Source organism: Lemur catta, chromosome 10, assembly GCF_020740605.2.
Source record: "Lemur catta isolate mLemCat1 chromosome 10, mLemCat1.pri, whole genome shotgun sequence".
NCBI lineage: Eukaryota > Metazoa > Chordata > Mammalia > Primates > Lemuridae > Lemur > Lemur catta.
This window is the reverse complement of record NC_059137.1, coordinates 51,936,415-52,008,503: the sequence shown is the minus strand read 5'-3', so window position 1 is coordinate 52,008,503 and position 72,089 is coordinate 51,936,415. Positions and strand designations below refer to the sequence as shown.

The 72,089-nt window shown below is 40.7% G+C and overlaps 1 pseudogene; it reads left to right on the top strand.

The window, feature by feature from the left end:
* Window positions 1–24,453: 24,453 nt before the first annotated feature.
* LOC123645686 lies at window positions 24,454–70,091 on the top strand (annotated as a pseudogene).
* Window positions 70,092–72,089: the final 1,998 nt, after the last annotated feature.

Sequence of the window (72,089 nt, the reverse complement as noted above, 5' to 3'; positions counted from 1 at the left end):
CTGTGGCAGATGTTTTGAAATAACCGCTAGGTGGAGAACTATTTGGTATTTTTCCGTAGCACTTTTCACCGTAATTGTCATCAGGATGGTCTCTGCATCCTTAAGCATTGGAGAGTTTTCACAGACGAAAGCATGCTGAGGCCCAGTAAACTTGGCTTTTCCAATAGTTGGTACTAGAGACTAGAAAGAAAGTGTTCTTTTAAGTATTATTCCACTGTGGAATCACCATTATTTTCAGAACCTGAGCAGCTTTCACGCATTAGCATAAGAATCCGTCCCCGTAGTTGAGATTTCTGGGTGGGGTGTTAGTGCCGACCTTCTGTCAGCCCTGTGTTTGATTTGTTTACCTCCAGAGCTGGTAAGTGCATATTTGAGTGTGATGGGAAAAGTGTGCATCGTGCTTCAGATTTCATCCTGACACTTTTGAAATCACCAGTATGTTGGTAATTGTTTGCCATATCCATAGCTTTTTGCATCGTAACAGTCATGAGGTCGGTCTCTGCATCCTGAAGCCTATGATGCTTTTCGCAGAGAAAACTCTGCTGAGGCCCGGGTAACTTGGTATTTCCCATACCTGGCACCGGTGCCTTGGAAGATCGGATTGTTTTCAGTGTTCATTCACCATTCTTTCACCACGGTTTCAATAACAGGAGCCCTTTTCAACCGTTAGCGTAAGAATCCTTCTTTGGAGATGAGATATTTTTCTGGGGTGGCAAGTGCAGGGCCTCTGTCATTCCTGGGTTTGTTGGACTAGCGCCAGGCATGAGAAGTTCGCCTTTGTGTGAGAGGTGAATAGTGCGGATCCTGTTTCAGTCTAAAGACTGAAACAGGATCCGCACTTTTCACCGTTCCTTTCAGAACCATTTGATTGATCAGCTAGGAATGGCGATTCCTTCTCCAGAACAATCGAAGGGTAGGCCAAAGTAACTCCATCTTTCCAAGAGGGTGTGGCACAACTTTTGAAATAACCGCTAGGTGGAGAACTATTTGGTATTTTTCCGTAGCACTTTTCACCGTAATTGTCATCAGGATGGTCTCTGCATCCTTAAGCATTGGAGAGTTTTCACAGACGAAAGCATGCTGAGGCCCAGTAAACTTGGCTTTTCCAATAGTTGGTACTAGAGACTAGAAAGAAAGTGTTCTTTTAAGTATTATTCCACTGTGGATTCACCATTATTTTCAGAACCTGAGCAGCTTTCACGCATTAGCATAAGAATCCTTCCCCGTAGTTGAGATTTCTGGGTGGGGTGTTAGTGCCGACGTTCTGTCAGCCCTGTGTTTGATTTGTTTACCTCCAGAGCTGATAAGTGCATATTTGAGTGAGATGGGAAATGTGTGGATCGTGCTTCAGATTTCATCCTGACACTTTTGAAATCACCAGTATGTTGGTAATTGTTTGCCATTTGCATAGCATTTTGCATCGTAACAGTCATGAGGTCGGTCTCTGCATCCTGAAGCCTATGATGCTTTTCGCAGAGAAAACTCTGCTGAGGCCCGGGTAACTTGGTATTTCCCATACCTGGCACCGGTGCCTTGGAAGATCTGATTGTTTTCAGTGTTCATTCACCATTCTTTCACCACGGTTTCAATCACAGGAGCCCTTTTCAACCGTTAGAGTAAGAATCCTTCTTTGGAGATGAGATATTTTTCTGGGGTGGCAAGTGCAGGGCCTCTGTCAGTCCTGGGTTTGTTGGACTAGCGGCAGGCATGAGAAGTTCGCCTTTGTGTAAGAGGTGAATAGTGCGGATCCTGTTTCAGTCTAAAGACTGAAACAGGATCCGCACTATTCACCGTTCCTTTCAGAATCATTTGATTGATCAGCTAGGAATGGCGATTCCTTCTCCAGAACAATCGAAGGCTAGGCCAAAGTAACTCGATCTTTCCAAGAGGGCTGTGGCAGAAGTTTTGAAATAACCGCTAGGTGGAGAACTATTTGGTATTTTTCCGTAGCACTTTTCACCGTAATTGTCATCAGGATGGTCTCTGCATCCTTAAGCATTGGAGAGTTTTCACAGACGAAAGCATGCTGAGGCCCAGTAAACTTGGCTTTTCCAATAGTTGGTACTAGAGACTAGAAAGAAAGTGTTCTTTTAAGTATTATTCCACTGTGGATTCACCATTATTTTCAGAACCTGAGCAGCTTTCACGCATTAGCATAAGAATCCTTCCCCGTAGTTGAGATTTCTGGGTGGGGTGTTAGTGCCGACCTTCTGTCAGCCCTGTGTTTGATTTGTTTACCTCCAGAGCTGGTAAGTGCATATTTGAGTGAGATGGGAAAAGTGTGGATCGTGCTTCAGATTTCATCCTGACACTTTTGAAATCACCAGTATGTTGGTAATTGTTTGCCATATCCATAGCTTTTTGCATCGTAACAGTCATGAGGTCGGTCTCTGCATCCTGAAGCCTATGATGCTTTTCGCAGAGAAAACTCTGCTGAGGCCCGGGTAACTTGGTATTTCCCATACCTGGACCCGGTGCCTTGGAAGATCGGATTGTTTTCAGTGTTCATTCACCATTCTTTCACCACGGTTTCAATAACAGGAGCCCTTTTCAACCGTTAGCGTAAGAATCCTTCCTTGGAGATGAGATATTTTTCTGGGGTGGCAAGTGCAGGGCCTCTGTCATTCCTGGGTTTGTTGGACTAGCGCCAGGCATGAGAAGTTCGCCTTTGTGTGAGAGGTGAATAGTGCGGATCCTGTTTCAGTCTAAAGACTGAAACAGGATCCGCACTTTTCACCGTTCCTTTCAGAATCATTTGATTGATCAGCTAGGAATGGCGATTCCTTCTCCAGAACAATCGAAGGCTAGGCCAAAGTAAATCGATCTTTCCAAGAGGGGTGTGGCACAACTTTTGAAATAACCGCTAGGTGGAGGACTATTTGGTATTTTACCTTAGCACTTTTCACCGTAATTGTCATCAGGATGGTCTCTGCATCCTTAAGCATTGGAGAGTTTTCACAGACGAAAGCATGCTGAGGCCCAGTAAACTTGGCTTTTCCAATAGTTGGTACTAGAGACTAGAAAGAAAGTGTTCTTTTAAGTATTATTCCACTGTGGATTCACCATTATTTTCAGAACCTGAGCAGCTTTCACGCATTAGCATAAGAATCCTTCCCCGTAGTTGAGATTTCTGGGTGGGGTGTTAGTGCCGACCTTCTGTCAGCCCTGTGTTTGATTTGTTTACCTCCAGAGCTGGTAAGTGCATATTTGAGTGAGATGGGAAAAGTGTGGATCGTGCTTCAGATTTCATCCTGACACTTTTGAAATCACCAGTATGTTGGTAATTGTTTGCCATATCCATAGCTTTTTGCATCGTAACAGTCATGAGGTCGGTCTCTGCATCCTGAAGCCTATGATGCTTTTCGCAGAGAAAACTCTACTGAGGCCCGGGTAACTTGGTATTTCCCATACCTGGCACCGGTGCCTTGGAAGATCGGATTGTTTTCAGTGTTCATTCACCATTCTTTCACCACGGTTTCAATAACAGGAGCCCTTTTCAACCGTTAGCGTAAGAATCCTTCCTTGGAGATGAGATATTTTTCTGGGGTGGCAAGTGCAGGGCCTCTGTCATTCCTGGGTTTGTTGGACTAGCGCCAGGCATGAGAAGTTCGCCTTTGTGTGAGAGGTGAATAGTGCGGATCCTGTTTCAGTCTAAAGACTGAAACAGGATCCGCACTTTTCACCGTTCCTTTCAGAATCATTTCATTGATCAGCTAGGAATGGCGATTCCTTCTCCAGAACAATCGAAGGCTAGGCCAAAGTAAATCGATCTTTCCAAGAGGGGTGTGGCACAACTTTTGAAATAACCGCTAGGTGGAGGACTATTTGGTATTTTACCTTAGCACTTTTCACCGTAATTGTCATCAGGATGGTCTCTGCATCCTTAAGCATTGGAGAGTATTCACAGACGAAAGCATGCTGAGGCCCAGTAAACTTGGCTTTTCCAATAGTTGGTACTAGAGACTAGAAAGAAAGTGTTCTTTTAAGTATTATTCCACTGTGGATTCACCACTATTTTCAGAACTTGAGCAGCTTTCACACATTAGCATAAGAATCCTTCCCCGTAGTTGAGATTTCTGGGTGGGGTGTTAGTGCCGACCTTCTGTCAGCCCTGTGTTTGATTTGTTTACCTCCAGAGCTGGTAAGTGCATATTTGAGTGAGATGGGAAAAGTGTGGATCGTGCTTCACATTTCATCCTGACACTTTTGAAATCACCAGTATGTTGGTAATTGTTTGCCATATCCTTAGCTTTTTGCATCGTAACAGTCATGAGGTCGGTCTCTGCATCCTGAAGCCTATGATGCTTTTCGCAGAGAAAACTCTGCTGAGGCCCAGGTAACTTGGTATTTCCCATACCTGGCACCGGTGCCTTGGAAGATCGGATTGTTTTCAGTGTTCATTCACCATTCTTTCACCACGGTTTCAATAACAGGAGCCCTTTTCAACCGTTAGAGTAAGAATCCTTCTTTGGAGATGAGATATTTTTCTGGGGTGGCAAGTGCGGGGCCTCTGTCATTCCTGGGTTTGTTGGACTAGCGCCAGGCATGAGAAGTTCGCCTTTGTGTGAGAGGTGAATAGTGCGGATCCTGTTTCAGTCTAAAGACTGAAACAGGATCCGCACTTTTCACCGTTCCTTTCAGAATCATTTGATTGATCAGCTAGGAATGGCGATTCCTTCTCCAGAACAATCGAAGGCTAGGCCAAAGTAACTCGATCTTTCCAAGAGGGCTGTGGCACAACTTTTGAAATAACCGCTAGGTGGAGAACTATTTGGTATTTTTCCGTAGCACTTTTCACCGTAATTGTCATCAGGATGGTCTCTGCATCCTTAAGCATTGGAGAGTTTTCACAGACGAAAGCATGCTGAGGCCCAGTAAACTTGGCTTTTCCAATAGTTGGTACTAGAGACTAGAAAGAAAGTGTTCTTTTAAGTATTATTCCACTGTGGATTCACCATTATTTTCAGAACCTGAGCAGCTTTCACGCATTAGCATAAGAATCCTTCCCCGTAGTTGAGATTTCTGGGTGGGGTGTTAGTGCCGACGTTCTGTCAGCCCTGTGTTTGATTTGTTTACCTCCAGAGCTGGTAAGTGCATATTTGAGTGAGATGGGAAAAGTGTGGATCGTGCTTCAGATTTCATCCTGACACTTTTGAAATCACCAGTAGGTGGGTAATTATTTGCCATTTCCATAGCGTTTTGCATCGTAACAGTCATGAGGTCGGTCTCTGCATCCTGAAGCCTATGATGCTTTTCGCAGAGAAAACTCTGCTGAGGCCCGGGTAACTTGGTATTTCCCATACCTGGCACCGGTGCCTTGGAAGATCGGATTGTTTTCAGTGTTCATTCACCATTCTTTCAGCACGGTTTCAATAACAGGAGCCCTTTTCAACCGTTAGAGTAAGAATCCTTCTTTGGAGATGAGATATTTTTCTGGGGTGGCAAGTCCAGGGCCTCTGTCAGTCCTGGGTTTGTTGGACTAGCGGCAGGCATGAGAAGTTCGCCTTTGTGTAAGAGGTGAATAGTGCGGATCCTGTTTCAGTCTAAAGACTGAAACAGGATCCGCACTATTCACCGTTCCTTTCAGAATCATTTGATTGATCAGCTAGGAATGGCGATTCCTTCTCCAGAACAATCGAAGGCTAGGCCAAAGTAACTCGATCTTTCCAAGAGGGTGTGGCAGAAGTTTTGAAATAACCGCTAGGTGGAGAACTATTTGGTATTTTTCCGTAGCACTTTTCACCGTAATTGTCATCAGGATGGTCTCTGCATCCTTAAGCATTGGAGAGTTTTCACAGACGAAAGCATGCTGAGGCCCAGTAAACTTGGCTTTTCCAAAAGTTGGTACTAGAGACTATAAAGAAAGTAGTCTTTTAAGTATTATTCCACTGTGGATTCACCATTATTTTCAGAACCTGAGCAGCTTTCACGCATTAGCATAAGAATCCTTCCCCGTAGTTGAGATTTCTGAGTGGGGTGTTAGTGCGGACCTTCTGTCAGCCCTGTGTTTGATTTGTTTACCTCGAGAGCTGGTAAGTGCATATTTGAGTGAGATGGGAAAAGTGTGGATCGTGCTTCAGATTTCATCCTGACACTTTTGAAATCACCAGTAGGTGGGTAATTATTTGCCATTTCCATAGCGTTTTGCATCGTAACAGTCATGAGGTCGGTCTCTGCATCCTGAATCCTATGATGGTTTTCGCAGAGAAAACTCTGCTGAGGCCCGGGTAACTTGGTATTTCCCATACCTGGCACCGGTGCCTTGGAAGATCGGATTGTTTTCAGTGTTAATTCACCATTCTTTCACCACGGTTTCAATAACAGGATCCCTTTTCAACCGTTAGCGTAAGAATCCTTCTATGGAGATGAGATATTTTTCTGGGGTGGCAAGTGCGGGGCCTCTGTCAGTCCTGGGTTTGTTGGACTAGCGCCAGGCATGAGAAGTTCGCCTTTGTGTGAGAGGTGAATAGTACGGATCCTGTTTCAGTCTAAAGACTGAAACAGGATCCGCACTTTTCACCGTTCCTTTCAGAATCATTTGATTGATCAGCTAGGAATGGCGATTCCTTCTCCAGAACAATCGAAGGCTAGGCCAAAGTAACTCGATCTTTCCAACAGGGCTGTGGCAGAAGTTTTGAAATAACCGCTAGGTGGAGAACTGTTTGGTATTTTTCCGTAGCACTTTTCACCGTAATTGTCATCAGGATGGTCTCTGCATCCTTAAGCATTGGAGAGTTTTCACAGACGAAAGCATGCTGAGGCCCAGTAAACTTGGCTTTTCCAATAGTTGGTAATAGAGACTAGAAAGAAAGTGTTCTTTTAAGTATTATTCCACTGTGGATTCACCATTATTTTCAGAACCTGAGCAGCTTTCACGCATTAGCATAAGAATCCTTCCACGTAGTTGAGATTTCTGGGTGGGGTGTTAGTGCCGACCTTCTGTCAGCCCTGTGTTTGATTTGTTTACCTCCAGAGCTGGTAAGTGCATATTTGAGTGAGATGGGAAAAGTGTGGATCGTGCTTCAGATTTCATCCTGACACTTTTGAAATCTCCAGTATGTTGGTAATGTTTTGCCATTTGCATAGCGTTTTGCATCGTAACAGTCATGAGGTCAGTCTCTGCATCCTGAAGCCTATGATGCTTTTCGCAGAGAAAACTCTGCTGAGGCCCGGGTAACTTGGTATTTCCCATACCTGGCACCGGTGCCTTGGAAGATCGGATTGTTTTCAGTGTTAATTCACCATTCTTTCACCATGGTATCAATAACAGGAGCCCTTTTCAACCGTTAGCGTAAGAATCCTACTATGGAGATGAGATATTTTTCTGGGGTGGCAAGTGCAGGGCCTCTGTCAGTCCTGGGTTTGTTGGACTAGTGCCAGTCATGAGAAGTTCGCCTTTGTGTGAGAGGTGAATAGTGCGGATCCTGTTTCAGTCTAAAGACTGAAACAGGATCCGCACTATTCACCGTTCCTTTCAGAATCATTTGATTGATCAGCTAGGAAGGGCGATTCCTTCTCCAGAACAATCGAAGGCTAGGCCAAAGTTACTCGATCTTTCCAAGAGAGGTGTGGCACAACTTTTGAAATAACCGCTAGGTGGAGAACTATTTGGTATTTTTCCGTAGCACTTTTCACCCTAATTGTCATCAGGATGGTCTCTGCATCCTTAAGCATTGGAGAGTTTTCACAGACGAAAGCATGCTGAGGCCCAGTAAACTTGGCTTTTCCAATAGTTGGTACTAGAGACTATAAAGAAAGTGTTCTTTTAAGTATTATTCCACTGTGGATTCACCATTATTTTCAGAACCTGAGCAGCTTTCACGCATTAGCATAAGAATCCTTCCCCGTAGTTGAGATTTCTGGGTGGGGTGTTAGTGCCGACGTTCTGTCAGCCCTGTGTTTGATTTGTTTACCTCCAGTGCTGGTAAGTGCATATTTGAGTGAGATGGGAAAAGTGTGGATCGTGCTTCAGATTTCATCCTGACACTTTTGAAATCACCAGTATGTTGGTAATTATTTGCCATTTGCATAGCGTTTTGCATCGTAACAGTCATGAGGTCGGTCTCTGCATCCTGAAGCCTATGACGCTTTTCGCAGAGAAAACTCTGCTGAGGCCCGGGTAACTTTGTATTTCCCATAGCTGGCACCGGTGCCTTGGAAGATCGGATTGTTTTCAGTGTTAATTCACCATTCTTTCACGACGGTTTCAATAACAGGAGCCCTTTTCAACCGTTAGCGTAAGAATCCTTCTTTGGAGATGAGATATGTTTCTGGGGTGGCAAGTGCAGGGCCTCTGTCAGTCCTGGGTTTGTTGGACTAGCGCCAGGCATGAGAAGTTCGCGTTTGTGTGAGAGGTCAATGGTGCGGATCCTGTTTCAGTCTATAGACTGAAACAGGATCCTCTATAGACTGAAACAGGATCCGCACTTTTCACCGTTCCATTCAGAATCATTTGATAGATCAGCTAGGAAGGGCGATTCCTTCTCCAGAACAATCGAAGGCTAGCCCAAAGTAACTCGATCTTTCAAAGAGGGCTGTGGCACATGTTTTGTTATAACCGCTAGGTGGAGAACTATTTGGTATTTTTCCGTAGCACTTTTCACCGTAATTGTCATCAGGATGGTCTCTGCATCCTTAAGCATTGGAGAGTTTTCACAGACGAAAGCATGCTGAGGCCCGGTAAACTTGGGTTTTCCAATAGTTGGTACTAGAGACTATAAAGAAAGTGTTCTTTTAAGTATTATTCCACTGTGGATTCACCATTATTTTCAGAACCTGGGCAGCTTTCACGCATTAGCATAAGAATCCTTCCCCGTAGTTGAGATTTCTGGGTGGGGTGTTAGTGCGGACCTTCTGTCAGGCCTGTGTTTGATTTGTTTACCTCCAGAGCTGGTAAGTGCATATTTGAGTGAGATGGGAAAAGTGTGGATCGTGCTTCAGATTTCATCCTGACACTTTGGAAATCACCAGTATGTTGGTAATTATTTGCCATTTCCATAGCGTTTTGCATCGTAACAGTCATGAGGGCGGTCTCTGCATCCTGAAGCCTATGATGCTTTTCGCAGAGAAAACTCTGCTGAGGCCCGGGTAACTTGGTATTTCCCATACCTTGCACCGGTGCCTTGGAAGATCGGATTGTTTTCAGTGTTCATTCACCATTCTTTCACCACGGTTTCAATAACAGGAGCCCTTTTCAACCGTTAGCGTAAGAATCCTTCTTTGGAGATGAGATATTTTTCTGGGGTGGCAACTGCGGGGCCTCTGTCAGTCCTGGGTTTGTTGGACTAGCGCCAGGCATGAGAAGTTCGCCTTTGTGTGAGAGGTGAATGGTGCGGATCCTGTTTCAGTCTATACACTGAAACAGGATCCGCACTTTTCACCGTTCCTTTCAGAATCATTTGATAGATCAGCTAGGAAGGGCGATTCCTACTCCAGAACAATCGAAGGCTAGGCCAAAGTAACTCGATCTTTCCAAGAGGGCTGTGGCAGAAGTTTTGAAATAACCGCTAGGTGGAGAACTATTTGGTATTTTTCCGTAGCACTTTTCACCGTAATTGTCATCAGGATGGTCTCTGCATCCTTAAGCATTGGAGAGTTTTCACAGACGAAAGCATGCTGAGGCCCGGTAAACTTGGGTTTTCCAATAGTTGGTACTAGAGACTATAAAGAAAGTGTTCTTTTAAGTATTATTCCACTGCGGATTCACCATTATTTTCAGAACCTGAGCAGCTTTCACGCATTAGCATAAGATTCCTTCCCCGCAGTTGAGATTTCTCGGTGCGGTGTTAGTGCCGATCTCCTGTAAGCCCTGTGTTTGATTTGTTTACCTCCAGAGCTGGTAAGTGCATATTTGAGTGAGATGGGAAAAGTGTGGATGGTGCTTCAGATTTCATCCTGACACTTTGGAAATCACCAGTATGTTGGTAATTGTTTGCCATTTCCATACCGTTTTGCATCGTAACAGTCATGAGGGCGGTCTCTGCTTCCTGAAGCCTATGATGCTTTTCGCAGAGAAAACTCTGCTGAGGCCCGGGTAACTTAGTATTTCCCATACCTGGCACCGGTGCCTTGGAAGATCGGATTGTTTTCAGTGTTAATTCACCATTCTTTCACCACGGTTTCAATAACAGGAGCCCTTTTCAACCGTTAGCGTAAGAATCCTTCTATGGAGATGAGATATTTTTCTGGGGTGGCAAGTGCGGGGCCTCTGTCAGTCCTGGGTTTGTTGGACTAGCGCCAGGCATGAGAAGTTCGCCTTTGTGTGAGAGGTGAATAGTGCGGATCCTCTTTCAGTCTATAGACTCAAACAGGATCCGCACTTTTCACCGTTCCTTTCAGAATGATTTCATTGATCAGCTAGGAAGGGCGATTCCTTCTCCAGAACAATCGAAGGCTAGGCCAAAGTTACTCGATCTTTCCAAGAGAGGTGTGGCACAACTTTTGATATAACCGCTAGGTGGAGAACTATTTGGTATTTTTCCATAGCACTTTTCACCGTAATTGTCATCAGGATGGTCTCTGCATCCTTAAGCATTGGAGAGTTTTCACAGACGAAAGCATGCTGAGGCCCAGTAAACTTGGCTTTTCCAATAGTTGGTCCTACAGACTATAAAGAAAGTGTTCTTTTAAGTATTATTCCACTGTGGATTCAGCATTATTTTCAGAACCTGAGCAGCTTTCACGCATTAGCATAAGAATCCTTCCCCATAGTTGAGATTTCTGAGTGGGGTGTTAGTGCCGACCTTCTGTCAGCCCTGTGTTTGATTTGTTTACCTCCAGAGCTGGTAAGTTCATATTTGAGTGAGATGGGAAAAGTGTGGATCGTACTTCAGATGTCATCCTGACACTTTGGAAATCACCAGTATGTTGGTAATTATTTGCCATTTCCATAGCGTTTTGCATCGTAACAGTCATGAGGTCGGTCTCTGCATCCTGAAGCCTATGATGCTTTTCGCAGAGAAAACTCTGCTGAGGCCCGGGTAACTTGGTATTTCCCATACCTGGCACCGGTGCCTTGGAAGATCGGATTTTTTTCAGTGTTAATTCGACATTCTTTCACCACGGTTTCAATAACAGGAGCCCTTTTCATCCGTTAGCGTAAGAATCGTTCTTTGGAGATGAGATATTTTTCTGGGGTGGCAAGTGCAGGGCCTCTGTCAGTCCTGGGTTTGTTGGACTAGCGCCAGGCATGAGAAGTTCGCCTTTGTGTGAGAGGTGAATAGTGCGGATCCTGTTTCAGTCTATAGACTCAAACAGGATCCGCACTTTTCACCGTTCCTTTCAGAATCATTTGATTGATCAGCTAGGAATGGCGATTCCTTCTCCAGAACAATCGAAGGCTACGCAAAAGTAACTCGATCTTTCCAAGAGGGGTATGGCAAAACTTTTGAAATAACCGCTAGGTGGAGAACTATTTGGTATTTTTCCGTAGCACTTTTCACCGTAATTTTCACAAGCTTGGTCTCTGCATTCTTAAGCCTACGAGAGTTTTCACAGACGAAAGCAGGCTGAGACCCAGTACAATTTGAATTTCCAAGAGTTGGTCCTAGAGACTATAACGAAAGTATTCTTTTAAGTATTATTCCACTGTGGTTTCACCATTATTTTCAGAACCGGAGCAGGTTTCTCGCATTAGCATAAGAATCCTGCCTGGTAGTTGAGATTTCTAGGTGGGGTGTAAGTGCAGGGCTTCTGTCAGCCCTGCCTTTGATTTGTTTACCGCCACAGTTGGTAAGTGCATATTTGCGTCAGATGGGAAAAGTGTGGATCGTGCTTCAGATTTCATCCTGACACTTTTGAAATCACCAGTATGTTGGTAATAATTTGCCATATCCATAGCGTTTTGCACCATAGTAGAAATTAGGTCGGTCTCTGCATCCTGAAGCCTATGATGCTTTTTGCAGAGAAACCTCTGCTGAGGCCCAGGTAACTTGGTATTTCCAATACCTGGCACCGGAGCCTTGGAAGATAGGATTGTTTTCAGTATTATTTCACCATCCTTTCACCACTGTTTCAAGAACGGGAGCCCTTTTCAAAGGTTAGCGTAAGAATCCTTCTTTGGAGATGAGATATTTTTCTGGGTTTGCAAGTGCAGGGCCTCTGTCAGTCCTGGGTTTGTTGGACTAGGGCCAGACATGAGAAGTGCGCCTTTGTTGGAGAGGTGAATAGTGTGGATCCTGTTTCAGTCTAAAGACTGAAACAGGATCCGCACTTTTCACCGTTCCTTTCAGAATCATTTGATTCATCAGCTAGGAATGGCGATTCCTTCTCCAGACCAATCGAAGGCTAGGCCAAAGTAACTCGATCTTTCCAAGAGGTGTGTGGCACAACTTTTGAAAGAACCGCTAGGTGGAGAACGATTTGGTATGTTTCCGTAGCACTTTTCACCGCAATTGTCACAAGCTTGGTCTCTGCATCCTTAAGCATACGAGAGTTTTCACAGACGAAAACAGGCTGAGGCCCAGTACACTTGGCATTTCCAATAGTTGGTCCTAGAGACTATAACGAAAGTGTTCTTTTCAGTATTATTCAACTGTGGTTTCACCATTGTTTTCAGAACCGGAGCAGGTTTCTCGCATTAGCATAAGAATCCTGCCTGGTAGTTGACATTTCTAGGTGGGGTGTAAGTGCGGGGCTTCTGTCAGCCCTGCCTTTGATTTGTTTGCAGCCACATTTGGTAAGTGCATATTTGCGTGAGATCGGAAATGTGTGGATCGTGCTTCAGATTTCATCCTCACACTTTTGAAATCACCAGTATGTTCTTAATTATTTGCTATTTCCATAGAGTTTTGCACCATAATAGAAATGATGTCGGTCTCTGCATCCTGAAGCCTATGATGCTTTTCGCAGAGAAACCTCTGCTGAGGCCCAGGTAACCTCCTATTTCCCATACCTGGCACCGGACCGTTGGAACATAGGATTGTTTTCAGTATTATTTCAACATCCTTTCCCCACAGTTTCAAATACGGGAGCCGTTTTCAACCGTTAGCGTAAGAATCCTTCTTTGGAGATGAGATATTTTTCTGGGGTGGCAAGTGCAGGGCCTCTGTCCGTCCTGGGTTTGTTGGACTAGCGCCAGACATGAGAAGTGCGCCTTTGTGGGAGAGGTGAATAGTGCGGATCCTGTTTCAGTCTAAAGACTGAAACAGGATCCGCCCTTTTCACCGTTCCTTTCAGAATCATTGGATTCATCAGCTAGGAATTGCGATTCCTTCTCCAGACCAATCAAAGGCTAGGCCAAAGTAACTCGATCTTTCCAAGAGGTGTGTGGCACAACTTTTGAAAGAACCTCTAGGTGGAGAACTATTTGGTATTTTTCCGCAGCACTTTTCACCGTAATTGTCACAAGCTTGGTCTCTGCATCCTTAAGCATACGAGAGTTTTCACAGACGAAACAGGCTGAGGCCCAGTACACTTGGCCTTTCCAATACTTGGTCCTAGAGACTATAAAGAAAGGTTTGTTTTAAGAATTATTCCACTATGGTTTCACCATCATTTTCAGAACCGGAGCAGGTTTCTCGCGTTAGCATAAGAATCCTGCCTGGTAGTTGAGATTTCTGGGTGGGGTTGTAAGTGCTGGGCTTCTGTCAGCCCTGCCTTTGATTTGTTTACCGCCACAGTTGGTAAGTGCATATTTGCGTGAGATTGGAAAAGTGTGGATCGTGCTTCAGATTTCATCCTGACACTTTTGAAATCACCAGTATGTTGGTAATTATTTGCCATTTCCATAGCGTTTTGCACCATAATAGAAATGAGGTCGGTCTCTGCATCCTGAAGCCTATGATGCTTTTTGCAGAGAAACCTCTGCTGAGGCCCAGGTAACTTGGTATTTCCCAACCTGGCACCAGAGCCTTGGAAGATAGGATTGTTTTCAGTATTATTTCACCATCCTTTCACCACTGTTTCAAGAACGGGAGCCCTTATCAACCGTTAGCGTAAGAATCCTTCTTTGGAGATGAGATATTTTCCTGGGTTTGCAAGTGCAGAGCCTCTGTCAGTCCTGGGTTTTTTGGACTAGCGCCAGACATGAGAAGTGCGCCTTTGTGGGAGAGGTGAATAGTGCGGATCCTGTTTCAGTCTAAAGATTGAAACAGGATCCGCCCTTTTCACCGTTCCATTGAGAATCATTTGATTCATCAGCTAGGAATGGCGATTCCTTCTCCAGACCACTCGAAGGCTTGGCCAAAGTAACTGGATCTTTCCAAGAGGTGTGTGGCACAACTTTTGAAAGAACCGCTAAGTACAGAACTATTTGGTTTTTTTCCGTAGCAGTTTTCACCATAATTGTCACAAGCTTGGTCTCTGCATCCTTAAGCATACGAGAGTTTTCACAGACTAAAGCAGGCTGAGGCCCAGTACACTTGGCATTTCCAATACTTGGTCCTGGAGACTATAACGAAAGTGTTGTTTTAAGTAGTATTCCACTGTGGTTTCACCATTATTTTCAGAACCCGAGCAGGTTTCTCGCATTAGCATAAAAATCCTGCCTGGTAGTTGAGATTTCTGGGTGGGGTGTAAGTGCGGGGCTTCTGTCAGCCCTGCTTTTGATTTGTTTACCGCCACAGTTGGTAAGTGCATATTTGCGTGAGATGGGAAAAGTGTGGATCGTGCTTCAGATTTCATCCTGACACTTTTGAAATCACCAGTATGTTGGTAATTATTTGCCATTTCCATAGCGTTTTGCACCATAATAGAAATGAGGTCGGTCTCTGCATCCTGAAGCCTATGATGCTTTTCGCAGAGAAAACTCTGCTGAGGCCCAGGTAACTTGCTATTTCCCATAGCTGGCACCGGAGCCTTGGAACATAGGATTGTTTTCAGTATTATTTCACCATCCTTTCAGCACTGTTTCAAGAACGGGAGCCCTTTTCAACCGTTAGCGTAAGAATCCTTCTTTGGAGCTGAGATATTTTTCTGGGGTGGCAAGTGCAGGGCCTCTGTCAGTCCTGGGTTTGCTGGACTACCGCCAGACATGAGAAGTGCGCCTTTGTGGGAGAGGTGAATAGTGCGGAGTCCGCACTTTTCACCGTTCCTTTCAGAATCATTTGATTCATCAGCTAGGAATGGCGATTCCTTCTCCAGACCAATCAAAGGCTAGGCCAAAGTAACTGGATCTTTCCAAGAGGTGTGTGGCACAACTTTTGAAAGAACCGCTAGGTGGAGAACTATTTGATATTTTTCCATAGCACTTTTCACCATAATTGTCACAAGCTTAGCCTCTGCATCCTTAAGCATACGAGAGATTTTACAGACGAAAGCAGGCTGAGGGCCAGTACACTTGGCATTTCCAATAGTTGGTACTAGAGACTACAAAGAAAGGGTTGTTTTAAGAATTATTCCACTGTGGTTTCACCATTATTTTCAGAACCGGAGCAGGTTTCTCGCATTAGCATAAGAATCCTGCCTGGTAGTTGAGATTCCTGGGAGGAGTGTTAGTGTGGGGCTTCTGTCAGCCCTGCCTTTGATTTGTTTACCGCCACAGTTGGTAAGTGCATATTTGCGAGAGATGGGAAAAGTGTGGATCGTGCTTCAGATTTCATCCTGACACTTTTGAAATCACCAGTATGTTGGTAATTATTTGCCATTTCCATAGCGTTTTGCATCGTAACAGTCATGAGGTCGGTCTCTGCATCCTGAAGCCTATGATGCTTTTCACAGAGAAAACTCTGCTGACGCCCAGGTAACTTGGTATTTCCCATACCTGGCACTGGAGCCTTGGAAGATAGGATTGTTTTCACTATTATTTCACCATCCTTTCACCACTGTTTCAAGAACGGGAGCGCTTTTCAACCCTTAGCATAAGAATCCTTCTTTGGAGCTGAGATATTTTTCAGGGGCGGCAGGTGCAGGGCCTCTGTCAGTCCTGGGTTTGTTGGACTACCCCCAGACATGAGAAGTGCGCCTTTGTGGGACAGGTGAATAGTGCGGATCCTGTTTCAGTCTAAAGACTGAAACAGGATCCGCACTTTTCACTGTTCCTTTCAGAATCATTTGATTCATCAGCTAGGAATGGCGATTCCTTGTCCAGACCAATTGAAGGCTAGGCCAAAGTGACTCGATCTTTCCAAGAGGAGTGTGGCACAACTTTTGAACGAACCACTAGGTTGGGAAGTATTTGGTATTTTTCCGTAGCACTTTTCACCATAATTGTCACAAGCTTGGTCTCTGCATCCTTAAGCATACGAAAGTTTTCACAGAGGAAAGATGGCTGAGGCCCAGTAAACTTGGCATTTCCAAAAGTTGGTCCTAGAGACTATAAAGAAAGTGTTCCTTTAAGTATTATTCCACTGTGGTTTCACCATTATTTTCAGAACCCGAGCAGGTTTCTCGCATTACCATAAGAATCCTGCATGGTAGTTGAGATTTCTCGGTGGGGTGTAAGTGCAGGGCTTCTGTCAGCCCTGCCTTTGATTTGTTTACCGCCACAGTTGGTAAGTGCATATTTGCGTGAGATGGGAAATGTGTGGATCGTGCTTCAGATTTCATCCTCACACTTTTGTAATCACCAGTATGTTGGTAATTATTTGCCATTTCCATAGCATTTTGCATGGTAATAGAAATGAGGTCGGTCTCTGCATCCTGAAGCCTATGATGCTTTTCGCAGAGAAACCTCTGCTGAGGCCCAGGTAACTTGGTATTTCACATACCTAGCACCGGAAGATAGGATTGTTTCCAGTATTATTTCACCATCCTTTCACCACTGTTTCAAGAACGGGAGCCCTTTTCAACCGTTAGCGTAAGAATCCTTCTTTGGAGCTGAGATATTTTTCTGGGTTTGCAATTGCAGGGCCTCTGTCAGTCCTGGGTTTGTTGGACTAGCGCCAGACATGAGAAGTGCTCCTTTGTGGGAGAGGTGAATAGTGCGGATCCTGTTTCAGTCTAAAGACTGAAACGGGATCCGCACTTTTCACCGTTCCCTTCAGAATCATTTGATTCATCGGCTAGGAATGGCGATTCCTTCTCCAGACCAATGGAAGGCTACGCCAAAGTAACTCCATCTTTCCAAGAGTTGTGTGGCACAGCTTTTGAAATAACCGCTAGGTGGAGAACTATTTGGTATTTTTCCGTAGCACTTTTCACCGTAATTGTCACAAGCTTGGTGTCTGCATCCTTAAGCACAGGAGACTTTTTACAGACAAAAGCTGGCTGAGGCCCAGTACACTTGGCATTTCCAATAGTTGGTCCTAGAGACTATAAAGAAAGGGTTGTTTTAAGAATTATTCCACTTTGGTTTCACAGTTATTTTCAGAACCCGAGCAGGTTTCTCGCATTAGCATAAGAATCCTGCCTGGTAGTTGAGATTTCAGGGTGGGGTGTAAGTGCTGGGCTTCTGTCAGCCCTGCCTTTGATTTGATTACCGCCACAGTTGGTAAGTGTATATTTGCATGAGATCCGAAAAGTGTGTATCGGGCTTCAGATTTCATCCTGACACTTTTGAAATCACCAGTATGTTGGTAATTATTTGCCATTTCCATAGCGTTTTGCACCATAATAGAAATGAGGTCTGTCTCTGGATCCTGAAGCCTATGATGCTTTTCGCAGAGAAACCTCTGCTGAGGCCCGGGTAACTTGGTATTTCCCATACCTGACACCGGAGCCTTGGAAGATAGGATTGTTTTCACTATTATTTCACCATCCTTTCACCACTGTTTCAAGAACCGGAGCCCTTTTCAACCGTTAGCATAATAATCCTTCTTTGGAGATGAGATATTTTTCAGGGGTGGCAAGTGCAGGGCCTCTGTCAGTTCTGGGTTTGTTGGACTAGCGCCAGACATGAGAAGTGCGCCTTTGTGTGAGAGGTGAATAACGCCCATCGTGTTTTAGTCTAAAGGACTCCATCCTTAAGCATACGATAGTTTTCTGAGACAAAAGCATGCTGAGGCCCAGTAAACTTGGCATTTCCAATAGTTGGTACTAGAGACTGTAAAGAAAGTGTTCTTTTTAGTATTATTCCACTGTGGTTTCACCATCATTTTCAGAACCAGAGCGGGTTTCAGGCATTAGCATAAGAATCCTTCCTGGTAGTTGAGATTTCTGGGTGGGGTGTAAGTGGGGGTCTTCTGTCAGCCCTGTGTTTGATTCGTTTACTTCTAGAGTCGGTAAGTGCATATTTGCGTCAGATGGGAAAGGTGTGGATCGTCCTTCAGATTTTATCCTGACACTTTGGAAATAACCTGTATGTTGTTAATTATTTGCCATTTCCATAACGTTTTGCACTGTAATAGTGATAAGGTTGGTCTCTCCATCCTTAAGCCTATGATGCTTTTCGCAGAGAAAACTCTACTTAGGCCCAGGTAACTTGGTTTTTGCCATCCCTGGCACCAGAGCCTTTGAAGATAAGATTGTTTTCAGTATTATTCCACCGTCCTGTCACCACTGTTTCAAGAACGGGAGCACTTTTCAACCCTTAGCATAAGAATCCTTCTTTGGAGATGAGATATTTTTCTGGGGTGGCAAGTGCAGGGCCTCTGTCAGTCCTGGGTTTGTTGGACTAGCGCCAGACATGAGAAGTGGGCCTTTGTGGGAGAGGTGAATAGTGTGGATCCTGTTTCAATCTAAAGATTTTACAGATTGGATAACATACTGCTCAGGGATCATTTAGTCTGCCTACCACACTTTCAGAAGCAGTGCTCCATTATAATACTATAGAAAAATTGTACATGTTTTAGGGAAATTTATAATTTCACTATATTTCATACCACCTCAGCTGTGTTCTGTCATTCTTGATCCTATCCTTTCTATTAATGCCCTCAAATACTTGGGTAGTTATTTTCAACTCTACCTTGGTTTTCTTTTGTAATAACTGCGGAATCTGTTCTCCCGATCCTCTTTGCTGACATTTACGTTAGCAACACTTGGAGTCCTATGAAAGGCTTCTGTCTTTCCTTAGTAAGCTTTTTCTTCTATTATGCTACCTGAGTATGCGATTCTGCTTAGAAATTGTCAATGGCTCTACATCTCCTATATGGAAAGATTTCAAACTCCTTACCTAGAGATTTGAAGCCTTCCACATATATCCCAAATCTGCCTTTGCAGATTCATTTTCCACCATTGTCTCTTTCAAATGGGTCAGGGTTCACATGGTCTCTCTTCCATTTGAAACCTGCCACATCTTTAAGACCCCAGGATTCCTTTCCAAATTCCTCAGGAAATAAATGCATTTATATTGTCTTGACTTCTAACATTTCTAAAGTGCTTGAAGGCTCATGGAGAGTCCAAACTCTCACCTGTGTATTGGCCTTAAGCCTACTGTCTTCCCTGCTCTAATTGGTGACCTTGTATTGTTGATTGATTAGTTGTATTTGTCTAAAATGCACATGTGATGGTGTTACTCCCTTGCTTAAAACCTTTTGGGGGCCCTTAGGCTAAAGTCCTGAGACCTTAAGTGCCTCATAACTTTACTATTTATATACATCTGAAAAAAGAGGTTACTATTAAGGATGGGGTAGTGAGAACTAAAAGGATAAAGAACAGGGTGAAAGTCAGATTTTTCACTCAACACTTACATTTTTTATTTTTTAACTGAAAATATTATCTATTAAAAATTGTTTTCAAAGCATACATTGCAAGAAAACACCAAAGTTAGATACAGGGCTCAGAAGGAAACGCTTTTTTTAACTACTTTGGCAAAAGAAAGTAAGGGAAGAATGTTTTGCTTCACCTCCCTCTTACGTGGGTAGTAATACTCTAACAGCTATCTGTTCAGCAATTATGTAATATGAATATAGGCACCTTTAGAAACAGACATGAATGGAGATCTAAGGCTTATGGGAAAGCAAAACATTGGCAAGGAAATCTACCATACAGATTTGGAAGCAGAATTTTTATTCCTTCTTACGTGGGTGTATTCATTCCATTTAAACAACATTCCTTCTCCTTTATTCCTGAAAGGATGTGAAGGCTGTCCATTGAAAACACTGGGAAAAGAAAACACATAACTCTGTTGTCTTACTCTTGGGCTGCTATAACAAATACCATAGACTGAGTGGCTTGTAAACAACATAAATTCATTTCTCACAGTGCTAGAGGCTGGGACGTCCCCGATCAGGATTCCAGCAGATTGTCTGTCTGGTGAGGGCAGCCTCGTCTTCCATAGATGGCACCTTCTTGCTGTGTCCTCACATGGTGGAAGGGGACAAGGCAGCTCTCTGGGGCCTCTTTGATAAGGACTCTAATCCCATTCATGAGAGCTCCACCCTCATGACCTAATCACCTCCCATAGGCCCCACTTCCTAATGTTATCACATTGGTGGGTTTCAACGTAAAGTCTGGGGGAACACACATTCAGGCCTTGGCAACTGCACACCCTAATGTCATCTTCTGATACAATAAAATCCTCTGAAATTTTGAATTTTAGAAGTCTCCCTGTGGAGAGTATCAGATACAAGACTGAAAAGTCTTTACTTTCCCCAGACAATGGATCTGTGAATGTTATTAGACAGGGTTGGGTCTGTTTGGTTTGGTGTGGATGGTTTGGTTTTTCATTTCTCCAAGATTCAATGTACTCCTCTTTAAAAGAAGGAGAAGAATAGTCCCATCTTAGATATTCCATGCCATCTGGTTACTGTGAAATTTGTTCAGACACTCAAATGAAAGAAGATACAATGAAGTAAAATTAATATCATTCAAATTTAGGGTGTCCTCTGACAGTTAGCACTGGCTGGTAGTTCAGTTCTCAATTTTATAGTTTCATAAGCTTTTTGTTTCAATACACTCGAGGAGAAACAGATTTGAGGGGACTGGCCAAAACTCAGAAGAATCTTTGTTTTTGCAGATGGTTATTGTTTCTGTCTATTACAGCCTGCCTTCGTTTGAGGAACGGCTTTTCTCCCATCCACTTGCCAACTCTCCCTGCTGACACTCACCCCCTACTGCTGGAGGTGACCTGCTTGCTGTCAGTCTGGTGGGACCAGCAGTCACAGTCTCTAAACATGTGACCTCACAGTGACCTAGACTGGGCCAAACATAGTAGCCCATTCTCTTGGCCCTGGTCATTTGTTCAAAGGCATGAGACAGTCTGTGGTGGGCATGTGTCCCAAGCTGGATTAATCATCCTCTTCCGTTGAAGGTGCCTTGCTTCTCAGATCTCAAAACCTAGAAGGACATGAATAGGGGACAACCAACAGCCATGTAAACTGTGTGTGTATATTATGGAGTTTAGAAGGCTACTTCTCAAAAAGTCATTTTACATTATTGGCATTATGAGTGATTATAAAATACTTAGTGCTATGATATTTATTTTCAATTTAAATAGACTGATTAAACTTTTGAGATGCTCAAGTATGCAGGACAATTGATAAAGTTTGAAAAAGAAACAGTACAGATTGGAGTGGGAATAGATTTCATAGACCTGAGGGACTTTAATGGAACCTTGAATGATCTGGATGAACAGAGAAACGTAGTGACCATATCTTAGATAGCTGGAATATTATTAGCAAAAGTACAAATAAGAAGCAGGCAAGAACATCAACCTGACTAGGACAGGGAGTGAGTGGCAGAGGGCAGTTTTGTAGGCCAAAAACACAAGATTCAGATGTGGAAGTCTTGAGACTAGAGGAGGAGAGGGCCCAGCATTGACTTGTGGTAAGAGGAGCTAGAAGAGAGAAGGCAGAGAGACAGATAGGCAGATAAGGGAGAGAGAACAAGGACTCGAGAGAGACAGGCGTGCTCTAGGCCTGTGGTCCCCAACCCCTGGGGACTGGTACTGGTCCATGGCCTGTTAGGAAGCGGGCCGCACAGCAGGAGGCGAGCAGTTCGCAAGCTAGTGAAACTTCATCTGTATATACAGCAAGTCCCCATCGCTCACATCACTGCATAAGCTCTGCCTCCTGTCACATCAGTGGTGGCATTAGATTCTCATGGGAGCACGAACCCTATGGTAAACTGCACATGCGAGGGATCTAGGTTGTGTGCTTCTTATGAGAATCTAATGCCTGATGATCTGAGGTGGAGCTGAGGCGGTGATGCTAGCGCTGGGAAGTGGCTGCAAATACAGATTATCATTAGCAGAGATGTTTGACTGCGCAATAAATGTAATGTGCTTGAATCATCTCAAAACTATCCTTTCCCCATCTGTGGAAAAATTGTCTTCCATGAAACCAGTCCCTGGTGCCAAAAAGATTAGGGACCGCTGCTATAGACAATTGACGTGCCTAACTACCTTCTGTCTATATTAACAAAACCACATGTAACTGATGACCTGCCACCGTGGCCACAGCTGTTCAGACCAGGTGTAGAGGTAGAACAGGGCCATCTGAATGCTGGCCTAGTGTGGCCAGAAAATGCCTCCCACAATATGAAGGATTGTTGAGCTGTGGACAGTGAAGAAACAGCAGATGCAGGAGAGCGCTCTGCCTTCCATCTGTCGCCTAAAAGGCCATAGAAGGTGCCCTGCCTGCCCTTTCTACCAGGGAGAAGAAAGGGTAACCAGTGAAGACAGCTTTAGACCTACTCAGCCTGGAGATGATACCAGAGGAGTCTATATTAACAAACTTTACTAAGTAGATCTTACGTGCCAGTAATTTGCCTTGCCCCAAGTTGCCAGCCATAGAGACCCAGAGTCTTTTTCCTTTGTCTTCTCACTTCTCTAAAAATTTACTGGTTGGTATGTGTGTGTGATTGTTTAAAGATAGAGTCTCACTCTGTTGCCCCAGGTGGAGTGCAGTGGCGTCATCATAGCTCACTGTGACCTACAACTCCTGGGCTGAAGTGATCCTTCTGCCTCAGCTTCCCAAGTAGCTGGCACTACAGGCACACACCACCACACCCGGCTAATTTTTACTATTTTTAGTAGAGACAGGGTCTCACTCTTGCTTGGCTGGTCTAGAACGTCTGACCTCAAGTGATGCTCCTGCCTTCACCTCCCAGAGTGCTAGGATTACAGGCATAAGCTGTCGGCCAAATTACCGGTATCTTTTATCTTTGCTTTCAAAGAGGATTGACTCATATCTATTTTAAAATTTCAAATTAAACCTAAAGGAGAAAATAAATCTCTTAGCTGGGAATCTTCAATGTCTTATCTTACACAAGAGGTTAAAGAATGTGGAGTTGGAGTTGATATGCAAATAGTAATAAGGGGTTTGTGCTGATCCATCTGCACCTTCCTGTACAGAGTAATGGGGAGGGTGGAAGTTGGTACTGGAAGAAAAGGATTTTTTAAATTTTTTTTGGAGTCCAAGTTTTTCTTCAACTTAGAGTTCTTTAGCACTGCACTCCAGCCAGCTGTTAAAAGGACAAGGCCTTCCATCATCTGGTCTCCTTTACCTCTCTGTCCTATCTTTCACTCCTACTCACTGCATTGGTTGTTCCAGGTGTCTCTTTGCAGTTCTTTAAACAAACCAGGGACACTCCAGCCTCAGTGCCTTGGCACTGGCTGTTCTCTTCGCCTAGAATACTTTTCTTCCAAATATCCGTATGAGTAATGCTCTCACCTCTTCGTCTTATTCAGATGTCACCTCAGTGAGGCATACTCTGACTACCTGTGGCCCTCCCAATCCCCTTAACCCTGATCTGATTTTTTTCTGTTGCATTTGTTATCCTCTCACATACTATATAATTTACATATTTCTTAATGTTTACTGGGTTCTGTCAATTTCCCCTGTGATACTAAAATCTCTATGAGAGCAGGAATATGTGTTTGTTAACAGATACTATTCCAAATATCTAGAACATGCAAGTCATTTATTATAGGTGACCAATAAATATTGGTTGAATTACTGAGTGATTAAATGAGACAAGTGGGTAAAGCATTTAGAAGAATGACATGTAATAAGTAATACATAAATATTAGTTATCATCAATATTGTCTATAGTCTTCTAATTTATCATTTTTATTCCTGTGTCCTCAGCCTCTCCTGTCTATGGTTCATTCTAGTGAGATTGTCTTCTTTCTCCTTTTTTAAAAGCTTAGGTTACTTTCTTAAAGGGACATGTCATGGAAAGAGTCTGGGCTTAGAAATGAGAATTAAAAATGGGAGCCAGACCAGGCATGGTGGCTCGATCCTGTAATCTCAGCACTCCAGGAGGCTGAGAGGGAGGATCGCTTGACCCTGGGAGTTTGAGGCTGCGGTGAGCTATGATGACACCACTGCACTTTGGCCTGGGCAATAGAGTGAGACCCTGTCTGAAAAAGAACAAAAAAGAAAAAAAAAAAGAAAACCAACCTCCCCTCAAACCAAATAACAAAAAACCAGAACACTTGATTTTTATTTTCTTTGACATGAGTATATTACAAGGTAGTTTATTATGTTTATCAGCTGGTTGAGGCTTGTTTTGACCTGTAGGTGTAGAAAGAGAGTGAAAGAAGGGACATTTTTTCTGGACAAAAAGTTGGATAAGAGAAAAGTGTAAAGGAAGTTGAAAGTGACTGTGTGTACATGTAGAGTGAGAAGACGCTCAAGCAGGAGTTAACAGCCACAACGGGGTAGGGAGTGGAACATCTAATCCTTTGAGCGCATGTCGGGCCGAGGGAGCAGTAGCAGCAGGATGCCTGTGCGTATGGAAGCCTACACTGCGTGTACACAGGAGCATAACTCTCAAACCTGAGTATTTCACAGGGTCGTTTTACCTTTATGGAGCATATTGAGTGCTTTATTCATCTGTTCAACAAATATTTAGCAACGGCCACACAGTCTAGCTGTTTCTTTAAGCACATTGTTTTGAATTATTAGCAGCATAATGTGGAAAGAAATTGGGAATCCAGATTTTCTTTGGATTTCTCACTAAACAGTTAAATGGCTGCATCTGGTGAATAGCAACAGCTGTTCTGCTTTCCAGGCCACGGTGAGGATCAGATGTGCAGGTGTGGTTGCTGGAGTATGTGGAGAAGTTAAGCTCTGTATAAGAGGAAGGTGGTCCTTTTACTCCGATTTTATCTGACAGCCACATATTCAAAGTGTCTGATTACTTTCTGGATGCCCACTTGAACTTCAACACTTGATATTTTTCTTTTCAACATTTTCTTGTTTTCCTCATAAATTTGTATCATTGTGGTTAAATTCTTCTGAAGTGCTAGATACTGTAGGATTAAAATGAAAGTAGCAATGTTTTGTTTCTTCAACTAGAGGCTCTTAAAACTTGGCAAGTACTATATTCTCTCATTTCCTTATCCTTGTGTATGTGTATTGTAGCACACGTCCCAGGGAGATGGCCATGAGGAGCCTACCTCTCCCACCTACAGCTCTGACACTTGATGTGGAAACTCTGTAGCTTCCTGTGCAGATGAAGAACATCGGAAACTACAGACTGTTGAAAACAATCGGCAAAGGAAATTTTGCAAAAGTGAAGTTAGCAAGACATGTCGTCACAGGCAGAGAGGTAAATATGAATTATGCTTATTTCTTTTGTAACACTTGCTCTTTTTATTTCCATGTAAGACAAAGAGGAAAAATGTATATATTTGGGCTTATTTCTAAGCTAATCAAACTTTTTTTTTATAAAAAACATGAAACACATACTGCCTCGGAGTTCTTTTGCTTTCCCATTGCTTTAAATGTTGTGAATATATTGAGTATTTGAATAGTGTTCACCTTTAAAAATAGGTAGCATTTTGTTCTTTTTCAATAGTAAATGTCTGCCACCACAGTAAAAATTGTCTTGAACTTCAGATATGCACTTATATGTATATGCTCATGGTACTTGCAAATCAATAGTATTGTGTATATTTACAGATTTATCCTTCACAGGTTTCTTCCTCTCTAAGTTGTTTTTTTGTAGCTATGTTTGATGGGTTACAGTGCAAGAAGGCACATACTTTACTAACTTTTGTGATACTGGCTTTTTGCTCAACCTTATTTCTTATTTATCAAAACACATCCATTAAAACCATGAAATTAACCCCTGCTCACATTCTTCTTGTGTGGTGTAGAGCCTGCTTTGCTGCTTTGACATAGTTTCTTGCATTTAGGTCTTTGTCCCTGCTGTTCTCTCTGCCAGAAATATTCCTCACCCTTCTATGTAGGGATCACTTCTTCTGGGAAGTAGTCATTGACAGACCCCCTTCTTCAGGCATGAGACTCAATAAAAATTCTGATACTTCCCTTGAATGGCACAAATTAAATTGTATGGGAATTACTTGTCTGTCTCCCCCTCTAGTCTTGTAGGCTACCCCTAATCTGTAGGGGTAGCCAGCAGTACTTAACATAGTGCCCAGTACCTGTTTAGGTACTTAATAAATATTTGTTGAATGAGTGTAATAACAACTTTTGAAGGAAGCTTTTAAAAGAAATGCTCTTCCTGTGCCAGATCCTTCTGGTGGATGTCCCAAGACTGTCTGATAGATGAGGCATGGCACTGATGCCCACAGCCCGCCCGGCTTGGGGCCGCTGGAGCAGGAGCCCTGGGCCCAGCATTCTGCCTGCAAGCAGCCTGTGTGCAGCAGCACAACCTATAGATAGTCTTGTTTTCTGAGCAGGCCGGGACTTGGGAAAGGGTGGGAAGCACGGGTCTAGGCTAATTGGAATCTTAAGTAAATATTGGCACCAGAACTTTGCCTCTTCCCAATTCATCTCAATTTTAGTGAAAAAATCCCATTGGATTTTAGTTAGGATTCTTTGTTGCTAAGTTGCTTGGACAGCTTTTGAAATCTAAACAGTAGGAGTGGGTAGAGCTGTCTCTGTAGTCCTTTATCAAAACTTTCCTGAGATAAGGAACCAAACTTCTGAGTTTAGTTCCCACCAGTTTCAGGTGGTTACTTGGCAGTTTCCTTCTGTGGGCAGAGATGGTGGGCTAGGAGAGCAGTGAGACAGACATTGGCTTATTTACATTGGCTGGAGTCTGACTGACTATGTTTACTTCTAGTAGGTTCTCTCTGCAAAAATGCTTGAATATGACTAGCATAGTGGCTTAATTGAAAACTTTCCTCAGTTTTCTAAAAAACTTTGAGCAAAACCGTTTTACTCCTGTTTTTTTCTATTGTAAGTATGACCCAGAATCATATAAAATATAAATATTATAGAAATTTATCACACAGAAAGTAAAAGTTCCTAGAAATTTCTCTCTTCAAAGAAAATCACTTTCAGCAATTTGGTATATATTCCTATAGTTTTTTATATAGACATGAACTTTTTATTTATTTTAACAAAAAAGGGACTCATATGGAACATAATGGTAAGGTTTTCTTTACTTAGTAATGTACCTGGACCGTGTCTGGGTCTAACACCCATAGATCTAACACACTCATTTTAATGGCAGCATAGACTTCCAGTGCATGGTGGTACCATAAGTTTATTTCCTATCAGTGAGCATTGGGTTATTTCTAATTTTTTTGTTACAAACAGATATGCAGTAAACATTCTTTTGTATAACTTTGTGTGCTTAGTTAAGAGTGTTGCTGTAGGATAAATTCCTAGGAGTGGAAGTCCTTGGTCAAAGTGGATGAATATTTGATATTGTAATAGATACCGCTAAATGAGGTGGGGTTTTTTTTGTTTTTTTTGTTTTTTTTTTGTTTTTTTTTTTGAGACAGAGTGTCACTTTGTTGCCCTGGCTAGAGTGAGTGCCGTGGCATTAGCCTAGCTCACAGCAACCTCAAACTCCTGGGCTTAAGTAATCCTACTGCCTCAGCCTCCCGAGTAGCTGGGACTACAGGCATGCGCCACCATGCCCGGCTAGTTTTTTCTATATATATTTTAATTGGCCAGATAATTTCTTTCTATTTTTAGTAGAGACGGGGTCTCACTCTTGCTCAGGCTGGTCTCGAACTCCTGACCTCGAGCGATCCACCCGCCTCGGCCTCCCAGAGTGCTAGGATTACAGGCGTGAGCCACCGCGCCCGGCCTAAATGAGTTTTTAAAAAAAGTGATGTACCTACTTTATTATCCTACCAAAATGAATAAGAGTGTCCATTTTCCTACACCCTTGCTATACTGTAGATAATCTTTGTCTGATTGTTTTAGTCTGTTTTTGCTGCTATAATACCAAAGACCAGGTAATTTATAAAGAACAGAAATTGATTTCTCACAGTCCTGGAGGCTGGAAAGTCCAAGATCGAGGTCCTGCATCTGTTGAGGGCCTTCCTGCTGCCTCATAACATGGTAGAAGGACAGAGAGAGGAAGCCTGGAGAGAGGGAGGGAAAGGGGGAGGGAGAGAAAGAGAGACAAGAGGGCAGAGCTCTCATGGCTTAATTACCTTGTGAAGGTCCTACCCCTTAATACTGTTCTGATGGCAATTAAATTTCAACATGAATTTGGGAGGGGATGAATATTCAAACCAAAGCACTGAAGGACAAAAAATGGTATGAAAAAACAAAAGTTGCTTTTCCCTCATAACTACTTATATTTATAATATTTTATAGATTTTTGCCATTCATAATTTCTTTTTAACATAAGTTTCCTGCTTGTATTCTTTATTCTTTTTTTGTTTTTTTAATCTCAGTGACTTAAACCCTTTATGTTTCAGTCATCTTGTTATATAGGTTATGAATATTTTTCCCTAGATTATTCTCTTAACTGTTTATTATCTTTTTTAAGAGAAGTTTTAAATTTTTATGTAGTAAAATTTTTTCATCTTTTTCTTTATTACATTTGTGTTTAATATCTTGATGAGAAATGTTTATTTTGTTCCACAGTTTAAAAAACAATACTGTATTATCTTCTAATACTCCTCCTATGGCTTGAGTTTGAATATTAATCCATATGGTGTATATATGGAGGGATTGGAATGAGGTACAGGGATCTCACTTTTTTTTTTCATGTGGATTAGTACTTGTCTGGGAACCATCCATTCTTTCCTGACTGATTAACAATACTAAATTTACCACATATTAATACCAAATTTGCATATGTGTCCTTTTGTTTCTCTGACCTGTTATCTAGTCTCATACCCATGCCATGGTGTTTTTATTACTGTACCTTTTGATTGTATGTTTTGATGGTTTGAAGTAGTCCACTACTGACAATTCTTATTTTTCAAAATTTTCATAGTTTTCTTTGCCATTTACTCTTCAAGATGAATTTTATTTTACTTTTTTTTTTTTTTGAGACAAGGTCTTGCTTTGTTGCCCTGACTAGAGTGCAGTGGTGTCATCACGGCTCACTGCAACCTCCAAGTCCTGGGCTCAAGTGATCCTCCTGCCTCAGCCTCCCAAAATGCTGGGATTACAGGCATGAGACACCTCACTCGGCCCCAGATGAATTTTAGAATAAAGTTGCCATGTTCTCAAAACAGAACATGGAATTTTGATTAGATTATTTTTGATGGGATTAATTGGGTTTATACATTAATTTGGGGGGGGGCGGAAATCCAATATTTTAACCATACAAAGTCTTTGTATCCAGGAATATAAATTGTGTCTCAGATTTGTTTTCAGGGTTTGTAACTTTCTTCATCTAGGTTTTGTATAATTCTTGTTAAATTTGTTCCAAGGTATTTTACAATTTTTTTTGCTATTGTAACTGAATTTTTTCCCTTAGCTATTGTGAATGTGTGGGAAGGTAATAACTGTTGTCACATCTTGTATTAGGTGAACTCAGTCTTATTCAGAATATTGAAAATTAAGCCCATGTCATTTTAAAAATTGTACATTTTTCATTTTGGTGTTTAGTTCTATGAATTTTAGCTTGTGTGTAGATTAATGTTACCACCACCATAATCAGTGCCATTTCTCTAAAAAAACTCCCTTGTTCTGTCCCTTTATGGTTACCCCTCTCCCACCACAACTTTCTGCAACCACCTGTCCTTCATCCCCATAGTTTTGGTATTTCAAGAATATCAAGTAAAATGGGATTGTACAGTATGTAACCTTTTGAAACTGGCTTCTTCTTACTCAGCATGATGCCTTTGGGCTTCATCCAGGCTGCTACATATATTGATAGTTTGTTGTGTTTTACTGCTGAGAAGTATTCCATTGCATGGCTGGACCACAGTTTGTGTCCACTTCTCCACTGAAGGACATTTGGGTTGTTTCCAGTGTCTGGCAGTTATGAATAGAACTGCAATAGATGTTCCTGTACAGGTTTTTTTGTTTGTTTGTTTTTTGAGACAGAGTCTCACTCTGTTGCCCTGGCGAGTGCCGTGGTGTCAGCCTAGCTCAGAACAACCTCAAACTCCTGGGTTCAAGTGATCCTCCTGCCTCAGCCTCCTGAGTAGCTGGGACTACAGGCATGTGCCACCATGCCCGGCTAATTTTTTCTGTATTTAGTAGAGATAGGATCTCACTCTTGGTCAGGCTGGTCTCAAACTTCTGAGCTCAAGCGATCCTCCCTCTTTGGCCTTCCAGAGTGCTAGGATTACAGGCGTGAGCCACCATGCTGGGCCCCTATACAAGTTTTTATGTGAACATCAATTTTAATTTCTCTAGGACAGTTATCCAGGAGCAACATTACTGGATCATATGTTGAAAAATTAAGTGAATTGTTCCTAGAAAATTGGTTTATTATAGTATAGTGTAATATTCCTAATAGAAAGAAACCTAAAAACTCTAGTGTATTTATTGGTATTTTTATCACTCAGTACTGTTCTCAGCACACTAAAAGCTAGGGTCTGTATTTTTGTTGGCATTGTCTTGATGAGTATATGATGTATCTTGCCTATTGAGGTAACTAAATCCTCTAAAGAAAACCCAAATGGTTGCAGGAAGTAATACCGCAGATTCAGGGACTTAATTCATTCTGAGTTAGTATAAGATAAAGAGTTATTATGTATTGTGCTAAGACAATACATAATGTCTTTAATGTCTTTGAGAGCCCATCTTTTCCTTGCTCTTTGGCTCTAATTCACTTTGTCTCAATTCCACTGCACTGCTAGTAGGGATTTAAAATGATTGCCTTCATTATATCCTGCAATATAAAAGACTAGCATTCTCTCCCCACTTTTTGTATAAATTTAATTTTAAATATTAACAAAGTAAAGTAGATATGCACAGTGGTGACTTGATAACTTCAGAGATTTGCTTCAGTTTCATTTAAAAATGTACATCTTTCTAATTGATGTGTTACAGTTTTATGAATTAGCAGTAAGAGATATATTTTCATCTGTAGCAAGGGACTGCTATAGCAAAATCACACTGACCAACTAACAATCATTCTTTAAGAAAAGGTTTTTTTTTCAATTAATTTCAGTATAATACCTTCTATTAATATAATACTTCTTTCTATCTCTGGCTTCAGAATAATAACAAAGGAACTTGTTCTTTGAAAGTTGTGATAAATTTCCCAAGCAACAAAGGTCTGAAGTGGAGTTATATCCTTAAAGCCATAATAACAAGTGAATGGATCTGCAGTTGTAGGAGTCGAATAGATCCTGAGGGACTGCTGCAGGTTGAGAGAAATGAGACCACTTTTCCTAAGGTGCAAAGGGTGAGCTGGTGGGAGGGCAGGTAGACAACAAGCAAATAAAGTCTCACTGAATACCCAGAAATGTTCTTTATTTTTATGGAATTCCATGCTTTTAAAAAAGCTTTTCTGTTGTAATATTTGATAAAATTCCCTAAAAGCATTTGTTAGAGGGCCAGCTATTAAAATCTTGAACAGGGAAAAAGTTGATTTTGATAGTTACAGTTTATATGTGCATGGCTTGTGCATACAAACATTTGTTTCTTTTTCTCTCCCCTCCCGCAGTAAAATTATTTGAAATCTTTCAAATTGGAAAAACCCTCTACATAGTTACGGAGTATACAAGTAGAGGTAAGAACATTTGTATATTATATATTGGGTTTTTTTTCTTTCTTCTCTTTTAAAAGACTACACAACCAGAGTGCCCATATAATTGTTAAGGTTTCATTTAACATCCAGAGTCATAATATACTAGGATGAGAGTCAAAAAAGCTGGCTCTTTGCAATTCTGTGGGTTGCCATTAAGCGTTTCGCTATTAGTTTTGTTAATTGATAATATCCAAGACCTTGGATTTTTTTTATTGTGGAAAAATATACATCACATAAGATTTACCATTATAACCATTCATGTGTACAGTTCAGTGGCTTTAAGTATGTTCACATTGTTTTGCAACCCTCACCACCATCCATCTCCAGAACTTTTCATCTTAGCAAAGTTAAACGCTATCTCACATTTCCTGCTTCCCCAGCTCCCAGAAACCACCATTCTACTCTGCCTGTATGAGTTTGACTACCCTAGATACCTCATATAGGAATTGCAGTATTTGTCCTTTTGTGACCAGATTATTTCTCTTAGCGTAATGTTTCCAAGGTTCATCCATGTTGTGACATGTGTCAGAATTTCCTCCCTTTCTGAGGCTTAATAGTATTCCATTGTACATAGAACATACACATTTTGTTTGTCCCATGTATTTGGATTTTTAAATGTGTTAATGCATTAGTCTGTTTGAAATAAATGTGTACTGTGGTTTAGATGTATTTCTTTATCAAATATTAATATGTCATTGGTGTCCATCTTTCCTAAGGCTAGAAATGATGGTTACAGTACATATGACTAGATTTTCCTTAAAATAAAGATTAAAGACTGGTAATTATTTGCCTATAAGGTTGTAAAAATGTAGACATGTTCTGAAATGCATGTATATAGCTTCTATCTTTTATAAACATTCTCATCTTATAGTTGAGGTTGGGCTGGGCTTGTAGTTTTTGGACCACATGTGAGTTTCATTCTCCACAGAGCGCAGAAGCTTTCTAGTTTATCTTTTTGTGTTCTCTGCCTCTAGCACAGTGCCTGGCATGGAGCAGATACTCAACAAATAAGAATTAGGCGTATGAAATTATAAACTACTGGGTGTGCATTCTGTTGAACTCTACTAGTTTTGTTTTATCATTAGCATTTTGATCCAGGTTGTAAAACCTAGAGATAGAAAGTTATATTGTAGTAAGTTAACCATTAAATAAGAGACTGTAAACCTGTCATGAGAAAAAATGAGTTTTAATAGACATACCTCTGACACCACTTTTTCATACTCCTAATTCATTATTAGTTGTGTATTTTATGTTTTAAATGTGTAGTTTGGGAATTTGGTTGGGATTTTCAAACTTCAGGAGTTGTAGGAAGAACTGAAGTTTAATTAATTGGACCACAAATTTATGTGGAGTTCTAACACTTCCTATTCATCTGATAGGCAGACAACATAGAGTAATGTTTATAACCTTATTGTATGGCCTCTGTAGTGTACAAAGTGCTTTCTCTCACCTGATCTCCTTTGACTTTCACAATGAATCCATGATGTGGCTGGGCAGTGAGCAGTGGGCTTTTACCCTTGAGGAAATGGAGGCTGGGAAGCCTCACTGTGGGCTTGCTGCCTGTCATGGCTTTCTTTTCCCATCTACTGATAGGTGCCCAGGGCGTAGAGGTTACTCATACAAGGACAAGACAAAACATCTGAGAAGCATCCACGTTTAACAGAAAGAGGATGGGCTTTAGAAAAGACAGACATGGGGTAAAGCCAGCCAGTGGCCCTCATTGACCTGACAAGTAACTTGTTGCACTGAGCTTCATGGTGGGCTTAGTGAGCTAGCCCTCTCGAAGGACTCAGTGCATTGTGCAGCATTATAACAGCCTTTAATGGATGGTGGTGGTTGTTTATTATCTTGGGCTATTTGTTTTAATCAGCTGAACAAAGCACTGTCAATCTCCAGGATATCTGTTTTATTGTTGATGTATTTGCCTTTGTGAAAAGTTTCATTAAACTGACTACTCATCCTCCTCCAGGCTTATACCTTTTGATTTGATAGAATCATAGAATTTTAGAATTAGAAAAAAATCTTAGAAATTATCTAGGGCAACTGTCTAATTTTTCCAGATGAAACTAAAGCTCAGATTGTTCTCTGCCAAGGGTTTCATAGCTAGTAAGTTACAGAACCCGAACTAGAACTAAGGGCTCTCTGAACTGTGCTGTGCAGGGTTCACCTAGCCACCTGTTGTTCCCTGACCTGGGCAAGAGAACCATTGCTTGCTTTTTGTTGTTGTTGTTCTTGTTCGTTCTTTTACCCCCCTCTCTCTAATAAATAGACTTAGAGGTTCTCATTTCAGCTGCTTAATCTGAATTTTAATACATTTTTAATAAGGAATAAAAAGAAAGATCTAGGTTGAATTTCTGGTTTAAAAATTGAACTCCTGATTTATAACTTCGTGATTATGAGTGTGACTTTATGGTTCCAGACATCTCTCTTAAGAGGCTTATATTGCATTTGGATTTAGAAAAAATATTTTAAAATTATATTGACAGGCTTGGACTTTATGTGACTATACAACAGCTATTAAGCTTAATATACTAATTTTTAAGTCAAAACTGTGTTCTGTGTAATTACACACATCTTTAGTTGTTTTCACTTATTAACCACTTTTTTGACATTGTGTACTTTTCTGCAAATAGAAAGAAAGCTAATTCATTTAGAAAATGCTGACATTTTACTGAGCTGACATTTAACTTCATAATTCATCATAGTTAAGTGAATTGGGTAGTATAAATTGACCATATATAATGCCTTTTAAAAGATCATTATACAATCAAATGATAATATGAAAATATTTATGCCTATTCATTATTTAAAATTTATTTATTCAGAGTTATGGTTGCGAGTTTAAAAGTCAGAGACATTAATGTATAATCCAAGTATCAGAATATTTTAGTTGAATGTTGTCACTAAGCTGATGGAGGTATGCCTTGTGTATGAAGTAGATGTGTTCTTTCCCAGAAATACTTTATGTCTGATTTTCTAAATTAGTATTCTTTTCTGTTGATTTCAGAGGTGGTGTTTCTGTATTCTAAATTGATAAACATTTGACAGTACTAACAATATATTCCTTGAAATGTCACCTCTCTTCCTCAAAGAATTGATATTGTATAAACTGCCACCAAGATGTGCATCCACATGTTCTGTTGGCTTCACCCTCACCGTGTCCTGAGCCCCCTACTTCTCACCACCACTGCACGTCCCACTGTTGTCCCAGTTGCTCTCATGCTTGGCTCCATTATTGGACTAGTCTCCCAACTGGTTTCCTTGTCCCTACCCTTCATCCTAACCTCCTTTGCCCTTCTGGTAGCTGGTGATCTTTTTAAGAGGTCAGTCATTTCATCTTCTCTGCTTCTCTTCTCACTTAGAGTAAAGCCAGAGTCCTTAGCAAAGCCTGCAGGACACTTCCTGGCCTCATCACCTACCTCTCTTCCCCTCGCTCTTGCTTCTCCAACCCTATGGCCTCCCTGCTGTTCATTAGTTGCTATAGAATCTTACCCCAGGTAACTACATTGTCCACTCCCTCAAGGAGTCAGCAAAACACAAGCAGATAAGTGCACACACATACACACACATGCACACACACGCTTTCATACTCACTCCACCTCTTTCTTTCCCTGACCTTTTCTCCACAGCACTTGTTATCCTCTGACATACTGTATATTAATTTGTTTATTGTCTTTCTCTCCCTGCTGGACTGTAAACTCCATGAGGAAAGTGACTTTCTGTGTTCACTGCTATGTTTCCCCAGAGCCTAGAACAGTGCCTGGGGATTAGTAGGCCTTCAATACAAATTTGTTGAATGAATGAATATACTCAGGAAATGCATTTGATGTCAGTGAAGATATTCTCTTTTAACACAAATAACTTCATCCATTTTGACTTTCTATTTTCATTGCTCAGTTTTTATTAAAGCATATTGAAAACATATACCTTTAAAATAAAAGTTATATAATTTAAGCATATGAAAATTTAATTTTAAGTCTTTTCTCCAGCTTAAAGATTTATTGGGGAACGTAAATGCTTACAGTTAAACTTAAGGCCAACTTAATTTAAATTCTGCATATTTCTGGCTAACTTCATGCCTATATTTAAAAATTAGGGCATTGCTAAAAGTGAAACATCAGTGTTTTTGAGCATACTCTGAATTTTTTAGTAGTAATTTTGAGGGCTTGAATATGTGTTTGCCTCAAAAGTGATAATAATTAGTATTTATTCTTTGGAATTAGAATTTTGCCCATGAAGTTTAAAGAACACTATAAATTTTTTTTTCATTTTTAAAAAATTTCAGAATATTAGGGGGATACTGAAACATTACCAATTTATGGGAAAATTAATGCTCAGAAGTGGGACTTCTGCTTACTTTTATTTGTCTCAATTATAGGTGAAGTATTTGTTTATTTGTTTGCATTGAAATAATGGAGGAAAAAGAAGCAAGAGCTAAATTTAGACAGGTATGAATTATTGCATCTTTAGTTTGTTAATTTAACAAGTTTTTGCCTCTATAAATGCTTAGATGTCTCACTGGATGGCAGGGATTGGCCATTCAATTCGATAAAAATGTATTAAGTGCCCTTGCTACCCAAGGTACTGTGCTAGAGGTAGCATGGGTCTTATTCCTAGCTTTGTAATGTTGACATTAGTCTTCCTCTTAACTTTCACTTTTGACTATTGAGCCTCAGAAATCTAGAGCTTTTCAAAAATATCTATGATTACATTAATTACAACCATTTCAAAATTTTTAGCGAGAAGAATGACACAATCCCAAAATTCATCATTATAATAGTTTTGTCTTACATAAGCCAAGACCAAATATAACTTAATCTGTTAATTAGTGATTTTCCTCTTTGCTTTGTCTTTACCTTGCTATTTAAGGAGACGGGGGTTTTAATGAGCAGGTTTTAAGTGTAAAGGTGACTTAACTCTTCTGTCTTTGTTAATAATAATTACTGTTACTGACTGATCATGCTGGACGCTGGGATGAGTGCTTTACCTACATAAATGTAAATCTTGCCAGCAGCCTTGTGAGTTAAGGAGTATTATGCCCATTTGCTAAAAATAACACAACCAAGGCATGAGAAGATTAAATAACTTGCCCCAAATTCAGTGCCTGTCAAGTAGCAGACCTTTCATAGATTCAGAGACCCAAGCCCTCTGACTCCAAAACTCAGAAGTTCTAATCATTGTATCGTGCTATTATTTAGACTAGGAATCAACAAACTCTTTATGTAAAGGGCCAAATAGTGAACATTTTAGGCTTTTTGGTCCATACAGTCTCTGTTGCAACTATTTAACTCTCCTGTTGTAGCATAGAAGCAACCGTCGACAATACTAAATAAATGGACATGACTGTATTCCAATAAAGCTTTATTTACAAAAACAGGAATGAGCCAGATGTAGCCCATGGGCCATAATTTGTCAAGCCCTGACTGAGATGAAAGAAAAGAGCAAGTGCTTTACTGCTTTTAAATGAACTCTGTACAAGGTCCACATTGAAATGGAAGTAGGGCCTCATTTCTCTCAGAACCTTTAAATTTTGTTTTATTCACATATAAGGTTGTCATGATGGATAGGAGACTTAAAATTTCACATTTGGAAAGGTGGTTTTAGCTGATTTTCAAGTTTTCTCTTAACAGTGCCTCCTTTTACTTGCTTAGTCTGATGTTTACAGTTAAGGACTCATTTATAAGTTTCTTAACTTTTGCTATTGCTTAAATGTAAAAGCTTAAGAAATACAAGTGGTACTTTGAATTATAATCTATTAAACATCAAAGTTGAAACTAACTTTGGCTGTCATTTAACTTCTCTGATCCTCAGCTTTTCTAGCTATAAAAAGTGGAAATCCTACTTGATGAATTGTATAGTTCTTTCCAGTTCTAATATTTGATTCTGTAGTCTATGAAAGGAAACTCAAATTTTTATTAGAAAACAAATCTGTTTGGCCTTTTTCATAACTGCTTTTAATTTTTATAAATTAGCCATGTAAGAGCCAATATTTTTGCTTCATACAACTTAAATTCCTTCCTACTCAGATCAATCTGACTTTCAAAAATTTATGTGACTATGGTTTGTTGACCATAAGGAAAGGCTAATGTCAGCCAGCAGAGCACATCTGTGTCCAGACCCTCTCCAAGGAAGCAGTTTGGTGCTTAACCCCACAGCTTCGGTTTTCTTCCATCTCTACCCAGCCCCATCTGCCACCTGGTGGGATCCAATTCATCAGAAAGACTTAGGCATTTACTAACCTCAATCTTGAGGAAATTACTCTGGGTTTTTTGTTGTTATTTTGGTTTTGTTTTTTTAAGAGATGGGGTCTTGCTGTGTTGCCCAGGCTGGATTCAAACTCCTGGGCTCAAGCCATCCACCTGCCTCAGCCTCCCAACTTGTGATTTTTATTTTTATTGTAAATTCCCTGCAGAAATTCTGAAGCCTTTATTGAGGGAACCTATTAATATTAGTTGGACCAGGAAAGATGGTTTGTGTGTGTGTGCTTTTATAATTAATGGCCCAATTTATAGTGCTTAGAATTAATGTAATCCCTTTTCCTTGCTGTGGTGTTTGCCTAAGACAGCTCCTTCAGACCTGGAAGAATCAAGCATGGTATTGGTGTTTCTAGTTTTCTCTGTTTCTAATTGCCATGCATTCTAGGAGCTTACAAGTCATCATTACTTTGACTAAATAAAAAAATGTTTCCCTGTTTAAGACAAGGAGCATAGCAGATGGATTTCCCTCCTCCTACTTCCTTCACCATTCCCAGCCTGGTGACTATTTATGCCATTTTAGTTTTTTGGTTGAGCTCTTACTCTTTTCAGAGAAAAAGAATAGATTCCTGGCTCTATCTTCTTTACTTACCTCTTTCTTTGTGCCTCTATTCTTTCATATGTGACTAAAAGTGAATCAGGGTAACATTCATATATTAACCTAAATGACATTCAGGTTATCAACCTTCTTTAGAAATCACTGCTTATATAGCTTAACAAGGTAGTACACACCTATAATCCTATCTACTCAGGAGGCTGAGGTGGGAGGATTGCTTGAGCCCAGGAATTTGAAACCAAGCCTGAGCCAACATAGCAAGACTTGTCTCAAAAATTGAAAATAAATAAATGTAAATGCAAAATGCTAAAGAAAAGACTAGAAGCAAATACAAAACAACAAGAGATGCTATCTTCATTTAGTGGTAATATGGGTGTATATTTGTATATACTTTTCTGTATTTCCTAAAATTTCTGTAATGAGCATATAAAATTTTAATATTAGAAAAGGAGACTTTTAAAAAAAAAGTTGCACAGTGAATGTGAAATTTCAGTAGAACAGTTGTTTAATTAACAGTGCTAACCACAGGAATAATTGCAAGTTGACTAAAGCACAGTATTTGCTGAAAGTAGGAAGAATCCTTTTTAATAGTGCACATAGTAGTTTTCATAGTTCACATGTTACAACATTCATTCCTCCATTTTAAGGAAGAGGAAACTGACCCTCAGAGAGGTTAAGTAAGTCTATTAACTATGCATAGTTTGGTTTAGAGTTGGTTGCACAGTCATGGGAAGGTTGCACCAGAGCCATCTGGTACTGGGCCTGGGGCATCCAGGGTCCTCCAGATCCAGGCAATTTGTTGGATCCTGGTGTTACGCTCAAAACCAAGTGGAATGTCAACAGGTAGAGTCTAAGAATAGACTTGCTGTTAAAACTGGAGAGAACAGGACATCCTCACCTATCTCTTCTTGCCTTCACCCCTGAATTTCTCCAGATTGAACAGCTCAAAGCATAAGAAAATTGTTTTTAGAAATCCACATATTTGATAAAGGGAAAAAATTCTTCCCCCCCGCCAAAAAAAGAAATCCACACATTCAGGTGCTTACTGAGTATTTTGCATGTGTGACGTTTGAACATTAACGAAGTTATTTTCATCTTAATTACACAGCTGCACCTGTGAGGACTGACCCTCGCATCTCTCCTTATTCAGGTCATGTCTGCGGTCGAATGTTGCCACAACAAGCACATTGTTCACAGAGACCTCAAGGTGCGTAGGAGTGTCCTAAGTGTGTGCTCTATTTGTATGTGTTCAAGTCTCTCATTACACAAATGAGGCGTAGATTAGATTTTGTTATTAAATAAGACAGAAGTAAATCTCATAACTGGATCTTTTTAATCAAGTTATAGTAGAGCATTAAAAATAAATAAAAGTGAAGTTTATGAGAAGTATCTCACATTTCAGTTAAGGTGCTGGTGGCTGATCTCTGGAGGACAGTCCTCACACAGCCAAAGAGATAAGGGCCTCCCCAGGGTGTGGTCACACCTGGACAGTGTCCTCAGTGCCGCCTGGAATTCTCTTCCGCTTCCCTAGGCAGCAGTGTCTCCTGTTAACAGCAATGCCTGTTGGAGACTCTTTCACAGCCTGCACCCCAGCATAGGATGAGGTTTCCTATTTCAGAGAAAATGGAAACACCAGGCAGAAACTCCCTCAGTTTTCCGGCAGCCCCTCAAACGTAGCTGCGCCCACACCCATCCTTCACCCCTCCTGTCATTACGGCAAAGTGGAGTACCTCTGCCAACCCTGCCTCTGCGTTCCGGGTCCTCTGTCCCCTCCGTGGACTGTGCTCTGTCTGATGCCTCTTTTCTCTCCATTTTTTCCATTCACTCTCTGTCTCTGCTTGCCTCGCACTGGCAGCATCTATATAATACATGCTCAAGTCCATACCATCTTTTTACCAAAAAACTTCTGCACCCCAGGTCCCCTTCTGGGTACACCCTTTTTCTCTCTTCACAGTCATAGCATACTTCTCTCAACATTTTCTGGACTCAGTGTCATAGCTTGGTCCTCACCCCCACTCTTTCCTTACGTGACTGTGAATGACTTGCTCACGCCTCTTCGTGCCCACCCTCGGTGCATTCGTGTTCCTGCATTAGCTGCAGCGGCTGCCTGTGTGCTGATGACCCCCAGGTCCCTTCCTGCAGCCACAGGGTTCTCCCAGGGTCCAGGGCCCGGCTGACAAAAGGGCATCCATCTTCACCTGAGCATCCCTCAGGTACCTCGGGTGCAGCAAGTTCAAAGCCTAAACGCTTCCTTCATGAACTTGAATAGTCACTTCTTTTTCTGGTGACTGATGTCCCTCAGGTGTCCCTCTTTTCCATCCACTCAGTCACCAGGTCCTTTTGCTGCTGTTCTCTAAATCTCTCTTACACCCACTCACTCTTTTCTGTCGCTGTTACACTATCCTGGGCCAGACACCATCATCTCATACTTGATTATAACACTAGTTTCTTACTTGTTCTCCGCTCCCACTTTTGCCTCTTCTTCTCATGTATGTTTTCTCATTGCACCCAGAATGGACTTTTTAAAAAACACAAATAAGATTGTTATTTCTCTGTTTAAACAACTCTTCAGTGGCTTCCATTGCCCTTAGGATGAAAACCCACACTTCTTGAGTGCAGCCCTTTGTGATCCAGCCCTGACAATCTCCCCAGCCATCTCTCTGCATCTCTTTCCCACACACCTTCAGTTTCTTGAGCTCTCTTCAACTCTCTCTCATCTATCTGTGTGTTCTCGGACTCTTTATTCTGCCAGAAACACCGCTCATCAACAAACGCATTATGACCAGCTGCACCTTCTTGTGCTTTGATTTCACTTCCTCTAGGAAGCAGCCCCTCCCTTTCAGGGCCAGGCCCACAGCCCCCGCACCTCCTCCGATACACGGCACTTGGGTCTCAGGGCAGCTGCTTACCTCTCTGCCTCTCCCCTTCTAAACCATGAGCTCCTGAGGGCAGGGCCCGATCTGTCTCGTTCATTATATGTCCAGACACTAATATAGCATCTGTTGTGTAGTAGCCACATAGTAAATATTTGTTGAAATAAATGAAAGTGACTGTGATTTGTCTCTTGAATGGGGTTTGGGATTCTCCCTTCCCCAATAATAGCCATTTTACAGCTCTTTAGCAATTTTTATGAAATATGGCTATCCACTTAAAGCAAGTGCCCATTTTTTAAAAAGCCCCTTATTCTTAATTTAAAAACCTGTCAAAGGGCTGAGCGTGGTGTTTCATGCCCATAATCCTAGCACTTTTGATGACCCAGGCAAGAGGATTGCTTGAGGACAGGAGTTTATGACCAGCCTGAGCAACATAGCAAAACTTAACTCTACAAAAAATAAAAAATTAGCCGGGCGTGGTGGTGTGCACCTGTAGTCCCAGCTACTTGGGAAGCTGAGGCAGGAGAATTGCTAGAGCCCAGGAGGTTGAGGTTGCTGTGAGCTGTGGTTGTACCGTTGCGCTTCAGCCTGGGTGAGAGAGTGAGACCCTGTTTCTAAAAAACAAACAAACAAACAAAAAACCTGTCAAAACTTTTCTTGATCTTGGGGCATTTGATGTTTAAATTAGTATTTTAGAATTAATGATGATTATTTTAGCACTTCATGTCTGTTATTGTTAATGTTATAAAATTAGGAGTTCTAATTTGTCTCCTGTTTTGTTCTCTAGAAAAAATGTTTTCTGATTTTATTAATTAGGAGATATTAACTTTACATCATTACAGAAAGCTTTTTTAATGAAATGCCTAATCTTGTCATAGTTCTAATTATATTTTGGTTAAATTTTATTTTTATCTTGATATTTTCCCTCTAGGCTGAAAATCTATTGTTAGATGCCAATATGAAAATTAAAGTGGCAGACTTTGGTTTAAGCAATGAATTTACTTTTGGCAGTAAACTCAATATGTTCTGTGGCACTCCTCCATACTCAGCCCCTGAGCTCTTCCAGGGCAAGAAATACGATGGGCCCAAGGTCAACATGTGGAGTCTTGGGGTCGTCCTCTACGTGCTTGTCATGGGCTCACTTCTCTTTCTTGGGCAAAATGTGAAGGTATAGGAAGCAGTTGCATCCATGTACTATACAAAACTAAAAGGAGTTTCATAAAATTATATGGGTTTATGTTTTTAATGTTATATCAGTTTAGGGGTTTCAGTGGGACTTTTTGTTGTTTTTAACCTAAAAGTTGACTCACTAGTTTTCTTTCCTCTCTCCCTCCCTAAAGGAACTGGGAGAGCACTTATTAAGAGGGACGTACAGAATCCCTTTCTACATGTCTACAGATGTGAAAATCTTGTCAAATGTTTCCTGGTGCTCAATCCAATTAAATGAGGCACTCTAGAGGTAATCATGTAAATGAAAATAAGTAATAACTTCGGAGAGCTTTTATTTTTAGAACTTAGCTTCATTTGTGTGGCATACTGAATACTTGCTTGGGACTTTTTAAGCAGGAATTGAGACATAAAAAAATTTAAGTTACTCTTTGACCTATAGACAATGAAATGTTGAAAATAAATTTTCCTAAATATTGTGATTATCAGAATATTTTCTTTTACGTGGCTGATGAACAGTTCACCTTTTCAGCTAATCATGAAGGACAGGTGGCTCAATGCAGGGCATGAGGAGGATTAACTTGAACCATTTGTTGAACCAGAACTAGACATGTCAGACCAGAAAAGAGTAGGTAATTGCTCTGTGCCTACATGCTTATGTGTGCATATGTTTGTATAAGTAACATATTTCTGATTTGACTCATGTATATGCCTAAAATGTGAATAATGGAACATTAAGCACAAGTTATATAATGAATCAGCTTATCTCTTCTGTCATATTTAGGAACTTAACTAACTGTAGTTTTCCTACAATAGCACCCAGTAACTCAGAAAGAGGTACTCATTTGTGTTATAAAATGTATAATCTTTTAGGTTAAATAAAGAAAATTATTTTTCCCTGTAACAGAATGATTTCTTATCTAAATAAAACAGCTAAACTGTATTATACCCTTCTTTTTTAGATATTTTGGTGAGAATGGGATATTCACAAGAAGAAATTCAAGAATGTCTCAGTAAAATCAAATATGAAATCATAGCCACATATTTGTTGTTGGGGAAAAAAATCTTCAGAGGTAAAAGTGATTAGAGAGGAAGAGCTGAAATACCCTATATATAAATTATCAGCTTATGTAAACTGTTTTCATAGTTTTTGTTTTTTAAATATATATAACATATTTGATATATCATTTTTTAAATTTACTGGCAAATACCAAATCTAACTCCTATGACCGACCATTATAAGCTACTATTTTAACTTCAAGATAATAACCCTTAATAAGTAAACAGAACATTTTAAATTATTTGAAAAAACCTGGAAAGAAGAGCATAGATACATAACCTTTTGTGACTTTTTTCAGCAGTCAGAAAAATACTTTTGCCTGAGTTTATGGCTGTTGGTTTTAAACATTGTCATTCTTCATCTCTCTAAATGAACTGTTTATGAGAGGTCTGTGTGTTATGAGTGGTTTCCTAATAAACCATTTGGGTTCCTGTTGTGGTTGTTTTTCTCATTTTCTCTTCGTTGGATGGTAGTGCTTCCAGCTCTAGCCGCAGTCTTTCACTTGCTAAGGTTAGGCGGAGCAGTGATCTCATCTCAACAATGCTGGCCAGTCTCTTCCACACAAAGTGCGGAGAAGTGTTTCTTCAAGCCCGAAGCAGAGATGTTACAGTGGCCATGGTAAGTTTGAAAATATTACAGTGTGTTCTCTTGGGGTCTCCCTTCTAGCACTGGGAAGCATTCTCTTGCTCAGGGCCTGCTGGGGTTGGGGATTGGCTTTGTGTCCCTTCTTGGCATTTCTTTCTTAGCATTCCTGCAGGTACTGGCATTACCACTCAAGGCTCTGATCTCCTTCGTACACTCAGTGGGCATTTGTTGAGTAAGGCTTAGCTGGGTAGAAACTTTACCATTCGCCCCTCTGGGACCCCCGCTTTACTTTGTAGTTCGGTTCACTCTCTTCTCCACCTCTGCATCAGATTTACTTTCTAGAGCAGCAGTGTCTAGTAGAACTTTCTGTCATGAAATGTTCTGTAGCTATGCTCTCTAGTCAAGTAGCTACTAGCCACTTGTGATGAAAATGTCCTGTAATGATAATGAAATGTTGAAAATGATAATGAAATGATAATGAACAGCCACTTGTGACTGTTGAGCACTTGAACTGAGGCAATGACTTTCAATGTTTTTTCTTGATTTTAATTAAGTTATGTATATTTAGCCACATGTGGCCAGTGGCTACCATATTAGACAGGGAAGCCCTGGAGAATATGTAGTACCCCAGTTTTGCCTTAATTGGTTTAAATTTTTTACTGTCTTTTATTTATTTATTTATTTATTTATTTATTTATTTATTTATTTATTTATTTATTTATTTATTTTTGAGACAGAGTCTCACTTTGTTGCCCGGGCTAGAGTGAGTGCCGTGGCGTCAGCCTAGCTCACAGCAATCTCCAACTCCTGGGCTTAAGCGATCCTTCTGCCTCAGCCTCCCGAGTAGCCGGGACTACAGGCATGTGCCACCATGCCCGGATAATTTTTTCTATATGTATTTTTAGTTGGCCAGATAATTTCTTTCTATTTTTAGTAGAGACGGGGTCTCGCTTTTGCTCAGGCTGGTCTTGAACTCCTGACCTTGAGCGATCCTCCCGCCTCGGCCTCCCAGAGTGCTAGGATTATAGGCGTGAGCCACCGCGCCTGGCCCAGAATATCAAATCTTAAAAGATTTTGTGTTTTCTAAATACAATTAGTCAAAGTTTCAAAGCAGATCAATAGTAACCCAAAAGTTCACAGTGTCAGGAAACCTGTCATGATATTGGGAAAAAAGACAAACGTTAAGGGTGATATCACCCTATATTTGGTCAACTCTTTGTTTTATATGTTAAAATTACCAATCTGAGAGTTTAATTTTTTTTCTCCCATAAATAAAATTAAGCCCTGTGGGTCTTGCTCTGTGACCCAGGCTGGAATACAGTGGCCCAATCATACCTCACAGCAGCCTCAAACTCTTAAGACCTGTTTACTTTTAATTCAGTTCCAAATACATTTGCCATTTAGATTTTTGTCCAAGTAGTAGCTTCTCCCCTCCCCTCCGCCGGGCCTTTTTTTTTTTTTTTTGAGACAGAGTCCCGCCTTGTCACCTGGCTAGAGTGCCGTGGCGTCAGCCTAGCTCACAGCAACGTCAAACTCCTGAACTCAAGCAATACTTCTGCCTCAGCCTCCTGAGTAGCTGAGACTACAGGCATACGCCACCATGCCTGGCTAATTTTTTGTATATATTTTTAGTTGTCCAGCTAAGTTCTTTCTATTTTTAGTAGAGACGGGGTCTCACTCTTGTTCAGGCTGGTCTTGAACTCCTGACCTCGAGCGATCCACCTGCCTCGGCCTCCCAGAGTGCTAGGTTTACAGGCGTGAGCCACCGCGCCCGGCCCCCTCCCCCCTTTTAATAGACCTAAAATATAAAGTCCCTTCTGCCTTAGAATAAATGATGAGCATTTGGTGCAGTTCTTTAAGATTACCAGTGGACATCATATCTGATGAATATACTAGTTATCATGTTCATTTCCAAAATTCTTTGTACTCTGGATCTCCTGTGCTACTGTTGGAGTCTCCTTATGATTTATTACAGGGCATCAGTTAATCATACACCTGGGGTGTCCCTAGGCTCACTGCTCCTGGAGTTGGGGGTATGACCAGGAACCTCCACCCACTTCCTCCCTGTTGCTCGCTTGAGGAACATGTTTTCCTTTGCTTTTACCACCTTCCTCTGTCTACTCAAGTTCTTGTTTATCTAGAACATTGTGAGTGCTTTTAAAAAGATCCAAGATAAAACTTTAAAAGAAATGGCCCATAAAATCTATACTGTTCTGTTCCAAAAGGTGAAAGCATCTCTTGTACAAAAATGGATGTAATTCACTTAGATATACAAATGAACCAGTTCATTCTGCATGATGTGTGTGGCGCTAATTAATTTGATTAGTTATCTACACAGTAACACCCCCTTAAGATATTTCCAAAAGACCACTGTAAACAATGATTATTTTTTAAAAAATCTTTAATAAAAGTAGAAAGTTAGGGACTAATAAGTGAAATTTCAAAATTGAATTCCTTGCATAGAGTAAACATTATATGTAAGTGGGAAACAGAGGATTTTACTGTTTTACATCTTTTTAGACAAATGGCAGTCTTAGATCCTCTTAAAAAATGTTTATTTTCACAGAATAAAATGTGAAATTATATTTTATCTTTTAGAAAATGACCTCTTTAGCTAGACCAGCTGTTTCTTCAGTTGTGGTGTATCCAAAAAGGAGTCAGATCAGCACCTCACATAGTGACCTCAAAGAAGATGGACTTTCCTCCTGGAAATCAAGTGGTATTACTATTAGAGGAGAAGAAATTGCTCCAGGCAGTCCCATGCTTGGGAATTCAAGTAATCTCAATAAGCAGATATTCCTGAATGCAAGAAAAGCTCCACTGTCCGTTGTGTAAGTGTTGTTGAACTAGAGAGTCGGCCTAGGATGAGAGAGTTGGAACCAGCTAGACACAACTGTTCTGAGCTTGTCCATTTTACTATTTTCTCCTCTGCCTGGAATGCCCTCCCTACTACACCACCATGCCCAATCTCCACCTGTAGAAATCCTGCCTGCTGCATTGTAGATATTTCTTGTTGACAACCCTCTGCCTTAGTCCATTCCTGCTGCTGTAACAAAATACCTGAGAATGGGTAATTTATAAAGAACAAAGATTTATTTCAGAGGTTGGGTGCAGTGACTCACGATTGTAATCCTAGCACTTTGAGAAGCCAAGGTGGGAGGATCGCTTGAGGCCAGGAGTTCGAGACCAGCCTGAACAAGAGCGAGACCCCCATCTCTACTAAAAATAGAAAAATTAGCCGGGTGTGGCTGTGTGTGCTTATAGTCCCAGTTACTTAGGAGGCTGAGAGAGGAGGATTGCTGGAGCGCATGAGTTCAATGTTGCAGTGAGCTGTGATAAGGCCACTGCACTCCAGCCTGGGCAACAGAGTGAGACTCTGTCTCAAAAAAAAAAAAAATTATTTCAGTTATGGAGGCTGGGAAGTCCAAAATCAAGGTGCCAGTGGGTTTGGTGTCTGGTGAGGGCCCTGTTCCCTCTTCCAAGATGGTAGTTTATTGCTGCATCTTCCTTAGAAGACTAATGCTCTGTCCTCACATGGCAGAAGGGATGGGAGGGACAAACCCACCGCCTCAAATCCTTTTATAAGACACTAATCCATCAGTAAGCACAGAGTCCTCATAGCTGATCATCTCCTAAAAGCCCTACCTTAATGTATCACATTGACAATCAAGTTTCAACATGAATTTTGGAGGAAACACAACCAAACTATAACATACCTCTCATATATTATACACTAGATGAGTGATGAGGTTCTTTTTGTCAGATGCCATTTCCAGTTATTCCACAGACATGTGCTGAGCTTATTTAGGTGATGTCCGGTGCTGAGAGATGGAAAGACCTCAGTCTAACAAAGGAAGAAGTAAAAGCAATGACAGTGCAGACAGATGACAGCAGGCAGAAGCCTACCATAGATGCACTTGGAGGCCTGACTGCCTGTGGCCCAGGGATGTGATGTTTGCATGGAGTCTTCAAAGAGCTGTCATGATAAAGGACATTGACTGAATTCTTACCATGTGCCAGAAACCATGCTAAGTGCTTTTCCATGGATTAGCTAAATTTTAAGGTGATGAAAATGAAGAAAAGTTAGGTAATTGCGTGAAATTATACTGCTGACCTGAACCCAGCTCTTAATCTCTACTTGTAACAAAATCTCCTTAGTAAGTAGATAGTATCTGCTAAATTAAATTGAATCCATTTAGCTTCAGAAACTTTTGCTGTGGATTGAAGTATCTTCTCTCTGACCTAAGATAGTAATTATTATTCTTAGCACTCCTAGAAGTAATTTTATAAAGAATTTGCAGAGAAGTGAACAATCTCAAGGTTATTCTGCAAGCACGTTTTCCGCTACAAAATTAGCAGTGATGCAGCCTTCCCTCTGTCCCCAGAGAAACCTTGCAGTGAGGAGCCCTGCTGCTCCCAGTGATGTCTCTGTGCCATCCTGGGCAGGGAGCCTAAAGGAGGCCAAGGCATTTTTTTTGTGTTCCATCCTCTGACCTTGTGCTTAGAGTTAACCCTGTGTGAAAAGTTTTTTTTATTTTCACATCTGAGTACCATGAAATAGGATCATCATTCCATAGTCCTAAAGTTAAGATTCAGTCTCTAACTTTTATTGACAGTTCACAGAGAAGAGAAGCTCCTCAGCTCTGCCTTCAGGACTTTCCATTCCTGCCGCTTTTATCCGCACGCTGCCCTTCCAAAAGTATGTCATGAGCATTATCAGTCACCTATATGTCATTATTTATAAAGGAAAAAAGTGGTTAGCAACATTATTATAATTTTCTTCCATTAGTCTTTGGAGTTTCTGTGTACATGGTCTACTCATGCTGTGTTAAAAGTGACTGCTTTGTTTAAAAATTATATGATAAAATTCTTTAGTTTTGACTTTTTGCTTTTTTAGTTTATATTGAAAGTTAAATTGATATGAAATCTATATGACATATAATTAACCATTTTAAAGTATGCAATTCAGTGGCATTTATTACACTCACAATATTGTACAACCACCACCTCTCTCTAGTTTCAGAACTTTTCAACACCCAGAAGAACACCCCACATCCATTAAGTAATCACTCCCCATCCTCCTTTCCCCTCATGCACTGGCAACCACCAATCGACTTTCTCTATGGATTTGCCTGTTCTGAATATTACATATAAAGGGAGACATACAATATGCATCCTTTTATGTCTGCTTCTTTCTTTAACTCAGCATAATGTTTTCAAGTTTCTTCCAAGTTGTGGCATGTGTTAGTACTTTGTTCCTTTTTAGGACTGAATATTATTCCATTGTATCTATGTGCCACAATTAGTTTATCTGTTCATCTGTTGATGGACATTTACATTATTTCCACTTATTAGTTAATATGAATAATGCTGCTATAAACATATGCATGCAAATTTGTATGTGGACATATGTTTTCATTTCTCTTGGATATATACCTAGGATTGAAATTGCTAGGTCGTATGGGGTAACTCCACGTTTAACTTTTTGAGGAACTGCCAAACTGTTTCCATAGCAACTACACCATTTTATAATACAATCATTCCAGCAATATATGAAAGTCCCTATTTTTCCACATCCTTGCCAACACTTTTTTTTAAAAAAGAAAAAAGCTATCTTAGTGAGTGTGAAGTGGTATCTTGTGGTTTTGATTTGCATTTCTTTAATGACCAGTGATATTGAGCATCTTTTTGTGTGCTTATTGGCCATTTGTATAACTTCTTTAGAGAAATGTCTATTCAAGTTGCCTTTTTTTCAGTGCTCTTCCCCACTTTATCAGAAGCAGCACAATTCTGAAGGAGATGCAATTAAAGTTGCAACACGTGTTCTACCTTGTCAACATACTGTTTTATCATTTTCATTATAAAAACAAATCACAGTGGTGCCCTCATTTGCATTATAATTAGTTACAAGACACTCAAGTTGTCCATTTTTAAATAGAGTTGTAAGAATTCTTTATACATTCTGGATGCTAGACCCTAAACCAGATGTATGATTTCCAAATATTTTTTCTCATTGTGTAGATTTTCTTTTCACTTTCTTGATAATGGTCTTTGCACAAGTTTTCAAGTTGATGAAGTCTACTTTATTTTTTGTTTTACTGCTCATGCTTTTGGTGTCATATCTATGAATCTATTTCAAATCCAGTATCATGCAGATGTGTTATATCTTAATTTTTATTATTTTATTTATATATTTATCTTATATTTATAACTCTACTTTTTAATTTTGAAAATGTTTGCTTTTAAAAATGGTGACTCACCCTATAGTCCTACTTTGATTTAAGTAGTCTGTGCATTATTACTTTACTGATTATTATAAACCATTATTATAGTCACCCTACCTTCGCCATTTTTCGTGTTTTTTTCCTGCCAGAAGAGAGGGTAGAGGTTGCTGTCCTCACTCCCTTTTCTGATATTTTGGCCATTACTATGGATATTTTAGCATAGTTTAATTTAAAGACTGAGTACTACTGTTTATGTAAATGAGTTCTTTTTTTTGTTCTCATTGTACTATATTTACCAAATAGTTTTAAGACAAAAATGCCCTTATTTATAGAGCAAAATGGCATCTGGAGGAATGACATGGCGAATTATGTATGTTAGCGAAAGAACTGCAGCTGATAGACATTCAGTGATTCAGAATGGCAAAGAAAACAGGGTTGGTTTCAGGGGAGAAGTTGGGTTGGTAGAGAGAGTTAAATATATTTTATTCTGTATAGAACAAATTTCCCAGGCTGGCATGGATTTTTCTTCTTTGTATTCAGAAGAAGAGTCTTGTATAAACTAAATTCAAAGATAGAAATCAAGAGATAAGAGTCTAAGTGAGTCCTAGAGTAAAAATCTATAAAAATAAGCTTACATCATCCTCATAATTTGAACATTGTTTGGTCATGTCTAGCACCAAAATTGTTTATTTTCTTCTGATATTTACTTTCTAAAGTTGCATTGTAAGGTTTCTGTTTCCTTAATCTTAACCTTATGTTTGATCTCTTTAGTCAAATGAAATGTTTGATCACTAACTAATATGACAGCCTAAGCAAAGATTCTTCTTTCCTCCTTACTCCCCCAAACCAAACTATTTATCATTTCCCTATTCCATAGGCCACTTAGGTTTGAATTGTTATGGGGAGTAAAGCTTTTTATATAAGATTCTGTTTATTATTCAGTGAATTTTAGCAATATTTACATTCCGGTGTTCTGAGTCCTATGTGTCTTAATGTTATCTTTTTCTTTGTGGTTAAAAACTATTAAGAACTTACTTGAGTAGAGCAACTGGGCTAGACAGTTTACAGATGGTGATTGTATAGTTATTTCTTAATAGTTTATTCTCTGACAGATTTTCTTTTATTACAGTTCTATGCTCCTCTATCAAATGTCTTCTAGTTCAAAGTGACTTAGAAGGCCGGGCACAGTGGCTCAGGCCTGTAATCCTAGCACTCTGGGATGCCGAGGCGGGTGGATCGCTCGAGGTCAGGAGTTCGAGACCAGCCTGAGCAAAAGCGAGACCCCGTCTCTACTAAAAATAGAAAGAAATTATCCGGCCAACTAAAAATATATATATATGTAGAAAAAATTAGCCGGGCATGGTGGTGCATGCCTGTAGTCCCAGCTACTCGGGAGGCTGAGGCAGTAGGATCACTTAAGCTCAGGAGTTTGAGGTTGCTGTGAGCTAGGCTGATGCCATGACTCTCACTCTAGCCCGGGCAACAGAGTGAGACTCTGTCTCAAAAAAATAATAAAATAAATAAATAAAACAAACAAACAAAAAAAAAAAAGTGACTTAGAAGATATCGGTAGAAGACTTAATTAGAAGTTTCTAATGTTATGGATTTCAGTATTTGAGATTGGAAAACTTGTTTCATGACCTTTCTTGTTTTTAAAAAATGCTTCTAACTTGTTGAACTGCTCTGTCCGGCTCCTTCTGGACTTAGGATGTGTGACTCTGTGAGTTGCAGAGTCAGACTTCTTACAGGTGTCAAGAGCAGGGTCTGCTCTCTGCTCCCCGTCCTGTGTCTGTGGGGACACACACCCCAGGCACTGCACGACAGGCCTGTGCTCTTCTAATTCTCCTTTCTTAAAATTACTCATTTCACTCTTTGAAAATAGTTTTTAAGACTTCTTTAATTTCTCTGGAGTCATTTCCTTTCTGTGTTCCCTCTGCAAACACCTTCCTTATTGGGGCTGACTCCTCCAGATCCTGACCTGGGCCTCGTCGCTTCTCTTCCCATAAATCATTGAAATGTTTTGAAGATGTTGTCTTTATCTTTAGATAAAGAGAGCCTCAGGGCCAAACCATACAAGACAGGGCCCATAGTTTTAATAATGTCTGATTTTCTTTTTCTTTCTGTCTTATAAATGAATTGAAAGACTATGGAAAATTATTGGGTTTGAGGGCTGAACTAGTGGTCATATTTTTTACTTTCAGTTAAGGCACTCAGTGTGACAATTTTCTCTCCCTTAAAAATGATGCCTGAGGCCAGGCATGGTAGCTCATGCCTGTAATCCTAGCACTCTGGGAGGCCAAGGTGGGACCATCTCTTGAAGTCAGGAGTTTGAGACCAGCCTGAGCAAGAGTGAGACCCTGTGTCTACCAAAAATAGAAAAATTAGCCAGGTGTGGTGGTGCATGCCTGTAGTCCCAGCTATTGGGGAGGCTGAGGCAGGAGGATTGCTTGAGCCCAGGAGTTTGAGGTTGCAGTGAGCTATGATGACACCACTGTACTCTAGCTGGGGTAATAGAGCAAGACCCTGTATCAAAAACAAACAAATGATTTCAATTATCTTCAATTATTAATAGATGCAATTAGCCTTCTCTGCACTGATTATTTCTTAGGCAGATTATTGCTTTCTCCTCTTCTCTCCCTTCTATATATCTTATTCCTTCACTGATTTAAAATACTAGTGAGCTACAGGATACCTAGACCTATGTTAATTTCTGAAACAAACATATTAAGTTCCATTTTCAGCCTTAAATATGTTGGACTTTTTTCTTCTATGTGTGAGTGTTTATGTAGAATTTCAACATGAGAATGATCATGGCTGATAAAAACTGTGAAAAGGCTTGAACCAAAGCCTCCCCATCCCTTAAATGAGTCTTACTTCCTTCAAAATTTTATACGAAACATAGGATGATATTTCAAAGGCTCACCAAATGTAGGCTTGTTTTCCTCTTGCCACAGGCAACATAATTGATTTTTAATAGTTTTTTCTTTTTTAAAGTTAGTTTTATTAATTGATTCTTACTAGTGCAATCTTTCTGCTTATCTGCTTTACAGTGTGAAAAATAAAGTTAATCATTGGTCTGGGGGGCAGGGAAGCATAGCGTTTGGCAAGTTGTTGCTTTGGCACAAGCACCTGAGGGTAGTTTTCTGAGTAAGACTCACCTTGAAACCAGGTGTGCTGAAGTCCAACCTGCTTTCTGCTGGAATCCTCCTGAGGTAATTGTTCTACCTTCTGTTATCAGTCTCCCAAAATGGCTGACTCCAACCATGACTAACAGTCGATATAAACTAGGCTTAGGCTTTTGAAGGTTTGATGACATCTTTAACTGTATGATTCTGTCAAGATGGTAAGTTTTACAGTGAGTCTTAAACCACTGAGCACAGATCTGACAGACAGAGCTCAACAAATTTTAGCTTTCGTTCTCAATCATAAACTGCTCAGACAAGAATGTGAAGAATTTTCTTAGTTTACACTAACAATACCTAATCTCTCAAGTTAATGTTGCTATGCAACCTACATAGCAGGGATACTCTGCCCCTAGTTTTTCATATGCTTTTAGATATCTGCATGAGGCTGTTTAGATAAAGACCTTGCAAAGATGTAACATGATGGTGTTAGAATAAAACAACAGAATATTTTCAAAGAAGTTTGAAGTATTGGATATCATTGGCAAAATTTTAAAATTGTCAAGTGGCTTTATTATTTTTATCTGGTTATCCACTTGCCCTGCATTAAGCCACAGATTGAGCAGAGAAGGATTGATGACAGTTAACACATGTGTCTTTTGGACTATATTTTAAAGTCTGCTTTTGCCCAATCACTGAGTATGCTTTTAGTCAGCAACCAAAGCATTTAGTCTCAAAATGGTCTGATGTGGGCTAGGTGTTCTATCAAACAAATTCACAATGCCTGTCCTTTAGTAAGTTTAATTGGAGTTTTAAAAAGTTTTGAAAAAGATAATCAGTTATAAATACAAAACAATTGGAAAGATTAATAGGAATTCAACTTCATGCAATTTGAATGTTAAGAAAAACATTGCTATTTCCTTAAGATTTAAATGTAATGCAGCTATTGTTTTGCTTATATAGATTGTTGTGGGCTAGACTATGAAACATAACATCATTTTGAACACTTCCTGGGGGAAAAGTATTGTTCAAACTTTCATAACAACCAACTTGATGAACTTTTAGAATATGCAGCCCATTGTGATACTGGGGCTGTCTGTAGTAAATAGAATGTTTGTGAGCTTGATTATACAAACTTTAAATTCAGCCAGATATTTACTGCATTTACTGTTTCCTAAATCAAGGTGGCAGGCCTACTGTAGAAGTCAGAAAAACAAATCTGTTTTGTTAGTTCACTTCGTAGAACTTGTGATGTAACATGAATAAAATTTCTGAAAAATATTTGCCTTTAAAATGAATATGTCAAAAATTGAATACTATTTATAATGTAAATATTGACTTACATTTCTTGTTTAGAAAGGTCTCTAATTTTGGTGAGGCTCAGTTTTTTACTACAGGACATCTGTCCGTCCCCTCTTTGCCGCGCTTATGTGCCTCACAGATCCAGGCCGGCAGTGTGCTGCATGGCGACAGACGCAGCAGCCTCTTCCTCTGTGCACTGACTTAAATCCTTTCCTTCTCCTGTCTTTGGGACCATTCATATTCACAGGGAAGAAGCTAAACAACTCCCGCCTCCCCCTCTTCCCCTGTTTTTCTTGGTGTATCCATTGACCCAGGCTCCTTATTTGGGCAAAAGATGTCAGCAGCTGGGCAGGGGGATAAATTTGGTTGACCCTTGCCCTGCCCTGAAAGATATCAGAGCACAAAGACAGTTGCATTTATCTGTACCTTAAGATTATATGTATACCTGTATATGTACATCTGTACGCATGTACTGGGAACCACCCAGCATGTCTTTAACAACTTGAATCAGTTAGGACTCTCCGTTGCAGGTGACAGAAAAGCCAGTCCAAACAGGCTAAATAGAAAAGGGCATCTGTTAGGTCATATAGCTAAAAAATATCCAGGCCTAGTGTCAGGGTCCATCTCCTAGTTCTGCCTCCTCTGTGGTAGTTCAGACCTGACTTCTTCCTGCACACAGCTCTGCTCGAGCCCAAGCCTGGGTTGTCTCCTTGATCTGCGTGCACTGGCTCTGGGCATCTCCAAACCTGTCACTGGCCAAGGTAGCTGGGAGAAGTCTGGGGGGGAGTCAGCTTCATCTGCAGCCCAGGGACTTAGAGTTGCTTCCCCCAAAGCAAAATTTAAGTATTGTTGCCACAGGAAAAGACATATAAATACTGAGTGGCAAACAGAGGAAACTGAAGACATTTGTTTCGAGTCCCCTGACTATATAGAGCCATTCTCCAAGGCAGAGGGCAGAATTCTCAAACAAAAATGCAGGGCCAAGCAGCTCTTCTTTAGCAATTTATTTTAAAGACCTGCGCCCTCGTGTAGAGGCCGTCAGAATCCCAGTGGCTCGTTGATTAACTAATCTATTCCATTAGGAGAACATTTACTGAGCACCTGCTTTGTCAGGCTTTCTGCTGACACTGGGGGCACGTTGACAAGATTATAGCTGTGTTTTCAGGGAGCTCCCGAAAGGAAGCATCACTACCATACAATGTGGCAAGCATGAACTAAAAACCCAGGTAGAAGTGATTTCACGCTCTGTGGGAGGGTGCATCAGGGAAGACTTCACGGAGGAGATGACCTCTGGTTGAATTTTGAAGAGTGAGTAGAAAGATGCCAGCCCTTCAGGCATAGAGAATAGCCCCTGCAAGTGTTTTCTGACCTAGTGCTTTACCAAGGGACCGCACGTCAGTAGGAGAGCCAGAAAGTCCAGTTCCAGGAGGAATGACAGAAGGCAAAGCCTGGAGAGATGGCAGGGGGCAGACAGCAGGGGCCGAAGGACATGTGGCTTGCATGCTGGGGTGAGGAGTCTGATATTTATCCTGAAGGCTCAGTGTGCTGTAGAAAGGTTATGAGCAGATAAGCGACAAGGTCCAGTTTATATTTTGGGAAGTTCATGGCAGTTAAGTGGATAGACTGGATGTGGCGGGTGGAGGCAGAGGGAGCCCAGTGAAGACGAGGCATGAGGCTCTGCACTGAGAGCCTGGCAGTAGAAGTCATTCTTTCTGTGTCTGTAAACAGTTCATTTTTTCTAATGAGTTTTTCCTTCTTGTAAAAAGGGGCTCTGTTTACCCCTTAATGATGACTATTCTTTGTAAAGGATAAAGAACTCTTTATAAAGTATTCTTTATAAATGCCCGTTGGGTAAGAGGATTCTGAACTACATTGTTAAAACAACATAGGATACTCTGTTATATAACAACTGGTTTCTACACCCATAATCTTATTAGTTCATTTAAAAGATGTCAGTGTGTCTTGGGAACAGGTTGAAAGCACAATATGCCCATGTTATATATTCACGTTACCACTTAGACTTGAACTGAGACATCTCTTAGAATAGGATTTATTTTATGCATAGCTTGAAGGACATCATCCCTCTCACATGAACAATATTCAAACATGTAAGCTTCTCTTTTCTTTTGTTTAAGGTAATAAACTTTTAAGAATACTGTTTGGGCCGGGCGCGGTGGCTCACGCCTGTAATCCTAGCACTCTGGGAGGCCGAGGTGGGTGGATTGTTTGAGCTCAGGAGTTCAAGACCAGACTGAGCAAGAGCGAGACCCCCCGTCTCTACTAAAAATAGAAAGAAATTATCTGGACAACCAAAAATATATATAAAAAAATTTAGCTGGGCATGGTGGTGCATGCCTGTAGTCCCAGCTACTTGGAAGGCTGAGACAGGAGGATTGTTTGAGCCCAAGAGTTTGAGGTTGCTGTGAGCTAGGCTGACGCCACGGCACGCTAGCCTGGGCAACAGAGCGAGACTCTGTCTCAAAAAAAAAAAAAAAAAAAAAAAGATTACTGTTTGAAGACGAGCAGCTACAGGTTAGCAATTGCTCCAGAATTCCCAAAACAAGTTTAAGAGAGTTTTATTCTTTGAAAAACATGAGTTGGTTTGGGGAGGAAGGTCTGTGTGTTACACAGTAGGCTGTTCTGTGGTCACTGCTCCATAAAACTATTGTTTCTGCCTCTGCCTGAACCCAAACCGCCTCCCAGCCTGGCAGAAATGTTCGCTTCCACAGCTAGCCCTGCCTCAATTTGTGCCACGTCTCCTACCTGTCAGCTGAGACATCAGAAGTCGATGTCCATGTCAGCATCTGGGAACCCCAACATGATGTTACTTCCAATAGACAGTGAAGGGGGGGATAACTTCAAGGCTATGTAAGAAAAATGCACATTCCATGTGAAACTAATGTGTACCCACTGCTTCTTAATTTTGTGCTGTGGATTTTACAGTCCAAGATTTTGGTACAGTTGTTCACAAAGTGTCCTTCCTCATTGTGATTTTAGTTTAAACACATCCTGTTTCATGGTGTCCTTGGTCGTGTGTGTGTGTGTGTGTGTGTGTGTGTGTGTGTGTGTGTGTGTCTTCATGCCTTTGCATACAAAGGGTGTAAGAAGTTCCTGCCCCTCCCCAAGTTGCTTTCAGCATGTGGAATTTTATATCCCTACCATTTGTGTGCTTCCAAAACTTTTTAGTTGCCTGTTCTTCAAGTAGGCCTGCATATCCTTTATTTCTTTCATATTGGCATGGTTCTCTGCATATAAGCAATTTGAGAGGGGAGCAAAGGGGAAAAGCTTGAGTTAGCCATTCTCTGTCCTAGAATTTCCCTGCGTTAACCTTGTCCTTAAAAATATATACATACTATTCTTTAAAATCCATGAGATGTTGTTTCATTATAAACTATTCTTTTGGTACCCTTTCCCACTTAACTTACCTTTTGCTCCTAAGTCCTGGAAAATACCCCTTGGATCTAGATTGATTATACCTGATTTTCTCCACTGTGTATAAAAGGTATATTGTGATTGTAAATTTTCATATGCCGTATTTGTAAGAGTCTCCTGTTTTCTGATCTCCACAGCACTATTCCACTCTAGTCACTTCAACATACAGTATTAGCCATGCAACCACCCCAGATCCAATCTGCTTCCCAAGAGGCACTGCCAGCCGTGGCGCTTTCCATGGTCAGCCATGGGAGTGGTGAACGGCAACTGATGGTGGTCTCCCCGCCTCTCCCAGCCTGTCCCGTCAAGCCACACTATTGCTCCAGACTTGAAGCTGAGGCTCCACTATCTTTTTAGTAAATTAACTTCAAAACTCAGAAGAGGAGGTAAGTGTCAGGTGATGCTAGTTGCTTTGTAGTGAACACATAGAGCATAAGGAGAAATGTTTTCTCTGTTGTGTGAAGCCACTGCTCAGATATTTTTCATTCTGCCTTCAGCTCATGTTTTTCTGGTTTATATATACCTAACTTTATACGTTAAAACCATTAAAACAGAAATTACAGAGCTCAGAGTTTTTTCCTAACACTAAAAGTTGTCTAGCATTTGGGAGGTTTTTGCTATTCTTTAATTACATTCCTTTTGGTCACACATTTATCCTCACGGCGTGTTCACTGGGGTTTAGCAAAACTCCGGTTCTGGTGTAAGCAAGGGACTGGTGCCCTGTAGCAATCACCAAGGAAGACAATGCACCTGTAGACACAAAGGAGGGGACATTTCCTTTTTCACTTCATTGTCATTAAGGAGCACTAAGTTTCTTAAAGTCCAAATCTTGAAATTGTTCTCTCTTTTAGTATATTATTATTTTTTTTTTTTTTTATTTTTGAGGCAGAGTCCTGCTTTGTCACCCGGGCTAGCGTGCCATGGCATCAGCCTAACTCATAGCAACCTCAAACTCCTGGGCTCAAGCAATCCATCTGCCTCAGCCTCCCGAGTAGCTGGGACTACAGGCATGTGCCACCATGCCCAGCAAATTTTTTCTATATATTTTTAGTTGTCCAGCTAATTTCTTTCTATTTTTTAGTAGAGATGGGGTCTCACTCTTGCTCAGGCTGGTTTCGAACTCCTGAGCTCAAAGGATCCTCCCACCTCGGCCCCCAGAGTGCTAGGATTACAGGTGTGAGCCACCACACCTGGCCATTAGTATGTTATCTTGAGGGCAGGATAACTTTCTTCAAAAGTATAGTGTGGAAGATAAAACCCCTCGTTTATTCTCAAAAAATAATAATATCATCTTAGCACATCCAGGGCATAAGAAAGAAATAATAATAATAATATCAGGCTATGTATAAAATGCTTCATGTGTCTAGTTAGGCTGTCTTTTTGAGCCTTGGGAAACTCTAAGGGTCCTTTGAGGTAATTTTGACTTCATTTCCATGATCTAGTATACATGTTGCAAAAGCCTAGAAATATTGATTGCTTCCAGAGGAAAAAGAAAGGATACCGCCTTGAACCATACCAAGTAGTGAAAGGCACCTTTAGCCAGGAACAAACCCCAGAAACCTGAGAGCCCCTGCAGTTTCAGGCCTTCCTGGAGGGAATTCTTTAAAATTAAGCCTGGCCAGTGGATCAGTGTGTCTGACGTTTCCTGCAGGTTTGCCTGCTGCCGCCCGTCTTGTCTGTCACCTGTGTCTCACGGAAGAGCAGTAGGTGTCTTCTCAGGTCTGCAGTGGTCAGTGCCCCCTCCTGTTTCTCTGCGCTCCCATGGTCTGTCACACCCTGCTCAGTGTCACATCATTGCCATTATTTAAACTGTAAGCCAAATGTCACTTTTCAGTCTCCTTAATTTCTCCAGATTAATCACCTAAAACTTAGGTGAGTCACGTTAAATAGTCTGATCTGTTTATTGTTAGGATATCAAATAGCAGATATGGTAGGATTTATGATATCCATTAGCATTAACAGGAAGTCAGACAAGTCAAAATGTTTCAGTCCACCTTCTTATTCTCTCCTCAGCCCCAGCCCCTTTACTAAGACACCCCATTCCAGATTGGGCAGAACAGAATGGTCCTAAAGGGCCTTGCTAATTTTGGGGCTGGGTTCATGACCAGCCAGAGAGACAGTGAATTCAATCCAAAAAGAGTGTGTTGACCCCCAGGATAAATCATTCCTTCCTTTCAGGGTCACTCCATGGCCTGTCCCAGGCCCCCCTGTCCTCTAGCTCCTTCCACAGGGACTAGGCTAAAATGAGATCTGCCTCTGAAACTTGGGTGGTAGAAGATGGAGCCGGGTACCATTTACATGGCTGTTCATCTTCTGTCTCTGCTTAATATCAACAGGTATTTTCCCCCCTGAGCCCCAAGCAGAGGGGTGTGCAGCACTCCAGGTTTACTTAGGTTCAGAAAGGCAGCTTTGTGTCCATGCACTTTGTTCTGTAATGGGCTCTTTGAATAAGACCTTGAGCATCATTAAAATCCTTGAGTTTATTTAATTGTCTCCTTTGTGCTCCTCTTTGGGTCATCTTAAGACTATTGTTGATAAAAATATCAGCTACCGTTATTTGAATGTTTACTATGTGCTAAGATAGATGTCTACAGATATACAGATATACCCATTTTACAATTATAAATATGTCTCTATATATAACCCCAACCCTAACCCTAAATATGTACATATTTATAAGTATAAAATGGGTATATCTGTATTTATAATATATACACACACACTCACTACATCTCCATAGTCTAGTGCAGTAGATATTCCCCATTTCATGGAAGAAACTGAAGATGAGGTTCAGAGAGGTTAAGGTACATATTCAAGGTCCTACAGCAAAAAGTGTCAGGCAGAACCAGGTCTGTGATCAGAGGATGCCCTTTAAGCCACTAAACTTGTGCCCCCTTAGAAAACTCAGTGAAGGACTCGTACAGGTGTGAGTCCTTTACTCTTATTTCCTAATTACATTTATTTCATGCATTTGAATTGAAATTGGAGACGGATGTTTCTTGTTTAAAAAATTCTAGGTGGTTAGCTGGGCGTGGTGTCTCATACCTATGACCCCAGCACTTTGGGAGGCCAAGGCAGAACCATGGCTTGAGGCCAGCCTCGGCAACAATGAGACCCTGTCTCTACAAAAAATAGAAAAATTAGCCAGGCATGCTGGCATGTGCCTGTAGTCCCAGGTACTCGGGAAGGTGAGACAGGAGGATCACTTGATCTGAGACCAGGAGTTTGAGGTTGCAGTGAGCTATGATGACGCCACTGAGCACTCCAACCTGGGCTATAGAGTGAGATCCTCTTCCCAAGCCCCCCTTCCCCGCCCAAAAAACAGTTTCTTGGTGGTGGTTTTATTCTACAACTTCCAAATTTCCAGGTATTTCTATTCCTCGGTTTTTACAGATAGTCTTTTTTATCTTGTCTTGTTAAGGCTTGCAAACCAAGGCCTGTCGTCTCCCTTAGTCGTCCTTCAGTTACAGGCAGCTTGTTCCTAAAAAGAATCAGCGTCCTTATTGCAGTGGTTGAAGCTTCTTGTCCTCCCTTAGCAGTAATTGTTAGGATTAAAGTTGCAGTGCCCGAGAGGCTGGGTGTTTGCACTTATGCGCTGCAAGGGAGACAGGGCCTGGCTAGGTGAAGAGGGCTAGTGTCAGGAAACCTACACTCTGCCTGGACAGCATAGCTTTGCAGAGCTGCGAACCTTTTGTAGTCAGGAGTGAAACTCTCCCCTCCTTGGCCCAGGCCTGGCCTGCTCAGATTCGTCCACATGGCCTGGGCCACAGGGCAGAGTGCAAAGGCCTCTATCCCGCAGTGTCCTCCTCCTTTATACCTCACGGGAGTCATGGGAGGAAAAGTTAAGAAAATTGGTCCTATAGTATTTGACCAGTAACCCTGACTTTTCCCAGGTATGAAATTAGGAAATGAAAATATACTTTGAAAATTTTTTAGTCATTTTTCAACTAAAACAATCTTTGGAATAACACCACTTTATGTTTATGTAGTATTTACTTATAAAATATTTTCACGTTATGGTCCTCTTTACAGTGGATAACACTGCTGTGTACCACCTTTGATCTGATTATGAAGTGGTTGGCAGTTATTTACAGTAGTTAGACATTTTTTAATTGGTTAGTTAATATCTAAACCAATGCCAGAGTTATCTCAAATTAGAAAAAAGTCCAAGGATTTCATTAATTCAGTCATTCAGCAGATATATATCCTTGCCTCTTGTGTCCAGTTACAGAACTGGCCTTTACAAATAGAAGTTAACAAGCCCAGCCTGTACTTGCCCAGGGAAGCCGATCACATGATCATAAAAATCTGATCCATAGTTCAAAAAATCTTTTGTTAGATTCTGTTTGGCACAGCCTGTGCATTTCCTTAAATTTTTTTTAGTGACCAGAGTCCCCTTTTTAAATAGAGTTCTTGCAGTTTATTACATAAAAATAAATCCATACTGTTGTCACTTAATTTTTATTTATTTTGAGATCTAAAACTGGAACATCTATTTCAGTTTAAACCCCAATAACCTATTTTTTCTTAAAGTGATTTATATCATACCACTGTAATAAAAGTTCTGTTAACATTTAAATCATCTTCCTGAAAGAAGTAATGATCTTCTTAATGGTTAAATATTTTATGATGAAACTTTTGATGTTTATATATAAGAAGGCAAGATTTTTGTTTATAAGATATTCTGTAGAAAATTGAGAAATGTTGTTTTAGTACTAATACATTGCACATGACTTGTCATTTCTTTAACACAAGATGTTAAGTTTTTTTTCTTTTTTTTTTTTTTTTTTTTTGAGACAGAGTCTCACTCTGTTGCCCGGGCTAGAGTGCCGTGGCGTCAGCCTAGCTCACAGCAACCTCAAACTCCTGGGCTCAAGTGATCCTCCTGCCTCAGCCTCCCAAGTAGCTGGGACTACAGGCATGCGCCACCATGCCCAGCTAATTTTTCTATATATATATTTTTTAGCTGTCCATATAATTTCTTTCTATTTTTAGTAGAGACGGGGTCTTGCTCTTGCTCAGGCTGGTCTCGAACTCCTGAGCTCAAAGGATCCGCCCGCCTCGGCCTCCCAGAGGGCTAGGATTACAGGCGTGAGCCACCACGCCCGGCCTCAAGATGTTAAGTTTTATGTTAAAAGTATATCTATCCGAAGAACTTTAAATAGATTTAATTACATCTGAAGTCAATATTTACTGCTAATCTTTTTCTTACAAATATAGATTTCTTAATATTTCTAATTAAAATATTACATACTCATTTAATTATCTGTAATAATTTTACTTTTTCAACAAATGTCACCATTTCACTGTTTCTTAGCAAGAAGAGGAGCCCTGTTCTATTTGGGTTTTTTTCTTTCTCTCTATAATTGATTAGATTTTCAGTTTAATTTGTGCAAGTTATTTCTGTTAATTTTTTTTTATTTAATTTCTTTTAGAAACATGTCATTTAGGTTTATCAAAAGGTAGGATTTATTGATACACATTTATTTTTCAATTCTCACCCCCAAATGGTCCCTGCAGTAAACATCAGGTTTGGCTTTCTGGCCTTGTTTTTTCTTAAAAACTAAACTGTCTGCTGAGAACGAAATACTTACCTCCTTGGAGGAAAGAAAACAGATGAACTCTGTCAGGCATTTTACAGGGACTATGATGCCCATGCAGCAAAAGGCCTGTGCATGCTCTATGCATTTTCTTTCTTTTTTTTTTAAATTTCAAAATATTAAGGGGTTCACATGTTTTAGGTTACATGGATTGCTTCAAGATGGTATTGCTCTTGCCATGTAACCGACTGTTTCCTACAATAGATAGATATACAGAATATATATTTTTATATATATTCAATTTAAACATATATAAAACATAAAAATATTTCTTTTTAATTACAGGTCTAAGACTCTCCAGAGTGGTCATGGCAACCGGCATCACTCAAGACTGTGGCTGCCCTGTGACTGTGGCTGCCCTGTCAGTGTGGGGCCCAGAGTGAGCGGAGCAAAGCCCCTGGGAGACCCTTAATGGCCCTGGAATGTGAATGAGAAATAAACTTGGTTGGCACAAGCCACTGAGACACGTGACCCCACCCTGAGCATGTCTTTTCTGAGTTATCCTTTCAGTCTGATGTCAGTTTGGTAACAGAGATTTTTGCTGAAACATTTCCTTGTCATAGCTGATGTGTCTAGCTAATGGCCTCAACAGAAAATAAAACCAATGTTATCAGAAATAGTTTATGCATATTTAAGCCAATGCATATACTTTTTCTCCTTTTTTGTAACAGAAATGATTGTATGTTTTATATCCTGTTCTATACGTTACTTTTTTTCACTTTATATTTTGGAAATTATTGCATAGCAGTACATACGTATTTTTCCTTATCATTTTTATATCAATATAATATTCCATTATAAGAATATACCTTGCTTATTTATTTATTTATTTATTTATTTACCAGCGCCTTATTGATGGGCCTTTGAGAAGTTTCCAATCTTTTGCCATTCTGAACAATACTGGGTTAGCCCTCAGTACACTGAGAAAAATAATTATCATTTACCTCTGGGTCCAATGGACCCTTTTAATTTAGTTTATATTTTAAGTAATTTTATGAATGATTTACAGGAGTAAGAATAAAGGGATAGTGGCAAACAACTTTATTAGAAATTACAATTACAAGAATTTAAACATAGGAAACCCAAATTTCTGTCCCACATGTTCCTGGTTTGAAAGTATAGATGCCGAAAATGGGCAGTGTCCTGTGCTTGCCACTAACTGCTCATGGCCTGACTTGCATGAACCTAGAACATATCCCATCTTGTAAAAACTACTTCCAGATTTCAATTACATATTTAAAAGTTTCAGCTTATCATTACTTCTCATTTTTCCTTGAATCTGCAAAACACAATCCTTTTGAAAACTTTGATACTCATAATTTTGTTGAGAGGACAGCCATCTTCTTTGCTCCATAATTGCAAAATATTTCATGGTAAGATTTATAAACCCCAATGAGAATGGTCAATCCGGAGCGACAGAGCAAGACTGTCTAAAAAAGAAACACACACACAACCCAGTAAGTTTTTAGAGAAGTGAAAAGACAAAGGAAAAGGACTTTGAGTCTCTATGGCTGGCAACTTGGGGAAAGGCAAATAACTGGCAGATAAAGTCTAGTTAGTAAAGTTTGTTAATATAGACTCCTCTGGTACCATCTCCAGGCTGAGAAGGTCTAAAGCTGTCTTCACTGGTTACCCTTTCTTCTCCCTGGTAGAAAGGGCAGGCAGGGCACCTTCTGTTTTTATAAATGTATGGCCTGCTTTTAGGCGACAGACGGAGGGCAGAGCGCTCTCCTGCATCTGCCGCTTCTTCACTGTCCACAGCTCAACAATCCTTCATATCGTGGGAGGCATTTTCTGGCCACATGAGGCCGGCATTCAGATGGCCCTGTTCCACCTCTACACCTGGTCTGAACAGCTGTGGCCACAGTGACAGGTCATCAGGGTACAGATTGCATATGGTTTATTTACACAGAAGGCAGTTAGGCACGTCAACTGTCTAGAGTATACATCTCTCTCTCTAGTCCTTGTCCTCTCTCCCTTCTCTGCCTCTCTGTCTCTTTGCCTTCTCTCTTTCAGTTCCTCTTAAGTGCTGGGCCCTCTCCTTCTCTAGTCTCAAGAGTCCCACATCTGAATCTTATTTTTTTTTGGACTACTTAACTACCTGCTGACACTCCCCCCTGTCCTAGTCAGGTTGATGCTCTTGTCTGCTTCCTTTTTTGCACTTTTGCTAATAATATTCGAGCTATCTAAAATATAGTCACTATTTTTCTCTGTTTATCCGGATCATTCAAGGTTCCATTAAAGTCCCTCAGGTCTACGAAATCTATTCCCACTCCAATCTGTACTGTTTCTTTTTCAAACTTTATCAATTGTCCTGCATACTTGAGCATCTCAAAAGTTTAATCAGCCTATTTAAATTGAAAATAAAGTGTTTTTTAATCACTGTGTTTTTTAATCACTCATAATGCCAATAATGTAAAATGACTTTTTGAGAATTCTGAGTAGCCTTCTAAACTCCATAATATACACAGTTTACATGGCTGTTGGTTCTCCCCTGTTCATGTCCTTCTAGGTTTGTGATCGGAGAAGCAAGGCACCTTCAACGGAAGAGGATAATTAATCCAGCTTGGGACACATGCCCACCACAGACTGTCTCATGCCTTTGAACAAATGACCAGGGCCAAGAGAATGGGCTACTACGTTTGGCCTAATCTAGGTCACTGTGAGGTCACATGGTTAGAGACTGTAACTGCTGGTCCCACCAGACTGACAGCAAGCAGGTCACCTCCAGCAGTAGGGGGTGAGTGTCAGCAGGGAGAGTTGGCAAGTGGATGGGAGAAAAGCCGTTCCTCAAACGAAGGCAGGCTGTAATAGACAGAAACAATAACCATCTGCAAAAACAAAGATTCTTCTGAGTTTTGGCCAGTCCCCTCAAATCTGTTTCTCCTCGAGTGTATTGAAACAAAAAGCTTATGAAACTATAAAATTGAGAACTGAACTACCAGCCAGTGCTAACTGTCAGAGGACACCCTAAATTTGAATGATATTAATTTTACTTCATTGTATCTTCTTTCATTTGAGTGTCTGAACAAATTTCACAGTAACCAGATGGCATGGAATATCTAAGATGGGACTATTCTTCTCCTTCTTTTAAAGAGGAGTACATTGAATCTTGGAGAAATGAAAAACCAAACCATCCACACCAAACCAAACAGACCCAACCCTGTCTAATAACATTCACAGATCCATTGTCTGGGGAAAGTAAAGACTTTTCAGTCTTGTATCTGATACTCTCCACAGGGAGACTTCTAAAATTCAAAATTTCAGAGGATTTTATTGTATCAGAAGATGACATTAGGGTGTGCAGTTGCCAAGGCCTGAATGTGTGTTCCCCCAGACTTTACGTTGAAACCCACCAATGTGATAACATTAGGAAGTGGGACCTATGGGAGGTGATTAGGTCATGAGGGTGGAGCTCTCATGAATGGGATTAGAGTCCTTATCAAAGAGGCCCCAGAGAGCTGCCTTGTCCCCTTCCACCATGTGAGGACACAGCAAGAAGGTGCCATCTATGGAAGACGAGGCTGCCCTCACCAGACAGACAATCTGCTGGAATCCTGATCGGGGACGTCCCAGCCTCTAGCACTGTGAGAAATGAATTTATGTTGTTTACAAGCCACTCAGTCTATGGTATTTGTTATAGCAGCCCAAGAGTAAGACAACAGAGTTATGTGTTTTCTTTTCCCAGTGTTTTCAATGGACAGCCTTCACATCCTTTCAGGAATAAAGGAGAAGGAATGTTGTTTAAATGGAATGAAGAAGGAATAAAAATTCTGCTTCCAAATCTGTATGGTAGATTTCCTTGCCAATGTTTTGCTTTCCCATCAGCCATAGACCTCCATTCAGGTCTGTTTCTAAAGGTGCCTATCTTCATGTTACATAATTGCTGAACAGATAGTTATTAGAGTATTACTACACACATAAGAGGGAGGTGAAGCAAAACATTCTTCCCTTATTTTCTTTTGCCAATAAGTTTCTGACTCATAGAGCAGCTAAAAAAAGTGTTTCCTTCTGAGCGCTGTATCTAACTTTGGTGTTTTCTTGCAATGTATGCTTTCACAACAATTTTTAATAGACAATATTTTCAGTTAAAAAATAAAAAATGTAAGTGTTTAGTGAAAAATCTGACTTTCACCCTGTTCTTTATCCTTTTAGTTCTCACTACCCCATCCTTAATAGTAACCTCTTTTTTCAGATGTATATAAATAGTAAAGTTATGAGGCACTTAAGGATTCAGGACTTTAGCCTAAGGGCCCCCAAAAGGTTTTAAGCAAGGGAGTAACACCATCACATGTGCATTTTAGACAAATACAACTAATCAACCAACAATAGAAGGTCACCAGTTGGAGCTGGGAAGGCAGTAGGCTTAAGGCCAATACACAGATGGGAGTTTGGACTCTCCATGAGCCTTCAAGCACTTTAGAAATGTTAGAATTCAAGACAATATAAATGCATCTATTTCCTGAGGAATCTGGAAAGGAATCCTGGGGTCTTAAAGATGTGGCAAGTTTCAAATAGAAGAGAGACCATGTGCATCCTGAGCCATTTGAAAGAGACAATGGTGGAAAATGAATCTGGAAAGGCAGATTTGTGATATATATGGAAGGCTTCAAATGTCTAGCTAAGGAGTTTGAAATTTTTCCATATAGGAGATGTAGAGCCATTCACAATTTCTAAGCAGAATCGCATACTCAGGTAGCATAAGGGATAAATCAGGAGAAAAGGCTTACTAAGACAGGACAGAAGCCTTTCATGGCACTCCAAGTGTTGCTAACGTAAATGTTAACAATGAGGATGAGGGGAACAGATTTGGCCATTATTACAAAGAAAACCAAGGTAGAGTTGAAATAACTACCCAAGTACTTAAGGGAGATAATAGAAAGGGTAGGATCCAGAATGACAGAACACAGTGTGAAATACAGTGGAATCATAAATTTGACTCCAACATGTACATGTTTTCTACAGTATTATCATGGAGCAGTGCTTCTCAAAGTGTGGTAGGCAGACTATAATTTATGTGTGAGCTATATGTTATCCAATCTGTACACAAAATGAAAGTAAATATTTATTGAGAAACTTTCATTATAAGTTGATATCAATTTTATGTCTGTTGAATTTAATAAGAATAAACATTTGAACTCATTGTCTTTTTTAATTTCTTTTTTTAGTAATTCTCTTTTATACTATTTTACAAAAGTATGGATCTGGCAAAGATTAAAAATTAAAAAAAAGATCCTTTACCACAGACAGTTCGAGAAACACTACCAGAGTACTTAGCTTGCACCGCAAATCTAAGTAGATTTACTCTACCTTTGTAAATGCACATTCAAAAATAAGTACAAATTTGAATATGGACTGGATATTAGAAATTATGTATTTATTGTTAATTTTCTTAGGAGAATGATATTTTGTAGATATGTAGGAGCTGATGTATTTAGGAGTATATTATCATGATGTCTGCAACTTACTAAATGGTATAAGTAAAAGAAAAAGATACACAGCAGGCAACCCATACACATACAGCCAAAGCAAATATGGCCAAATGTTAACGGTGCTTGAATTTAAGGAGTGGATATATGGATAATGACACTATACTTTCAACTTTTCAAAATATAATATCAAAAAAAATGTTTAAATAAATAGCACACAAGTGCAAAGTCCCCCATACCCCAAAGTCACCAGGTCAGTACCCTCCGGGATGACTTCTGGATCCTCGCCTTCCTCAAAGCATTTCAGTTTATCAAGGCTAAAACAAAAAGGGAAAGCAATACTTTAAGGCCGGCCGCGCATCTTTTCCCTAGCGAGTCAGGGTTGTGCCCTAAATACATCACTGAATAATTAAGTCAGATAAAATCCAGCAGGAGACCCAAAGGAGAGGCCAGAAGTCAAGGCAATGATTTCTTCAAGGTGTTAACATTTTACAATGAAAAGGATATATGGCGCATGAAGGCAGTAAGTACCATTAAATACTCCCCTCCCTGCGACGCCCTGGGGATCAAGGCCTCGCCGGCGCTCATGGGACTTGTAGTCTCCTGCGGCGCCTGACCCGCGAGCGTGCGGGCTGCACACACTACATTTCCCGGCAGGCCCCGCTCTGCCCGCTCGCGGCCGCGGAGGCTCTGCGCGTAGGGCTCGGTGAAGAAAAGTACTCCGTGCCATTTGCTGCGGCGAACCGGGAGGCTCTAGTGCCCCGAGCGGGCCGGGCTGGGTTCCCGGCTCCGGCTGAGTTCGCGGCCCCTTGCAGTTACGTAGCAACATCCACCCCCACCCCCGCGTAGGGCGGCCTCGCCACGCCCTGACGTGGGCTCCTTGCTTCTCTTCAACCCAAGGATGGAAGACTTTTCTTTGACTCCAGGGTTAGCAGGTTGCTCTGCTATCTCGCTGCCCTGGAGCCTGGGAGACAGGCGGGCCGAGGGCCGACAGCAGGGACGGGAGGAGCCCTCCAGATCCAGCCCTTTCAGAACCTTCCGAAACACCCCAAGTTCGGGTGCATGTGTACACACGTGGATTGCTGTATGCGTAGGGTTTCAGAGCGTCTACCGTGTGTCACACACTGTACATTATTAACCTAATGTGTATTTTTGAAAATCAGAACAACCTTTCCAGGTGGGCATTATTCCCACGTTGCTGTTGTAGAAAGTTAACTGCTAAGAAACAAATACAGGATTGGATCTGATCTGAATTGTTCTAGCTTCAGATGGAGCACTCTCTCTCTCTCTCAGAGGCCCCAAAGGACATGGCAGGACATACAGAAGAAGCCTGGCTATTTATTTATTAGGACATAATCATATGGCATATAATTCACTCAAAGTGTTCATTCAATAGTTTTTAGTGTACTCGCAGAGTTGGGCAACTGTCACCACCATGTATTTGAGAGAGTTTTTCTCCACTCCAAAGAAGTCTGGGCAGGGCTTGGTGGCCCACTCCTATAATCCTAGCCCTTTGGGAGGCCAAGGCAGGAGGATCCCTCGAGCCCAGGAAAGGGAGGCTGGAGTGAGCTGTTTGCACTGTTGCAGCCAATCACGCAGGGTTAGTGACTATATTTATGGTAACTCTATCTTGAACCATTTGAGGAACTGCCAGACTGTTTTCCAAAGGGGCTGCTCCATTTTACACTCCTACCCTGCAGAGTTCTGATTTCTCCATATCCTTGCCAACACTTGTTATTATCTGAGTTTTTTATGATACCAATCTTAGTGTTTTAAGGGTCTCTTATATCAACAAAGAAATGAAGACATGCACAAAAGTTTGTAAAATATTGGGATATTTAAAATGTTTACTTTAAGAAATTTAACACCTTTAAGTACAGAAATGTTATGTAATAAAACTATGCTATTCAGATTAAAAACAAATCTTAGTGAATGGAAATGGTGTCTCATTGTGAGTTTGATTTGTATTTCCTTGATGATATTGAACATGTTTTTATATGTTTATTGATTATCTGCAGATTTCTTTAGAGAAATGCCTATTCAAGTCCTTTACCCATTTTTAAATAACGTTATTTGTCTTTTTATAGGAGCCCTGGTTTTTATTAGTGAACGACTATAGGAGACATCTGTTGTTTTTGTCTGCCTAGCATTCTGTTTCTTAGATCTGCCCTTCCCTACTTTTTTTGGTCCTCCTGGGGTTGCCAATCATAGAACCCTTCCCACTCTGGCTACAGTGATTGGTCCAAGGATGAGCAAATGACTCAATTAGAGCTAATCAGAATCCCCCTGTGGGATTTTATCTATCAGCTAAGAAGCTCTTTGTCAGTTCTGAGGACCGAAGGATGTGTCCTAGACGCAGACTGTGCCTGCCAGTGGAAAAGTTAGAAGGCATAGAGGCAAGAGTTGGAGTAAGCAAAGGCAAAAAATGGAGACAAAGAAAATCCAGGTGACTTGGAGCTATTGCAACTGAGGCCGTCTCTTCCCCATACTTGCCAGTAGGTAAGGGAGGCAAAAGTTTACCTCTACCCTCATAGGGGTTTTCAGCTGGGCCTGAAAAGTAAATTGACATTAGACTGATCATCAGGAGAAAAGCATACGAATGTATTCAATACAACTTTTATGTGGCATAGGATCCTTCATCAGGAAAAGAGGACCCAAAGATGCAGTTTGAATTCAGTACTTATGTGCTGAATTGGAGGAAGAGTAGTAATTATGACAATGTGACAAGGGGCTTGGGATAGGGTAGTTAATTGGATAGAGAAGTGACTACGAAGATAAGGGTTCGTTTAATAAGGGTTTTTGGTACATATTTCCCTCAGCCTCAGCTTTCTGTCCTTGATGGTAAAA